Genomic DNA, 64,588 nt, shown 5'->3' on the forward strand with positions numbered 1-64,588 from the left:
GGGGTGGGGAACATGGAGGTGGATGTTCACGTGTCTCCACCAGTCAAATATAGTTGATATATCTAGGTTGGGTATTGGGTTACACTTCTGATTGTGTGGGCATCTTGTTATTGAGCATTACCAAACTTATAAAGCCTTTGATTAACATTAAAAAAATTGTATAAAAGCAAAAAGGAGGAGGGGGGTTGGAATAGGGGTTCTCTAGGGAGGGGAAATGGGGAAAGGGGATGGCAGCTGAAATGTAAATAAAATATCCAATAAAAATAAATAAATAAAATTATTTTCCTTAACACTTCATAACTATAATTTTGCTGTTAGGAATTCTAGTGTAAATATCTGTTAGGAAGGATATCTGGTATGGGACTCCTGTGAAAGTGTTGTTCGTCCCCCAAAGGGGACATGACTCAGGTTGAGAACCACTGATTAGACAATCCTTCATGGGCATGCCTAAGCCTTGTGTCCTAGGTAATTGTAAATCCTGTCAAGTTGACAATATTAACTAACACAACTCCACTTCTTATCAGTTCAACAACCTAATACATTTTAAGCTCCTTCTTCCCTGTTCAATTATTTTGACCAGGCTGACCTTGAACTCAGTGATCCACTTGTCTCTGCCTCCTGAGTGCTGGGATTAAAGCTGTGTCCACCATTGCTCTGAAAATCTTTTTTTTTTTTTTCAAGATTTTATTTATTTAATGTATATGAGTACACTGAAGCTGTCTTCAGATACACCAGAATCTGTTACAGATGGTTGTGAGCCACTATGTGGTTGCTGGGAATTGAACTCAGGACCTCTGGAAGAGCAGACGGTGCTCTTAACCACTGAGCCATCTCTCCAGCCCTTTTTGGTTTTTCGAGACAGGGTTTCTCTGTATAGCCTTGGCTGACCTGGAACTCACTCTGTAGACCACACTGGCCTCGAACTCAGAAATCCGCCTGCCTCTGCCTCCCAAGTGCTGGGATTAAAGGAGTGCACCACCACAGCCCAGTTAAAATCTTTCTTTTTAATTAAAAGCATTATATAATATATTCTGATCATACTTTTTCCTTCCCCCAACTCATCCCGGATCTTTCCTACCCCTCCTCAACTCCATGCCTTTTCTTTCTCTATTTAGAAAACAGCTCCCCTGCCGGGCAGTGGTGGCCTTTAATCCCAGCACTTGGGAGGCAGAGGCAGGCGGATTTCTGAGTTTGAGGCCAGCCTGGTCTACAGAGAGTTCCAGGACAGCCAGGGCTACACAGAGAAACCCTGTCTTGAAAAACCAAAAACAAGAAAAAAAAAAAAAAAAAAAAAAAAGAGAGAGAGAGAGAAAGAGAAAAGAAAAAAAAGAAAAGAAAACTGCTGCTCCCCATTCCCTGCCTCAGTTGGGCTGCACAGTGGAGCTGGCTCTGGAAGTAAGTGTGCCTGTGAGCTGGCCCTGTCCCCTGCCTGTGAGCTTTGGGTAGACTAGCTGGGCCAGTTCTGGAGAGATCATCCTGGTGGTGTAGTTGAATGAGATCCAGTGGCCAGATCAGCTCAACTACCACCCAGGCCCAGATCCTTGGCTTTGACTTGGCCCACCCCAATATCTACACCATGTGTGAACTGTTGGAGCATGTGAAAGGGCAGGTCCTGCTGGTCCGATGCTGCAGGGTCTCCATGACACAGGGCAACAACAAGATAACTGGGAGGAGTCCCAGTGAAGATCCAGTATTGATAGTATCACAGAAGACAGAGCCCTGTAACCAGACCAATGACTCATTGCAGTAAACATTTGCAAATGAAGATGTGTGGACACACTGTGGGACATATTGCAAGGCACTACAGCTTCTACAACGAGATATTGTATATACTTTGTTTTGTTTATTTTTGTTGTTTTCATTTTCTTTTGCTGAGGAAGGTTGCCAGGGCAGAGGGTGGATATGAGGGGATGGATAGGACTGGGGTGCATGATACGAAATTCATAAAGAATCAAAAAGTTAGGGAAAAAAAGATATTTAAAAAACAGGCACCTTCCTAGAAAAACATAAACAAAAACCAAAACACCACCACCACCACCACCAACAACAAAATCCTTAAAAGAAACACACACAGACACACCACTAAGCCATAATATACAAGCAAAATACCAGCAAGGTAAAAAAAAATGCTTAAACAAAGCAATATGAGAAAAGGTTTTTAAAGATAGTTTGTTTTGTGTTGGCTATCTACTGTTGGGTATGGGGCCTACCCTTAACTGTGGTCTATATATCCAGTGAGACTCCATAGGAGAAAACTAGTTTTTCTTTTGTAATCAAGTGCCAGTTGCAGATACCTTTTTGGTTAAGAGTGAGAGCCCATGTCCACTGCCCCCTCTCAGCTGTGGGACCCCATCTGGCTTGAACCTGTGCAGCCATGTTCGAGGTGCCACAGTCTTTGTGGGTTCATTTGTGCTTTGCTCCTGTTCTGTCCAGAGGGGACTGTTTTCTAGGAGTCATCCAGCTCTTTTTGGCAGGTTTTTTGTTTTTTGTTTTTTTGTTTTTTTGCCTTCTCGTTCATATCTTCCCTGACTGGGGAGAGAGGTTTCATGAAGATACTCCCTTTAGGACTGAGTTTTCCAGAGTCTCTCATTCTCTGCATATTGTCCAGTTGTGGGTCCCTCTGTAAGTTCCCGTTTATTAAGGGAGGAAGCTTCTCTGATGATGACTGAGCATGGCATTGATCTGTGGATGTGACACCACCAGGAGTCATTGCTAATTCTTCTAGCAGAACAGTAGTAGTTCGTTCTCCTTCAGGCCCATGGCCTGTCCAGTCTCAGGCTCGACACCTGAGCAGTGTCTGCGTGAGTTCCAGCTCATGGAGTGGGCCTTAAATCCGATCAGAGTGGTTGGTTACTTCCACAATCCTTGTGCCACTATTGCACCAGCATGTTTGCAGGCAGGCCACTGTTGTAGATGGCAGTTCGTAGCCAGTTGATGTTTAAGTTTCTCTTCTGGTGGTGTGCGGAGTACATTTCAGTTCCACGAGACTAGTCAGTAGGGGTGAAGGCTCCAGGTCGGCACCAGCTTGATTTCTCTGTATTCACTGAGGTTGAGTTCATCTTCAGCAATAGAGCCTTCCTATCAGTTTATGCAGAGTAACTGGTAACCTTGGCTTTCTTAGCCTTAGATGTTTGGGGGGTTACATGGAGCCCCGATGCCTAACGACTCTGTTAGATGTAAAAGCTGCCATTTGGTACTCTACTTTGGGGAAAGGGTCTTTCCAGATGAGACCAACAGTCAACCTGAAGCATGAATTTAGTTATGCAGTGCCCCAAATGATCATTTTCCTTTTCATCCTCTGGCATCTCCTACAACCATTCACAACACCATTTGTATAGTTACATTGATTTTTTTTTTTTTTTTTTTTTTAAAGATCCCATCCTTAAATGGACCCTGGTATAGTTTATGCTGGTAATCTCAAGATTCAGGAATTTGAGGCAGCCTAAACTACATAGTGACTGTGTCCTAACCCATGGTTTACCCTCCAGATTCTAGCATGCTTAGGTAAGTGTGAAATGAAAACAAGTTTAAAAACAACAAAACAAACACGTAGTTCATGCTGGCCTTAAACTTGTGGCCTTTTTGTCTCCATCTCCAAAGTACTAGGACTATGGTAAGCATGCATGTCTGGCTGAGACGAAACATTTAACAGTGCTGCCTTATTGGCCCCTTCCTTCCCAACGAGAGTAAGAGTCTCTCTCTTTCTCCCCCCCCTCCCCTCCCTTTCTGTGTAGCTGGTCTTTGCTACCTTGTGGGTTCTTTTTACTCAGCCTTTCCTCCCTCTTACATTTATGCATTCTCTGAAAAGTTCCCAGAAATTCAAACATCACACAATCACAGAAATTATCTGTAGTTGGCAAAACCTTACTTCTATTAAAGCACAAAGCAAATTATGGTCAGGTGCTTCAGACAGTCCAAAGCAGCCCCAATATCCTTACACCTGAGATTAGAATGAAAGTACATTCTTAAAATATTTCTGTTTTTAAAAGAAATCAAAATTCCAGAATTCTCAAATCCCTCCCCCTTCTTCTCCCCTCCCTCTCCCCTCCCCCTCCCCTCCTCTTCCCTTCCCTTCCCTTCCCCTCCCCTTCTCCCTCTCCGCCCCCCCCCGTGTGTGTGTGTGTGTGTGTGTGTGTGTGTGTGTGTGCATTCTCTTCCTCCCCACCCCCTAACCCCAGTCATGTTAGTGTCACTCTCGGTAGACTCAAGTTCTTTTTGATAGGATGAAATGTCTTTTGGGTATGTACCCAGGAGTGGTATAGTTGTGTGTCTTGATGTAGGTTGATTCCTAATTTTCTGAGAAACCACCAAATTGATTTCCAAAGTGGCTGTACGAGTTTGCACTCTCACCAGCAGTGGAGGGGTGTTTCCCTTGCTCCACATGCTCGCTATCCCCTTGCTATCTCTTGAGTTTTTGATCTTGGCCATTTTGATGGGTATAAGACAGAATCTCTTCAGAGTCATCTTGATTGGCATTTCTCTTGTGGCTAAGGATGCTGACCATTTCTTTAAGTGCTCCTCAGCTATTTGAGATTCCTCTCTTGAAAATTCTCCGTTTAAATCTGTACTCCATTTTAATTGGATTATTCTGTTGATGTCTAGAAACATGTGTTCTTTCCATACATGTGTCTCTACTCCCTAGAGTGATCTTGTGGAGTATGCCAGTGATAGAGCCCTCCAGGGTTCCACATAAGGGTACTTGTTTTTTTTTTTAATTTCAGCTTTTAAATTTTCATACAATATATTTTGATCATATTCTTTCCTTTCCATCAACTCTTCCCAGGTTCTGCCCCCACTACCTACCCAACTTCATATTCTGTCTCTTATAAGAAACAAGACAAAAAAAAAAATAAACTTGTTACAAAGGCAAAAGGGCACCCTCCCCTGGGTCTCTGTGCTCATTAGCATCTACTGCAAGAAGAAGCTTCTCCTAGGTGGATCTACAGGTACAGTAGTATGTCATTAGCGTCATCTTAATTGTTTGTCCATTTAGCAGAACAACGGGCTCTTTGCTTCATTAACAGTGTCAGGTGTGAGTTCCATCCCATGGAGAAGTCTTTAAATTCAAATTTTGAAAGTTGTTTCTTAACTACCATAACATTGGTACCAATATTGCAGCAGGATATCATGCAGACAGATCACTGTTGTGGGTCACAGGATTCATAGCTGGTTAAGGTTAAGGATTACTTTTCTCCTCCGATGGTGTGTGTAGAACTTTCTGACAGCATGAACACTGTTCAGTACAGGCCAAACTTCCAGATGAGTACCAGTTTGTATTCTTTATATTCTGTATTGCAGGATATTTGGTCACACTGTGAATCCCGGGATTGTGTTATTTACTGGGGGAAAAAAACCTGTTCCTAGTTGTGGTGTGGCTCAGCATTTGCTACTCACCTTTAATCCCTCCAGCTGGAACACAGACTGCCCTTGGTACACATCTTTAATCCCCAACAGTGAAGGTAAAGTTAGTTTGTAGAAGGAAGCATCCATTTTTGAAAGTGATGTCTAATCAAGTGACAGACAAAGTGATGAATCAGAGAAAGATTTGACAGAATAGTATATGCTCAACTCCCCTGAAAAGAGAAAGGAAAGAGAGGCCTCGTAAGAGAGAGCAGTGCAGAGAGAAAACAGAGGAGGCAGTTACTGGGACAGTTTTACAGAGACAGGTTGCAGAAAGAGAACAAGGTAGACACAGGTGAAGACAGAACAAGCCAGAGAATGAGAATGAGCCAGAAGATTAAAACAGATTGCCAAAGTTAGTATGAGGCCAAGCAGAGCAGTTCAGTCAGATGCTGAGAGAGAAGCCAGGTTGAATTAGTCATCTTGGAGAGGAATTTGAGCCACACCAGCTAGATTGAACTAGCCAGCCAGAGCTCAGAAAGAACTAGAAACAGAGAGCATATTCATCAGCAAGTTGCAGAGGCTGAAAGCATTCTAAGCAGCATTCTAAGCCTAGATTAGATTAGGAAGGCTAGAAGCTTCCAGGTCTAGGCCTAGGTTATCAGATGGAGGTGGTAAGCCTCGGAGACAACAGTTACATCAGGCAAGTAAAAATTACTTTTACAAGTCTATGCCATAAATCTGTTGTCTTTAGCAATAGGGTTTTACTGTCAGGTTGTGGAAGGTTAACTAACAGCTTTGGCAATACTCCATAATGGTTTAGGGTGGGGGGGGGGCTACTATGAGACCCCTTTGGCCAATGACTTAAAAAGATGTAACCCATACCTGGTACTGGGGATTTTATTTAGTAGCATATGATGTCTAGTTGGGGCATTCTCTCCCCCACTAGCCCTGAGTATTGCAGCAGCTGAGGGGTGGTGTAGGCTCCCCTGTTCCCATACCCCTCCCCCAGCCAGCTCACCTGCCTGCTGCTGCTGCTGCTGTTGCTGCTGGGGACATACGTACATTTTAAAAAGTGATACATACATTTGAAAGTGATAGCTATTGAGTGGCAAAGTGATGAGTCAGAGAAAGATTTGAGAGAACAGGATATGCCCAACTCACCGGAGAAGGGAGAGGAAGCTACCGAAGGAACAGTGCAGAGAAGAGGAAGGAGGCAATTTTTAGCAGGAGAGCTTTAAAAAGACAGGTTGAAGAGAGAACAAGCTAGACACAGGCAAAGGCAGAACAAGCCAAAGGCCAAGAGAGAAGCCATATTGAACCAGTCAGCTGGGAGAGGAGTTTGAGCCAGAACAGTTCAGAAGGAGCAAGAAAGGACAAGCACATTCAGTAGTAAGTCCTAGAGGCTGAAAACATTCTAGGCCTAGATAAGATTGTATGGAGGCTAGAAGCTTCCGGGACTAGGCCTAGGTTACCAGCTGAAGCAGTGAGCCTCTGAGAAGACAATTATTACAGGAAAATTAAAGTTACATTTACAAAAAACACACAACAAAATATTAACAGTATGTGTACTGACAACACAGTGCACCATAGAGTACAGACAGTCCATGACTGTGTTTGACTCAGAGCTCTGGCTTGATGCCTATACCCATCTTCTTGAGAAAATCTACAGCTTACTCTTATGCAAGGAAAAGATTAAATCCAAATTTCTAAGTATACTTTCTTCTGAACATATATTGCTTTTGTAGTGTCATAAAGATGAAAAACCCACTGGGACCATCTGTAAAAGTTTTCCCACTTAAAAGTGTCATTTGCAATGAACTTTTAAAGACACAGCAGTAACATGTAATGATTTATTAAACACGTTTTATAATAACACCCAGGCCTTCAATGTGAAGCAACTTGATAAAAGATGTCTCTTTATTCTGCTAATTTCAGTCTGAGTCTTCATCCAGTATCTGCTATGGGCTTGACATCTTCCAAGCAGTTTTCACAGTGTGTGATGCAGTTTCTAGTAGGGGCTCTGTTGTGCTGTGTTCTCAGCACTGGACGGGCTGTACAGCTAAGTTAGTTTGCCGTTTCTATTTTTCTTTACAGAAACTAGAAATTCAATAATCAGTGAAAAGCAAAATGCTCAAGGCAAAAAATAGCATCAATTAAGATTTGAATCTAGCTTGTATCTAATGTATAATTGGGTGTGAATTATTAAATGAAGTTTTAAAATGTAACTGATTAATCAGTATTTGATCAATCATTGCCTTTACATTTTATTAAACCATGTATTTCTAATCATGTTTTGAAACTGGCTGAATGTTTAATTTCCAGAAGGTATTTTAAAGAAAGACTTACTATTTTCATTTGTGTGTATGTATGTGTGTGTGCGCGTGCACATGCACCACGTGTGTAAATGTGCCCACTGAGGCCAGAGGGTGTTGGATCTCTAGGAACTGGAGTTACAGGTGGCTGTGAGCCACCTGATATGGGTGCTGGGAACTGGACCCAAGTCCTCTGTGAGAGCATCTGACCTCTTAGCTGATGAGCCATTTCTCCAGCCCTCTGGAGAGAGTTTAGAGAGGAAGCTTCACAGTAGCCTGGAAACTTGGCACATATGTTTACATTTTGAGACATTGTATTGCTTTTGAAAATCTTGCATATTTTAAATGGTTTTATGAAAAATATTGTTCAGTTCAAATGGTCAGCTTTGAAGATAAACATACAAGTGATTTTATATGGACTGAAAAACTGAAAAGGTTATATTTAGGAATATATACACACACATATATATATACATATATACACATATACATATATATACATAGACACATATATTCATATATACACACACATACACACACACACATATATATAAACACACACACACATGCAGTAACAATTAGTGGAAAAAGAGACCATGAATTTAAAGAAGAGTGTGGAGGAAGGAAAGGGAAGGGAGAAATATCTTATAATCTCAAAAATAAAAACTTAAAATTAAAAATAGTGGAAATGGCAGAGAGAGAGAGAAACACACATACTCGTACACACATGAGGAAAAGAGAGAGAGAAAGAGAGGGAGGGAGAGAGAGAGATGACTCTAGAGCCACTTTCCCACAAAGACAGCTGTGGGAATTAGCAGGGTAGAAATATAAAAAGAGAAAATATTCTCAGTCCTATCAGTTTCCAGAAAGAACGCAATGGTAGATATTGGGGTGGGGGCACCAATAAATGGATTAAGGGCAAGAAGCTCAGCTGGGATATAGTGTGCTTGCACATGAGAGCTAGGTCCTTTCTGGCTGTAACTACAATATCTTACCCGTAAGTTATGGGAAGGAGAGCTTGTTCTGACTCATACAAGGTTCAGTCCATCATGGTGGGGAAGCCATGCAGAGTTCATGGTGGTGGCAGCTTATAGCTGGGGCTTACTTCCTGGCATCAACCAGACGGCTGGGGGTGGGGGGAAGGTGTGCACCTGGAACCCACAAGCCTCAGTCCTGCCGCTGTCAGGCCCGATGTTCAAAGGATTCTAAAACTCTCAGTGTTAGTATTTCGTCTAAACTCCACCTCCCCAGTTACCTGGCAACAGGTAAGAAATATCTGACCGCCGTTGAGAATAGACCACTCCAGACCATGCGGTTCTAAGGGGAAGAAGGTTTATTCAGGAGATGGGGCAAAGGTGGGGAGAAGACGGTGGAAAGAGAAGAGAGGAGAGAAGTAGAGGCCAGCCATGACCACGTGGAGAGAGAGGAAGGGGGGAGGGGACAGAGAGGCAAGAGGGTAAGAGAGTAAGAGGGTGTAAGAGTGGGAGTAAGAGAGAGAGGAGGGGGCAAGCAGCCCCTTTTATAGTGGATCAGGCTACCTGGCTGTTGCCAGGTAACTGTGGAGGTTGAGTTTAGACGGAATACTAACACTCAGAATTGTACTTTTAGATGATGATCAACTGTATAAAGCATTCAAGCCACAACAGACCTGATTTGGTGGTCATTAATGGGCTGGGGGGAGTGGTAGACTTAACTCCCCTTTTGCCATATAGTGCCAAATTTGGTAATTAGGAGTGGTCCCTGAAACTGCATCTCTCCTTCTCTTCAAGAGCTAAGAAGTCCCAGGATGTTCACCAGCTGTGGGGTCTCAGTGTCCCTTGTATGTCTTTAGGGTCTGTGGTTATATGGATGAGAATAGCCCCTATAGGCTCATATTTAAATGTTTGGTTCTCAATCAGTGGACTGCTTGGGAAAGACTAGGAAGTGTGGCCTTGTTGGAGGGTTTGAGATTTCAAAGGCCTATACTGTTGGTTATTCATGTTGACTCCAGTAGAGTCAGGTTTCCCCTGTTAAGTGCACCTCTGGAGGCCAGGCTCTACCCCAAGACTACTCTGTTGCTGGGCCTGGCCCCTGGAGGTGCACAAGTGGTCATCCCCCTTCCCAGGAGCTCCAACAGCTAGACCCAGGCCCCTGAGCGGAGCTGCAATGGTCAGACCCCTCCCCCAAGGAGCTTCAGTGGCTAGGCCCCACTCCTAAGATTTCTCTAAGGGCCATAAAACTACGTGGCCAGGAAAAAAGCCCAAGAGCAGGCCATAAAATCCCACCAATCCCTGATCTTACCCAAAGATCAGGCCACATAAGCCCTGGGATCCCAGGCCATCCTGCCATACCCCCCAACCCCCAACCCTGCACAAAGCCCGTCTTCTGCTCAGTTCTCTGCTGCTTTTTACCCAAGCAAAGGCAGCCACCCTCCCCCGTCTCTTTCCCAACAAATGCCTTATGTGAGGCTTGTTTTACAGTGAATTTATGGTATTCCTTGGCTCCCAAATGCCAGGGTACCTTTCATGCCTTAGCATTAACCCTAACACTGATGCCATGACTGGGATAGGCTCTCCTGGTGCCTGTGCTCCCCCTTGGGGGTCTGAGATGCACTGGAATCCTATCCCTCATCTCCAGGCTATCCACAGCAAACTCACCTTCCAGCTCACCAATCACTCGGCACTTCATCCACCAGCACTGAGGTAAGTTTCCCCTTTGGTAGGTGTAAATGCATTTCTAAATCTGAGGAGGTGACCACTGAGCACCCAGTAGCCCTCTGGTACAATTAGAGGCTTAGATACACCCAGACACAATCTGCGAGGCTATGGCTAGTCCTCTGCACCTGGCTTCATCACTCCACACTTAGAGCTGAAGTTTCTAAGGCCTGCAGTTTCTTTAGGCCCAGCTGGACTATTGTGCCCCTTTCCTGCCCTCTTCTCTTTCCTCCCCTTCAGAGTTACCCATAACCCCACAGGCTCTCTTGTTTTTTCTGACACTTTTCCTGCCCCTTTCCTGTGGATAAGGGCCCCCTCCAAGAGTTCAGTGTTTGTCCTTGTTTTCTGGCTCCTATGAAAGCCATGGTACTAGGTGCTGGGTCTCTCCTTGGACTTAGCCAGGGTAACCTCCAGACCTTCACTGAGTGTGGTGATGACCCTCTGAACAGCTTGGGTCTTTCTCTGGTCCTCCCTGAACTCTGGAGATGCCTGAGTCCTGGAGACGCCCTTCACCACAGGCTGCAGGGACATTTTTCTTCCCTGCCTCCTCTTTCATCCATGGGAACAATGAATGTTTTCCAAACACGTTCATTCTCCCTTGGGATGCCTTTTAGAAAACCTCCAGCTTCTACACCTGCCTCCCGACCTGAATGGCCCTAAACTTGTTTGCCTTTTCAATCAAATTTGGCCTCAATGCCCTTAGATTATCAATCCAAATAGCTGCCTAATGGCCCCTAGATCCCAGTATTATTTGGGACCTTTACAAATACTGTTAGCAATTGGGAAATGAAGATTCCACATTTCCTAAGCTTTCCATTTTCTCTGCTCCAAACCGCTTTCTTTGTTGTTTTGTTTAGACTCTCCCATGTAAAACTCCTGTCTTTTAAGTTACTGTTTATGTAAGATTGTTGCAAAGTAGGAACTGAGAGCTGGATCTAGCAAGAGGAGAAAGCTAAGGAGTAGCCCAGCTATAGAGTATTCACACAGTCCTCGCTGTCTGGTGCATCTCTCAGCTCTTACCTGCACCATCCTCTGTCTATAGCCAGGGCCCAAAGATTTCCAGTCTCTAGGACTTTGTTCTCAGATTACTGGAATCAGTTTTACAGGGATTCAGGTGTCTTTTATGTGTTCTTTTATGTATGTGTGGCATTAGACTGTTGTCCTGTGCTGTCCTACATCAATTAAAAGCTGACTTGGAGGAGTTGTGGCATGGCTTCCCCTCTTCTAAACTCAGGTATGCTTGCTGTCTTAGTCCTTAAGCAGGAAGCCAGCATTAAGCAGGAAGCAGTGTAATGATAGCATCACTCCCTTTTCTTACCCTTGATGGTTTACCAATAATAAACAAAAAAAAGGAGGAATGTTGACTATTCATGCTGACTCAGGGAGGCTTTCCTGCCACACAGACACCCACATTGTAGGCCCCAACCCTGGAGACCTCTGGTGGCCAGGCTCCACGCCCAGACTACTCTAACAGCTAGATCCAACCTCTCAAGGCATACAACCCAACCCAGCCCTCAGAGGCAGGTCCTGTCCCCCTGAGGAGCTCCAATAATCAGGGCTATTCCCCAGACTTCTCTAGGGTCTATAAAGGTGGCTCCTTAATAGCTTAGTAATGGCTGTTTCCAGCCTCTCAAGGAGAAAGAGTGATCAGGTCCCACTCTACAGGAAAAAAAAAAAAAAATCCTATCAATCCTTGAGTTTTCCCCAAGATCAGGCCACATAATCTTTCCAATCCCAGGCCACCCTGGAAAAGCTCCGCCTCTAAAGAAGCCTTATATAATGCCTGTCTTCTGCTTTAATCACTATTGTTCCTCACCAAAGCAAAGGCAGCCACCTTCCCTTCTGTGTCCTTTCCCATAAATGTCTTGTATGAGGTTTGCTTTGCAGTGTGACTATGGTATTTCTTGGCTCTCCACTGCCAAGTTACCTTTCTTCTCTTAGCTGTTACACTTACACATACCAGACCCAGTCTCCCACTCTTTGTCTCTGCTCCCCACACCATGCAGATCAGAAAGTAAGTTCTTAGCTACTGTTCCAACACCATGCCTCCCTGCCTGCTACCATGATTCTTGCCATCTGAAACTAAGTAAACTTCAATTAAATGCTTGCTTTTATAAATTGCGTTGGTCATGGTGTCTCTGTAGTAATAGAACGGTAACTAAAACAGGGTACTCACTGATTTGCCTTTTGTTTGTCACCCTGATTGAGCAGAGGGGACTCTGCTGTGTTATTCCTAGGAATTCAGTATTGTGACACCTCCCTCACCAAAGCAAATGGGAAATACATATTTATTGCAGCTCAGCCAGCTGGTTCATATGTGATTTCCCACCCTGATGTTGGCCAGGTAGAGGGGGAAGAACCATAATTCTCTTTGGTAGAAGGTAGACATTCTGGCAGATGGTAGGGTCTTGCTTTCCTCTACTGCAGAACCATGTAGCTGCAGCAGCTTCCAGAGTTTCTGCCTGTCCTCCATCGGATGCTGTGAATGATGACTCTGGCTTTCTAAGTGTTATTCATCTTCTAGACTTCCCTTTCAGGGATGGGTAAGCACTGATCCCCACTTTCTCTGACTTAGGAGATCTAGTGCTGTGAGGAGACACCATGACCACGGCAACTCTTATAAAAGGCAAACATTTAGCTGGGGATGGCTTACAGTTTCAGAGGTTCAGACCATCATCATCATCCTGGCAGGAAGCATGATGGCACACAGGCAAACATGGCGCTTGAGAGGTAGCTGAGAGCTCTACATCTGGATCAGCAGGCAGCAGTAACAGCATGCAAGCCACACTGGGCCTAACTTGAATGAGACACCTCAACGTCCACCCCAGTGATGTGCTTTCTACAACAAAGTCACACCTCCAACAAGACCACACCACCAGTAGTGCTGCTTCTTATGGGCCAAACATTCAAACACACTGCACAACAAACTTCACGCAAGTGATTTATTGGGAGGGAAGAACCCAGGAGGGGGTCTGCCTGGGCTTGGTGAGAAGCAGTAGAGAACTGAGCAGAGGACAGGATTTCTGGAGGGGTGGAGCTTCCCAGGGTGGGGATTGCGGAGGATTTTATCTTTTGCTATTATTGTAATGTTAAGTGTTACTTCCCCCCCCCGTCCCCCCCCCTCCAAATCTGGAGTTTGCCGGTAGCTTCTGGGAACCTACCCTTAGTTAATTCTGATTGGTAAATAAAGATGCCGGCATCCAATAGCTGGGGAGAAGAGAGGAGGGGTTTAGATTTCCCCTGGCTAGAGACCTCGAGGAAGAGAAAAAAGGAGAGCTGCCGCCACACCTTAGAAGAGGGTGCAGGAGAGTGGAGATCTGGCATGGAAGAACATCATGCAGGAGGGAGAACCAGAGCTGCCACGTAAAAGGGCCAAGAGAACGGGGTGCCGAGGGCTGCTCAGTTAAGTTAAGAGCAACCAAGATGGAACATAGAAATTAGTAAGCAGTAACTCGGAGTTACTGAGGTTTATTCTAATAGCATGGAGGTTAGACAGTTGCCCAGCTCTTGTGCTGCTTAAGACATATGAAAATGTAAGGTGGTGGTGCTGTGTGTGTGTGTGTGTGTGTGTGTGTGTGTGTGTGTGTGTGTGTGTGTGCCTTTGATAGGGGAACATAAACCATTGAGGCGGGTAGTAACCCTGCCCTAGGATTTATTAAAATATTCATACTACAGGGATTGGTGGGATTTCAAGTCGAGAGCTTAGGCTTTTTACTATGTATGGTGTGGGATGCTTGTGTACCTCAAGGGCTTACATTACGTCTCTTAAAAGACCCTTAACAAAACAAAAAAGGCCCTATGACACTTCTTTACTCTTCTTCTTTTATTAGATCTGTAATTGTTTCCATTATATTTTGCTCTATGCCAGAATTATGGCAGAGGGCAAGTAGTTTTAAAGAGAGTGAAGAAAGGTAGGAAGGTTGCTTTAATTTTTCCCAAGCCTGACTTGTGGGGAAATTCATGCATCCTTCCAGCTTATTGAACAGCCGCCGGATCTTTATTAAGTTGGCAAACAGCAGAAGGTCGTCACCACTCAGGAACCTCAGGGCTGGAACCTCTTCTGGATCGTGGATCTTGTTAGCAAAAAAAAAAAAAAAAAAAAGAGGGGGCAAGATGAGTGCCCCTGAACAGAAGTGGGCTAGTGGGCGGGGCCTGAGCACTGATCTGGAGGCGGGGCATTGGGACCATTTTACTGCTAGTGAGGAAAGTGATTGCCAAACTGTGGACTAAAGACACTTTCAAACCTTATAATTTATTCACAAAATTTAATGAGCATCTTCTGAATCTACCTTAGTGTCTTCCCTAGAAAGTGTCTAGTGGGGCAGAGGTCATGAGGGATGCCCCAAAGGCCCAGGAGAAAAGTATGGAGAGGGACATCTTCCTAGAGAAGATAGCTTGGGAACAACTAACACTCCTGTGTGTCTTGGCCTCCTGGAGTCCATTCCTAATTGCCTTATTTGCCCTGCCTGCTTCCTCCCTTACACACTTCCATTTGTAGGTGCTCTTAGCCTGCAGCTTCAGGGCCACCAAAGAAGGCAATTGTTCTCAGTGGAGCAGGCTAAATAGCAGCAGAAGCAGAGCCTTCAGCAAACGGGTAGGGATGCAGGGGCACAAAGAACCCTTTGAGTTCTCACCCCACCCTCCAGAGAAAGAGCAGCTGGGAAAACAATGGGAAAAATAAAAATCCTTAGCATTGGGTTCTTTTTTCTATCAAAATGCCTTTTCCTTATTAAAATTCATTTCCAATAGACAAGAAGAGAAGCAATTGGGGTTGGGGTGGGGATGGGGCAGGGAGGTGTGTGAAGGTGCCCAAGAGAGGACATTTTTGTATTTCAAAGAATGTACTTACCGAGAGAGTAATGTACCAAAAGGAGGCTATACATTACTGTATAAGCTGGCATTAGTGATCCACACTGTACGTTTCTAACCAAGAAAGAAATTTATTAAGAGCTGAACCCAGGTAGACAACCAGACTGACTAACAGGGCCTGGAATCATGCCGAACACACTTCAGGTGGCACCTGAGTCTCCCTGTGTTTGATGGTCCTAAGAGATTTTGCATGTATGCTGAATACTGAGATCATGTTTCTATATGAAATGCATGAATGCATATGAATTATACATCCCCCAAGATGAAGGCACTTGGAAAATTTGGAGCAGCCTCCTCTTTTAAAAGCAGACTAAGTGAAGTTTCTCAGAGCTTCAGAGGTGTGCCCCAAGTCATTTTGCATATGGACGCACACCAGCTGCTGTGATTATTTCTCTGAGTCTGTGTGGTGATGTTGTTAGCTCAGTGCTTAGTTGGGTGCTAGGTACCAAGCTTAGTATTATACATTTCCAAAGACTCCTCACTGCACCTGAGAGGAATCTTTATAGGTGAGAGACTGAAGCTAAATAAAGTTTATTCACATAGCCAAGGGCCAGACTTGAGATTTGAAACTACACACCATAACTTGATGTCTGTGTTCTTAACCACTACATTATGGCCGTCATGGGATGTGTGCTTTGACCAAGCACTAGGATCAAGGAAGGAGAGAGAGCCAGTTCTATCCTTCCACAGCTCATTGGGAAGGCAGCCATGATGTCAAGAGAGGTGGTCTGGCTCAGCCAGTGTAGGGCAGGGCCAAGGCCATGGGAAGCTCAGAACGGAGTAGATGAAGACTGGATGAAGACCTAGGCAGTCTAGCAGTGTCTCCAAAGAGTCAGAGCTTGTGTTTCCAAGCTCTTCCCTAGGTTAGAACCAGGTTTCCTCATCCAGCTTAGGGTGTTCTGCCATAGCAGGAAGGAAACAGAAACTTCACAACATCGACCCTAAAACAGGACCGAAGAGGCTGCCAAATGCACCCACACAGGGAACACTCAAAGATGCTCTGTGGACTTAAATCTGAACCGAAAGGCATTTTAAGAGAGAAGAAAATGTAAGGTTGCTTCAGTTACACAGGAAACATTCATTGTGAATCCTCAAAATTCTCAGTACATAGATTATACATAAATATATGTGATCAGTAATAACATTAAGAAAATTATTTTACTTTTAACATCTAAATGATTTAAACTGTTTTTTTGTTGTTGTTGTTTTTTTGTTTTGTTTTGTTTTCTGACAGGAGTTCTCTGTAATAGCCCTGGCTGTCCTGGAACTCACTTTGTAGACCAGGCTGGCCTCCAACTCTCAGAGATTGCCTCTGCCTCCCAAGTGCTGGGGGATTAAAGGTGTGAGCCACCATGCCCAGCTTAAACTATTTTTTAAAAATGAACATACCATTACTTTGGTTCCAACGCTGATTGTTGCCTGTTGGCCCATAGCTAGAAAATTAATGGAGACCCTGTCTTGTTCTAGGATTCGAATTCCAATGTAATGATTCAAAGCCAGAAAGACAGGCTTAAATGAGACAAAGGATGAGGAAGGCATGGTACTTGACCAGTTCCAAGTTCGTATCCTGTTGCCAGCTTGATCTGAGTATTGGCCTCCCAAGATGTTGATGTATACCCTGGAAGGCAATCAGAATGGTCAGTAATAGACCTGGGTGTGGTGGCTGACCCCTGCCATCACCTTTGTCATCACAGAATTCAGTGGGCTGTGGGGGGGAGGAGTGCCAGAGTGACACCTTGGCTAAAAAAAAACAGGAACAGAAAGGGTAAAGATTCAGGATATGCCTTCAGGGAACTTTAGTGCACAGAGGACACAGACGTGCTGCACAGAGGCAGAGAGAAGGGACTTTGAGGATGCTGGGACCGGTCAGAAAACTCAAGAGTTCAGCTCATGTGGTTTGAGATCCCTGAAACCAACTGGCCCCTACAGCTTGTTGATAATATAGGTGATGATTACAACATTCCACTCAATGTAACATAGACTTCCTATAGATCCTGAAGGATTACTACTCTGGACTAGAAATACAGATACTTAACTGTGTCCCAGTTTGGTGAGCAATGGCAAGGTTCACGCTTTGCCAGTGATTGGCAGAGTTTTATGAGTGAGATTGTACCTACATGTGATTTGAAAAGCCAACCATGGTGGCTTATACCTGTATCTAGCACTTCAGAAGATGAGGGTCACAAATTTGAGGCCAGTGTGCCCTGTAGAGGGAATTACAGTCTAACTAGTGCTATAGAGTAAGAGTGTGAAAAAAAAAAAAAAAAAAAAAAAAAAAAAAAGCATACACCTTTCTGAGAGGCTTAAATTGTATCTGAAGTTGGAACCCAGAATTTTCTTTCAGATTAAAGGAAATAATATGAAGTCATAGAGCCTATATATTGGTAAATTAAAAAGGAATCTTTCTAAAGAGATTTAGATCTTTTTCTGTTATTATGTGTGTATGAATGGAGTGCATGTGGTGGGGTTGCCTGTGAGCCAGGACACCAGTGTGGATGTCAGAGGTGACTTTGTCTAGGCAGATCTCTCCTTCCACCTTCATCCGTGGGTTCTAGGGATAGAACTGGTGTTGCTGGAAGTGCATGCAGAATGCCTTTACAGGCTTTCTGGATCCAGGGATTTCGTTCATGACACAGTGACAGGAAGATTTCTACTTAGGAATGAACCTCAAGAGTAAGCAACACATTGTAGTGTGTCTCTGAGTTATATTATTATCTAAAGACCATTAACGTAAATAAATCTTTCTAAAGCCTTTCTTAGTGTTGAAAAGAAAAAAAAAATACAACTAAAAACAGTGGAAAAAAATCATCAAAAATACTAAAATAGCAGCAAGGACCTAAACGTACCAGACATTTCCATTGGGGTGATAGCAGGAGCTTCTGCCAGAGGAATCAAACAATGCCAGGATAGCAGGACTGGTGGGCGTGTCCTCTTGGATTATACAAATAAAACCGTCTGTCTTGTTGGGCACTCGGATAATGGCTAGGTTTCCAGATGGATAGCTGAGATCAGATAAGGTCCTCTGAGTAAGCTACTGATCCTGGACTATTCGTGGAATAAAGTTAATTTATGAGGAGCTCTTTGAAATTATGAAGCATAACCTCAAAGACCTTTCAGAGAAAAGGTCTCTATTACTTTTAATACAAAACTATTGTAACCTTTTATATGAATCGAAATGTATTTATGAAGTGCAAGAATTCCCAACAAAATTGCAAGAAACAGAATTTAGAAATATGGTTTGTGTGTCATGATAAAATTAAATTCATCCCAAGAATGTAAGGTTGCTTCAACATTTGAAAACATCAACTAATACACCATATTAATAGAATGAAAAGCAAAAAAGCATGATTATCTCAATACTCAACAGGTGTTTGTGTATTTGTGCGTGCATGTGTGTGTGTGTGTGCGCGTGCGCGTGTGTGTGTGTACACACTATAAAGGTTAGAGGATAACTTAAAGGACTGAGTTTTCTCTTCACCATGTCCTAGGGGCTGAATTTAGGTCGTCAGGCTTGGGGGAAAGACCCACCATCTTGCTGGCCCATTCTAGTCAATTTTATATGAAAGTTCTAACCATGGGAAGTTTAAGGAAGGAAAATATCTGATTAGAAGGGGGAGGTAAAAGCCATATTTGGAAGTTGTGTATACAGAGTCCTTAGGACCACAAAATGAAATTTCAGAACTAACAAATGAGTTCTGGCAGACAGTAATTTTGAAAATGATGTTAAGAAAATCATCCCATTCACACTAGCATCAAAACCAAAGCACACTAAGCATCTTATCTTGGTGTTAATCGGGTCCATATGCACAGACTGTTCAGAGGTAAAGTTAAGTCAAGACTGAGTTTGAATCCTTTTGCAATGAGCCACAGCTTCTATGAAAGTTATGAACCACATGAAATAACTAATAATAAAAGCTGGGCAAATTATCTAATGAAAACAGAACCCCCATTCTTTCTCACAGGGGTGGGGTACAGCCTTATCATTTGCAACCATGGACCTCATTTTTCTGGCTTATTGTTGGGTTTGAGTAACATTTGGGACATTGACTTAAAAGAACTCTGTTCCACAAGGAGGCACTCAGTGAAAAGGGTTTCTTTGTTGTTTTGTTATTGTTGTTTTTGTTTTTTCCTGTTTCTCCAGAGATACTGGATGACTTTTATTCCCAAACTCCATGGCCTGGCTCTCTGAGTGTCCTATGATGAAGTGGCTAGTGACTTTCATGAGCGTTAGGGATCAAAACATATCAGAGCTGGAAAATGTCCAAATTTCTTACCTAGAATGTTTTCTTCTAAATATTTAATTCAAGGAAATAAGTTGTAAGTCTGTAGCAGGGAAGGCAGAGAGCTGTCCCCTGACGGCTTGGACAGGCTCTCAGCACTGTGTGGTACAAAAAGTTCTAGATCTCAATGTCTGTTGCCTTTTAAATATTCTTAATGTTACATGAAAGAGCCAGTTGTAAAATTAAATCTATGCTTGAGTAGATTTCAAAGAACTATACATGTAAGCCTGTAGACAGGGAAGGCAGAGCAAGGGAAGGTGAATTTTAAAATGTTACCAGCTTTCCTCTGGGTGGTAGAATTCTGAGAGTATGCATTTTTTTTTTTATTTCCTTCCTCGTTCCCCTGGTTTCTTTTCCTTCCTTCCTTCCTTCCTTCCTTCTCTCCCTCCCTCCCTCCCTCCCTCCCTCCCTCCCTCCCTCCTTCTCTCCCTCCCTTCCTTTCTCCCTCCCTCCCTCCCTCCCTCCCTCCCTCCCTTTCTCCCTCTTTCCCTCTCTCCCTCTTTCCCTCCCTTCCTTCCTTCCTTCCTTCCTTGTTCCTTCCCCTCCATGTGTGAAACGCTCTACCTCTTTCTTAGCTTTTTTTTTCCCCAAAATTTGAGATAAGCTCACTCTAAGTTGGCCAGGCAAGCCATGGACTTGCTATCTGCTTCAGCCTCCCCTACCTCAGCCTCTCAAGTAGCTGAGGCTATAAGCCTATGCCCTCAGGCCCCGCCTGGTTTTCTTTTTGTGAAGTAAAAGCAATACAATGACTGACTTTTGAAAAGAAAGGATACAATATTTGTGTTGTCCCGTCAGGAAAGGAAGTGAGAAACTTGCTTCCGTGCTTGTAGTTCTTCTCCAGAAGCTCATTCCTGATGACCTAGGAACACAACAGAGCGACAGTAACTGCCAGCTGCCGGGCTAATGAACTGCACACAGTGGTACAAACCGTTTCTTTACTTAATATGCTGGGCCTCGCTTCAACAGCATGGGACAGTTGGCAGTGACCATTTACAGATCGTCATTTTTCTCTTTGTTTTCTGAGAAAGGATCTCACTCTCTAGTCCTGGCTAACCTGGAGCTCGACATGGTGAATCAACAAGGCTGATCTTGAACTCAAGGAGGTCTGCTTGCCTTTGCCACCAGATGCTGGGATTAAAGGTGTGCACTACTGAAAGGGTTAAAACTTTTTAAACCTTCCATAGATGGAGTCAAGAGTGCAGATCAGCTTGTTCTGCGTTCTGGGTCCTAGGAAACTAGCTATCCACAAGACAAAATAGATGATAGATTGAATAGAGTTCAGAGCTGGGAGTTCAAGATAGCGTGACCAAGTGCTATGGGTACCAGGAACTAAAAACTGACCATAAGATAGATTGAATAGGGTTTGAGCTGAGAGTTCAAGTTAGCATTCTTGTGCACCCTGGATACTAGGAGGGTTTGAGTTGGGAGTTCTCAGTGTGCCCATGCATCCTGGATACCAGGAACAAAACGAACCACAAGACAAATTGAATAGTGTTTGATATTTCCCCCTCGTTTCCCTGAGTTGCGGTTCTTACTATAAAAACTCTATCGTTTCCCTAAGTGGGGGTCGTACTTCACTGCTTGCCTCTGCGTAAGACAGGCTAGAAGTGCGACCTCAATGCGTTGATTGAAATATACCTTTTGCTGTTACATCAAGTTCGGTGTCTTTGCAGTTATTGGGGTGGCCGTGAATTCCCAAGAGCCGGGAGGGAGTTCCTCCCTACCTGTCGGGCCTTACACTACCACACCTAGAAAAATGAACTTTTAAATGTTGATTTATAAAAATTTTTCTTTCTTATAAATGTAGGATATAAGCTATATAAAGATATATGTAATTTAAATGATTCTTCAGTTTGGGCTTGTTTTTACATTTTAAGTTTTACTTAATCAAATCCTTAGCAAATACTGGTTTTAGGTCTAAATCCATTCTATGATGTTAAAAAAAAAAATTACCTTGTGGCAGCACAGATTGGACTGAGTTGTAAAATACAAAAGACATGAAGTGGGGAGGGATTGAGGGTGAGGATGAAAACTGGATCCAGGAGGAGTTGGGGGGGGGAGCCTGAAATGAGTATGATCAAAACACTCTGCATGCATGGATGAAGTCCCCCAGTAGTACACATTTTAAAAACGAAAAGAAAGTCTTTATAGTTTTGTATGTTGTATTTAGGTACTTAATCTCCTTAAAATTTGTTCCCTACATATGGTACGATGGTACAAGGTAGTCTTTTCAATTATGTTAATAAAACATATGGCTGTCAGTCAAGGTTGGTTCAGAACTACACATTTAAGAGCCTTTCTTCCATCACTGCTGTGCAGCAGCACAGTGCATCCATCGGGGACACATGCTTGCGGAAGTCCGAGTATAGACTGTTCTCTGGCTCTGCTTCTTCCTCCCCCAGTTTAATCCCTCCCCTGGCTTAAAACGCCATATTCCATGGAGGTCTACATCTCCCTTTGGGTTTCTTCCAGAGTGTCTTAGAAATTAAAGGTTCTTTATTTGTCTACATAAAAGTGAAAAGCAGGGCTGGAAAGATGGCTTAGTGGTTAAGAGCACTGACTGTTCTTCCAGAGGTCCTGAGTTCGATTTTCAGCAACTACATGGTGACTCACAACCATCTATAATGGGATCTGATGCCCTCTTCTGGTGTGTGTCTGAAGAGAGCAATGGTGAACTTATATACATAAAATAAATCATTTTTAAAAAAAGTGAAAAGCAACTTATGAAGACTTCCCTCAATATACAATAAAATACACTCTTCTCAGAACCTTGTGGAGATTGCATCAGTTCATTTAAGGGGAGCCTGTCCCCTTTAAAGTGCTTCCTCTTTAACTCCAGGAGCATAGAGGTTCACTGCAAACAGAAAACACGTCAAATGTTCAAAAGCGCTAACATAGTTTTGAGGAAGTAGAACTTTGGTGATTTTTCTTCCTTTTAATTTTCTAAGAGTGTGAGGAGGTCTTTAATGTGTAGCTGTCAAATTTTAAGGTCAAAAGGTTTTAACTAAGAATATTAAAAATATGTAAAGTGTAGAAGCAGTTGCAATCTCAAGTCTGAACCAATTCTTTTTGAAAGATAGCTAACAAACAAACAAACAAACAAACAAACAAAAACTGTAAGAGAATTACCTTTCCACATGTTTTCCAAGAATCACAGCAAGTGATGGAGACATTAGTGATATGAAGATCAAATGTGTCTTCAGTGGTCACATTCTGTGGTACATCTACAGAAAGCTGGTAAGAAATTGTCTTCAGATGTTTTGGATCTACTGGGAGAAGAATAGCATGAAGGTAATTTGTGCTTTGAATTAAAAAAAATCTTTTTTTTTTTTTTTTTGGTCTTTTGAGACAGGGTTTCTCTTTAGCCCTGGCTGTCCTGGAACTCACTCTGTAGACCAGGCTGGCCTCGAACTCAGAAATCCGCCTGCCTCTGCCTCCCAAGTGCTGGGATTAAAGGCGTGCGCCACCACCGCCCGCCCTAAAAAAAATCTTTCTAATAAAATAAAAATTTAAACCCTTGTTGCAAATGAATTGATAAAGCAAACTTTTGTTTTAAAGGAAGAAAACTAAGGACCTTTATTAAATTAAAATTAGAGAGGAGTTTCTTTTGATGAAAAATGATTGAAAATTTCTATTAAATAAAAAAGGAACATTTCTCTTAAGAGATTTTTCATTATGTGGAATTTCTAGGTTCTTGTTTCCTCCTTCTTCCTTCCCTTTCTCCTTCCTTCCCTCCCTCTTTCCCTCCCTCTTTCCCTCCCTCCTTCCTCCCTCTTTCCCTCCCTCTTTCCCTCCCTCTTTCCCTTCCTCCTTCCCTCCCTCCCTCCTTCTCTCCCTTCCTCACTCCTTCTCTCCCTTCCTCCCTCCTTTCCTCCCTTTCTCCTTCCCTCCCTCCTTCCCTCCCTCCTTTCCTCCTTCCTTCCCTCCCTCCCTCCTTCCCTCCTTCCCTTCCTCCTCCCCTCCTTCCCTTCCTCCTTCCCTCTTTCTATCCTTCCTTCTTCCCCCACCCCTCTTTCTGTCCTGCCTTTTCTTCTTTCTTTCTTTTCTTTTTTTAGAGTCAGGGTCTCAACTATATAGCCCCAGCTGGCTTACAACTAACTCTGTGTGGGCCAAGCTGGGCTCAAGAACCCAGAGACCTGCCTGGCTGGAATTTAGACTTGTTGTGTTGCCATGCCTGTGGATTTTAGTTACTGTACGAAACAGTGAATTTCAAGAAGCTCCCTGCAACATTACACATTTAGTTACAAACATACAAACTGAACTGACTACCTTAAGTGTCTTTTCCATAACAGAAGACATTTGACACTGACTGGAAAACGAAGTTATTTCTTCCAAATTAGATGGTCCATGAGGAGGCCATCAAACGTATAAAGCTAGGATTTCTGATGCTCAATTCAGTTCTCCTCCACATGCCCCCATTCTGACCTATACTGACCAGCCCTGGCGAGCACAGGAAGGAAGTATTCAGGTGTCTTTAGACAGATTTCTCACATACAAGTTGGAGAACAGAGTGCGATGGATGCTGCCTAACAAGAGACACAGACTTGCTAGCACTCAGCCACTAAGAGGCATTCTGAGATGCAGCTTCTTCATTTCAGCTAACAACGATGGTGCAGAGACCAAGAACTCTAAAAGCCAGAGCACCTGAACCTCAGATCTCTTGACTCATTTTACAGATACAGGCTTTATGATAGTTACAAAGGAACATTTTCAACATTATTTTAAAATATGCTGATTTGATGCCTTGGCCCAGCATGTGAGCTTTCTGATGATGCAGGGCATCCATGACAAAAGCCTTACCATCATCTGTTCCTGTGGGGCTCTGCTCATGTGATATTATCGCAAAATGCCTGGCCATCTGCCGCTCTTGTTTTCTACAGAATCAAAACAACCAAGCATAAATCTGAGTGGCGGTTGAAAGTGGAAACACTTTCCTACACATCTACACATCTCACCTGCTCACGTACCATCCTTTGTTGTTTTAATCTTCTATCACTCATGAGTTCAGTTTAGGTAGTCAGAGCCTGCAAGTGGTCCTACGGGCAAATCTCTCCAGCCTAGGGATTCTGGTAATTTATATTTGACAAAATATATAATTTATATTTGACAAGCTCTACTTTAAGTCAGTGAGCTCGTTAGGTTTTGTCCCTAATATCATCATCATTAGTATTACTATTATTATTTAGTATCTGTGTGTGTGTGTGTGTGTGTGTGTGTGGTACAAGGGACTTAATTTGTGGCCCTGTATACACAAGGGAGGTATTCTACTTCTGAGCTATAGCCTGGCTTTTATGGGAACTTTTGAATTTCATAAAAATCAACCAGGAATTATAATGAGCTTGCTTTAGCTCATTTCTATTTCCCTATAAGGAACGTATTCTCATAATTCTATGTTTTGAGAAACCAAGGTTCATTTTATGAGATGCTCTTCCGTCAGCGTATCCCGTCTGGCTCAGCACCAGGGCCCGAGTTACCTCTGCATAGCCTTTTCCTTCGCCTTGAGCCTGTCACTTTCACTGCCATGTGCTGCGTGAGGCGAGATACTGATCAATTCCATGTCAGGGGTTTTGATGGTTAGCAATTCCTCTTTAATATAATCAAGAAGATTTTGAAACTGAAGACAGCAGCTCCTCTGAAAAACAAGGAAGCTATGACCTTGACATGGATAGTGGGTAAAGACGGCCACAGGGGATGAAACCCCCAGACCGCAGTGAGGTGTGGGTAACAAGAGGCTCCACCTCCTCTTTCCTCTGTTAGCTTTGGTGAGGTGAAGGTCACACACCACACAATCCACAAGCTGTTTTTGCAGTACTTCAGAGCACCCATCCCCAGGCAGTTCAGATGAAACCTGTACCCACAAACGGTGGACCCCCCCTCCTCAGAGCTGCCCCAAATCACAGATGTTTCTTTCTTTGTTTTTGAGACATTTATTCAAGTCTACTCTCCATGTAGCCAAGGATGACCTTGAGCTTGTAATTTTTCGGTCTCCACCTCCCAAGTACTGGGAATACAATGTGTGCTACCATGAGAAGAACTGGCCTGCCTCCATCTTAGGCTTAAAAGCCATCTTCTAGTAAAGACAAACCTGGTTCATGCCTGTTTATGATTAAGCCTGTCTCTGTGCCCTACCTTAACTACAAATGTACTGCTTGTTCCAGGAATGGCAATCATGTCTTTGTATCAAAAAGTTACTCAATTTTCAGACAGAACAAAATTGAATTAATCCCTGCATCTTATCAGATCTTTTGGGAACCTTTCCTCCTACTAGGTTGTCCAGCCCTGATATGAAGCTATATGCCTAATCTTACTGTAACTTGTTACGCCATGTTTAGTTGATATCCCTGGGAGGCTTGCCCTTTTCTGAAGGGAAATGGAGAAGGTGTGGGTCTAGGGTAGAGGAGAACTGTATCCCTGACTTTTATGGGAACTTTTGAATCTCACCACATCAACCAGGAATGATAATGAGCTTGCTTTAGCTCATTTCTATTTCCCTGTAAGAAACATAGTCTCATAATTATAATAGTCTCATAATTATACATTTTGAGAAACCAAGGGATGAGGGACTGAAAATGAGTGGAGGAGGGAAAACTGCAGTCAGGATATAATACCTAAAAGGATAATAAATATATATTTTTAAATCCATGCTCAACAAACTCTTAGAAATTCCGTTGATTGTGGAAGTGCCACAACTGAAAAAGTTGTCAAAAAAAGTTTGACAACTGAAAAAGTTGTCAAAGTGTTTAAAAAAGTGGTAGGTGGTTGGCAAGGGCTCAGGTGAATGAAGCAAAACGTCCCAGTTCAGTTCATTCGGCTTCTGAATGATGGGCAGCAGAGGATTTTTTTTTTTTTTAATTTAACATCTCACCAGTTTACCGAGCGCACTTCAGATACAGTGGTTTCACCTCGATTCAAAACCACTAGCAGATTGCCAGTCAGTGACTTTGACTATGACCTTTATTTGGTGTAATTGTATCTTTGAGAAGTGCTTTGGAGCGTTTACTTGGTTTAGCCACAAAGCTGGGTGTCACTGGTTGTCAGTGATACATTCTCGTTTTATTTGCTTCGCACCATCTGATTGACAAATGGTTCGTTGAGGATGCACAGAATGAGAGATTCACAGTTCAAAATGGCATGCTTTTTCTTCCTTGTGTGTTTCTCACGAGGCATCATCCACTTATCAAGGTTTTTTTTTTTTTTTCACTTTTCCAACTTATTTCAAATGTGGAATGAACTAATGACCTTCAAATGGTCTGTGTTGAGTTTTTTTTTTTTGTCAGCTTCTCTCATAAGATGATAAGCTTTGATGACTGCTCTTAAATGGTCATCCTCAATTTCCGACTCCCCATCGCTAAGTCTGTCACATTCAGGGCTCTCTTCTCCTTTGTGAAACTTCTTCAGTGACCACAGGACTGAACACTTGCTAGCAGTTCCTCTCTTCTTTCCTCTCTTCCTTTACCCATCCCCTCCACCCCCAGGCACTTATATATACCAAGCTGGCCTCAAACCTTCAACCTTCCTGTTTTTCCCTCCTGAGTTCTAGAATGGTGTATGTGTGCCACAGCACCAGGCTAAACATACTGTTAGTTCCTACAGAACTTTGTCAACATGTTATTATCGGTCTTTTAAATTACAGCTTCCTAGTGGGTGTGATTGGCATTTCCTTGACAGCTAATACCTAATTCTTAAAAATGATAATGTAAGAGACAGAAGCAGGAGAAGCTACTATATATGTTTAAAAATAACACACATTCCTCAATCAAATCTTATTTAGAACTAACTTACATATGTTCTTCGTTTGGTTTGAGTGTCATCAGAAGAAGTATCCATATTAAAAAACGATGACTGTAGATCACTTCCACAAAATTCACACGTGGCTTCCAGCTCACGTTCATCCTTCAGAGAAAGAGAGAGAAAGTGAAGAAGTGTCCTAAGGCCCAGAAAGCTTAGGAGTAATAGGAGTGGGGCTGTGGGCAGTGACTGCTCAGCAGGACCACAAAGACAATAGGGGATGTGCCAATTTATTTGAGAACAATCGTCACAGAAATACTTGATGGAGAACTTTTAAGGGTCTAAGATTTTGTAGCTGAAGGGACCAATCCAGCAAGATCTGCGTGGTCTAGCATGTGACATCATTTCCGCTCAAGTGTTAGAAGGGACTAAGGAGCCCTGCAGTGCATTTTGACTGCTGCATTCTGGCACAGTCCTGCAGAGCAAAGTCAACTACTTTGGCTCTCTGCAAATGGGAGAAGAAAGCTACAGAAAGGATGACCTCAGAGTGCAATGGACAGAAGTATATACTATGTAGCCTGTAAATGCTAGGAAGAAAAGCCTTGGCATTACTGTATACATGTTTGCTACTTTTTATGTCTCTGTGACAGAATTCCTCACAGAATTGACTTTAATGAAGAAGAGTTTCTTCTGGCTTGTGACTTAGAGGATAGAATCTATCATGGCAGTGAAGGCATGGCAGTGATAGTTAGTACCTTGTGGCTTTGGTAACAGGAATATGAAGTGGCTGGTTACATTGTCTCAGCAGTCAGGAAGCAGAGATCTAGGGCCTGAATGGGACAATCTGTGTGACCCATAAGACCTACTCCTAGGGACCCATTTCCTCCAGCAAGATTCTACCTCCTAAAGATTCCACAGCCTTCTGAAACAGCATCAGTAGCTGGGGACTAGGTGGTAAAATACACAAGCCTGTGAAGGAAATCTGACATTTGCCATGTACAATTACCAACTTTCTACAGTAAGCTAGAGTCTTTCCTTCCTGGGGTACCTGTGCTTGGAGTTCTGAGCTCCACAGGGCAATTCAGGAGGAGAGGAAGCTGATGAGGAGAAACAAGCAAAACAGAAGTCAGGATGGGTCAAGTAACTGTGAGAGGTTACTACACTGAGACCATGTTGGTATTTGTTACAGCTATGATTTCAGAGGATTCTTGGCAGGTGAGTAGCTAAGTCTCAGAAAAATCCTTAGAAAAAGATTCAGATGTGCCTTTCAGGGCATGAACAGCACTAGCACATCTTTATTTCCCATGAAAATTAGCCTGTGCCCAAACCGTCCCACAATAGGCTTAATGCACCACCAAAAACAGAGTGCTTAGCGGGCAAAGCCTTGCAGTGCAGAGATGATGAAAATGAAATGGTAATGACTATGACATGATGGCTACTTCTATACGAGAGACTTAGTAGTGCATTCTTTGGCTCATGCGTCTTTTTGTCCCTGTACCTGAAAAATGAAGCAAAGAGCTCTTTGAAAGATCTCGAGGGCCACATGTGAAGAGGGGAGGAAGAGGGTAGCCAGCTGTTACCATTCCTGAGCTCAACAAATGTTAATGCTACCATCAAAGTCTGCCTCTTGATCCAAAGGAACCAATCTTGTTCAGGATATCTCCCTGGAGAAGAGTTCACAAGGCATTCTTCTTATGCTCAAGCCCATCTCTGGGAGTCAGAGGGAGAGTAGAACCTTGATATAAGCCCTTCTGGCTTAGAGGAAGGGGACTGCTCTGTTCAGCTAAAAATTTCAGTCTGAAGAGTCTATAGAGTGACTATCAGGTTTCCCAAGCGGAGTAAACAGCTCAACAAATAGTTGTTGGTGTTATGCCACGTGGTGTTTAAGGTATTGCCATACAATTAGTGCCACACAGTTCAACTGCTGTGCACAATGGCAATGAGCTGCACATCAGTGCATCCCCAGAGTCTCCTCAGGCCTGCATATGTGCTGGGATACTAGGAAAACTCTCTACTTACTCTTACTATGCACACAAGACATCTCCTAGTACATCTCAGAAGATGTCATCAAGGGGATTTGGATCTGGGAGTGTGCATTCTCTCTTCACATGGTTGTATACCATCCTAGATTGGGCAATGGCTTTGCTTCCAGCCACTCTGGCCCAGGGAATTACTAAGGAAACATTTATCTAGCTTATCAAATACTGGCATTAACTGGTTCCTTAATATCAGCAAATATGGCAAAGTCTCACTTGTATTTTTAGGCTTTGTGACCACTACTGTTGGTTGAATTGTACCTTCCTGGAAGATATATTGAACGTTTAACCTCTAGTACCTGGAAATGGGACTTTATTTGGTCTTTATGAAGGTCACCAGGTTAGAATGGGGTTATTGGGATAGGTTTAATCTAGTATTATTGGTGGTGTCAGTAGAGAAGGGCCTTTGGACATAGGGACCTGACAAGAAGCCAGTGAATACAGAGGCAGAGACTTGCAGGATACAAATGCCAGCCAAGGAGGGCTACACACTGTCCACCAGTCTGTAAAGCCAGGAAAATGAAGAGAGTGCCCCTACAGTGGTGACCCTGTTGATACCCAGATCCAGACTTGTGGCCTGCTGGACTATAGGGCAGAGGCTCCTTTGTTCTACAGCACTCAGATGGGAGGAGTTAGGAAGCCACCCCATGTGCTATTCTAAGTAAAGGAACCCTTTGTGTTGATTCTTTTAAAGTCTATTCACATCTATTGTACAAGTCACTGTGTGGCCCCATATGGCCCTTTACAGCAATAATAAAGCATAGGAATTGAAGTACCTTAAAGCTAACGTCCACATAGGAGTAGTCTTTTCTATACGACAGAATAGCCGGTGGCCCAATGCTCGGTAATGTCCTTAGAGAAGTTTCAAACAAATTTACAAAGTCTTCATTAAACTAAATAAGAAGAGAGAGAGAGAGAGAAAACAGTTAAAGATTGAATAAGCCACTCTATAAGAACAATGCATTAGTTATTATGACAAATAGCTCTCACCTCCATCTCACATAAGATGCTTAGCTTGGGCTCTTCAGGATTAATTACCCAGTTTCCTGAAGAGAAAGGATGGAAAATGGCGAACATTTTACAGTGTGCTCTATTTTACTCTATGTTAGAGATTCTTCCCCCTCCAAACCTACTAGAATGTCATGCTCAAGCAGGAGAAGGTATGCATGTACACACATGCGTGCACACACATGCACATGCACGCATTCACTCATACACATGCACCCTTCCCCCCCAAGCCCTTCACTTGCACTGCTTGCCAGGGTACAGTCTCAGCACTGTACAAATCAGGTTTGTTCCTTATTACTGACAATTTGTCTTTTCCAGCAGAAGAGGATGGAAACAAGCAACCGCTTACCTCTTAACTTAGAAGCTGGACTCTCAGGGGGTGCTTCCGTTATCTCAATGGATGGTATTCTTTCTAACAACAACAACAACAACAACAGCAACAAGATATGTATATATTTATCATCAGTCTTTAAAAAGGAAAAACAAAGTTGAGTATGAAAAAAAGTCATAGAAAAATAATTGCCTGTGTTTGTTTCATTTTGAATGTCCCTTCCTTTCCCTAAACATCAATTGTAGGATAGGAGCAGCCAACAACCACTCTGCATAAATTCCTAGATTTAAAGCAGTTAGAGTCGGAATGATGAATCCAGAGACAAAGAAGATGCTGCTGAGATGTAACAGCGCTCTCTGTCCCAGAGCAACCAGGGACAATGAAAGTCATTAGAGACAGGATTAGAAGGTGCTCTGTCAGGGGGAATGTCTGTTATCTGAAGAAAACATTAAATATATTTTAAAGCATCGTGTCAACAGAAGTGCTAGCTCAAGCATAAAAATTAATGCCCAAAGATCATTAAGGCCTTATCTGGGCTTAATAGAACAACTAACCTTGGAGCATCTCACCACCCTATAATGGACTACCAAGTAGTCATTTCAGAGAAACAGCCACTCCTGACATGGAACGGTGGCCATGCTGTCTCAGTCCATTTGGGATGCTGGGAAGTGCCAGAAGGTTTGGTGTCACACGAGGGCTTGTTATTTGGCTAACAGATGTTGCCGAGGTTAACAGATTTGCCCAATATCTCAGATTCAGCATCAGCTCTGGCTCTTCCAGACCAGTCAGACTTGCAGTTTGCAAGCCAACCTCCCAATAAAACCTAAACCAGCAAAACAACTCACGTATTTGCTTTCTAGCAGAGATGCGTTGAAGCCAACTTTCATCCTCTGTTTGTACTGATATCTGAACTCTTTCATACAAACTTGGGTACAAATTTCTGAAATTTAAATCAAAATGTTACAGTGTAATTATATGGTTGTTAGCAAGTCTAACTCTACATAGTATATTTTTAGTTGAATATTGAATAACATATGCCCATAGAAAGTTCTGATGTTTTCTTTTAAAATATTTTCTTCCATTCCTATATTTTCAGTAAAGTTAAGCATGATATGTTTGATCAAATAAATTCTTTGGAAAGTGTTCCTGAATTTGAGGAACTGTTCCTCAGATTTGAGGTCCATGAGGGACAGTGAGAACTGGCCTTTTGGGTCAGAGTTTTATTAGGAGTATGTAGTACCACAGACAGACAGGAATGGTGGGGGTTCTAAAGAGATTCAGGCCCATGAGGGTAGATGGTAAAGGGAAGGCTTCAGAGTATATAGTTGATGTGGCAAGTAGTGCAGACTGGTTGTCTCTGATTCTCAAGAAGCAGAGGAAGTGGGAAAGATTTGGCCTTTCCGAGACTGTCCATCAAACAGGATGTGACCTGTTGCTCCTGATTGATTAAGATGCTTAGTAAACATTCTCTGAAGAAGTGAGGACTGTAGACTCCTAGACAGCCACAGGAGAATCCCTAACATTTCTTTCTCGGTAACCATGAGGGTGGAGATAGAGACTGCTGGCCATGTGCATAGACTTAGTAGGCCCAGCTCAAACTCAACACTTTCTAGATCCCGGAGGTTTCTTACATTTTTTTTTTTTTCCTGTAGGGATTTACTAGCACCTGTATCTGTGCATGTGCAGAACTCTCTTGCTTGTGCTAGTAATGTGCACATTTGAACATCTGCGTAAATTTAAATTAGCACAAAGTGTTCATTTTCTTTAGTTTAAAATGATATAGGGCTGGGCTTTCTGGCCAGGCAGTCTTGCCACAATGGTGAACTCTGGGTTCAGTGAGAGACCATCTCAGATAAGACAAGATGGAGAGCAATAAATGAAGATACTTCTGGCCTCCACATGCTGATACAGGCATGACTATACCAGCACACAAACATGCATACACACACTGCATATATTATGCAAACCTTTGTTTTGCTTTGTTTTTCAAGACAGGGATTCTCTGTGTAGCCTGGCTATCCTGGAACTTGCTCTACAGACCAGGCTGGCCTTGAGTTTGGCTGCCTATATTTCCTGAATGCTAAGAAATTATATAGACTTTTTGAAAAGTGCTGAAGTTGGGGGCTGGTGAGATGGCTCAGTGGTTAAGAGCATCGACTGCTCTTCAGGAGGTCATGAGTTAAAATCCCAGCAACCACATGGTGGCTCACAACCATCCATAATGAGATCTGATGCCCTCATATGGATGTCTGAAGACAGCTGCAGTGTACTTTGAGCTGGAGGGAGCGGGGCCCGGAGGGAGCAGGGCTAGAGCAAGAGGGAGAAGGGAAGGTGGGGGGAAAGAAAGAAAAGTGCTGAAGTTATGGCAAACATGTTGTAATTAAGAGACTTCTATTCCTTCTCTGAGTACTTTAATCAGCTTTTTTGATTAATGTAGGGAAGTAAGAATTTAATAACTCCAGTGATAACAAGTAAATGTTTTTTCCAATCTCCCTTATTTTTTGGCATTTTAATTAAAGAACTGTATCTTCTAAAATGATCGAACAACATTATTTCAATTCATCAATTTAGCACTGTTACTTTCCCACCAGAGTTCAGCTGTGTCTTCCCCTGTCATTTTGACACTTTGTTTCTTGGTACACTGCATCAGTGAAATGCTTTTGTTTTTCAGTTCTGAAGCAACTGTGTCCTGGAATAGGCAAAGAGCTTCTCTGCAGAGGCCACTTATGCAAGTCTCTGAGGGAATCTTGTTTATCTAACTTTCCTGAGAGACAAGCTGTGGGTACTACCAGTAAAGCAACATGAGAGGGAAATCTCAAGACATTTGCTGTGTATTCTCTCCCATCCCCACCCCCAGTGCAATAGCTAACAAAAATGAGCACATCATTCATGCTAGTGTCCTTGACTTCCTTAGTCTTCCACTAAAGTTTTTGCTTGGAATTTTTGGGTGGAAGATAAATGAGGATGGCCACAGAATTTACTTTGTGGAGGGCATACAGGTAGGAATGAATATTGTTTTACCTGCGATCTTTTAATTACCTTCACAAAAGCTAACCAAGGCCTTAGTATTTCCTTTTCACTGGCAAGGAAACGGAGGCCCACAGAGACAAAGGGCTGTCTAAAAGAGTCAGAGAGGCTTCTGTTTTGGTCCAAAACTTATTTTGTCACTTTCATCTGTGTCTTAGTTATGGTTTCCTGGCTGTGAAGAGACACCATAGCCAAGGCAACTCCTATAAATCATTTAACTGGGGGCCTTGTCTACAGTTTTAGTCCATGATCAACATGGTGGGAAGCTGACAGGCATAGTGCTGGAGCAATAGTTGATAGCTTTTCCTGATCCTTAGGCAGAAGAGTGGGAAGGGGAAAGGGGAGAGGGGAGAGGGGAGAGGGGAGAGGGGAGAGAGGGGAGAGGGGAGAGGGGAGAGGGGAGAGGGGAGAGGGGAGAGGGGAGAGGGGAGAGGGGAGAGGGGAGAGGGGAGAGGGGAGAGGGGAGAGGGGAGAGGGGAGAGGGGAGAGGGGAGAGGGGAGGAGAGGGGGGAGGGGAGAGGGGAGAGGGGAGAGTGGAGAGGGGAGAGGGGAGAGGGGAGAGGGGAGAGGGGAGAGGGGAGAGAGCAGGGAGAAGGGGAGAAGGGGAGAAGGGGAGAAGGGGAGAAGGGGAGAAGGGGAGAAGGGGAGAAGGGGAGAAGGGGAGAAGGGGAGAAGGGGAGAAGGGGAGAGGGGACAGGGGAGAGGGGACAGGGGACAGGGGACAGGGGAGAGGAGGGGAGAGGAGGGAAGAGGGGAGAGAGAGATTGGGCCTTTGAAACCACATAGTCCACCCCCCACTGACTCACCTCCTCGACAAGGCCACGCCTCCTAATCCTTCTAATCTTTCTCAAATAGCTCAAATGGCTAAGCATTTAAATATGTGAGCCTATGGAGCCTTCTCACTAAAACTACCACAATCTGCCTTTTAAAGTGCCCCAGTGAGCTGGAGAGATGGCTCAGCTGTTAAAGGCTAGGCTCACAACCAAAAATATAAAGTGCCCCAGTGCCCCATTTCAGTGAAAATAGCAGTAAGGCAAATGAAAATAGAGTTGAACTGATGTTGGCTATATTTTTAGGGCATTAAAACTCTCTCTCTCTCTCTCTCTCTCTCTCTCTCTCTCTCTCTCTCTTCAAAGTCAGTAAAGAATACATTATTAATATTTATGTATGTGTGTTTAGCTTTTAAAACATCTTCTTAGAAAGATCTATGAGACACAAGAATCTTGTCTGGAAGAGGAGCTTCCCATGGACTTGAAATAACATAGCTGAAAACCACAGAGACATGGCAGCTCAGTATACAATCCTCTTTCTTTTCCCTAGGATAATTATACTGAAACAGACAAGCAAACATCAGATTCTTAAATGTCTAGCCTTAAAAACATGGTCTAATTGGTACGTAAGTAATACTTAGCTCTTTGGAAGGAGGAAAGCCAGAGCAGAGGATACACCAGCTTAAAACAAGAGAAGGTTTTTCCAAAAGGAAATGTATGAGAAACTTCTATCTTCATGCAACCAAACATAGAAAGGACAGAATGGTGGCTATTCACGACAGTAAGTCAAGAAATGATCTTGGAAGATCCAGCCCCCAAAGCTCCCTGATCTCCCATTATATGAGGCAACAGGCATCAGTTTTCTTTAAATAAAATTTGTGTGTGTGTGTGTGTGTGTGTGTGTGTGTGTGTGTGTATGAGTGATTAGCCTGCATGTATGCATGTGCACCACCTGTGGGCCTGGTGCCCCTGAAGACCAGTAGAGGGCATCTGGAACTGGATAGAGTGACAGACGTTTCTTAGGGACTATGTGGATGCTAGAAACTGAACTTGAATCCTGTGCAAGTGCAGCAAGTACTTTTAACCACCAAGGTATCTCTCCAGCCCCGGTAGTTTTATTTCTAAAGGAAGGGAAAGGACGGCTTGTTGTTATTGTGGCTGTTGAAAAATGGTCATATACCTGGGCAGTTTTCCCCTTGAATGGGAAACAGAACACAGTTAACTGACTCAACAAGCTCAAGGAAAGAAAGAAAGAAAAAAAGAAAGAAAGAAAGAAAGAAAGAAAGAAAGAAAGAAAGAAAGAAAGAAAGGAGAAAGAAAGCAGGGAGGGAGAGAAGGAGGGAGAGTAGACAGACAGACTGAGCATCCCACCATAAAGAACTTTAACCACAAAATATAGCATCCTTCTCTTAACTCTACTAATGCTGGGGTCACAGACCAACGAGGATGCAGCTGTGATATTTTCCCCTCACCTGCACAGGGTTCCTGTAAGCCCTCCCATCTTAGAGAAGTGAAGTACTCCCTGTAGGAAGGTCTCATTTTAGCTTCCTGCCAGTCATTCATTTATGACTAAGGATTGCTGTTACTTAAAGATAAGTGATAACAGAAAAGAAAGAGATCAAGGAGAGAGGAATAACAGTACATTAACATGACATATTAATATATTATTGGGCCTTCAAAGAACAGTCAGAAAGTGTTCTGGACAGCAATAGTAACTGCTTCTCAGAATTACAGCCATGAAACACAGAATAAAAATGTCTCTACACAGGCCGTACACCAACATTCGAACATCAAAAATCTCGAAGACACTGAAAATATAAAAAAGAAGAATGATGGAGAATCCTACCCAATAGGCACAGTGTGAGTTCTGAAGGGAGGAAGAGAGACAATGGGGAGGAAATGAAAGCCAGAAGGGTTTGGGAAACAGACTGATCACCAAGACTGGATTCCAGGAAGCAAAGAGGCAACATCTTCAGAGCTCCGAAGGCCACCGCTTTAAAACATAGTCGGTGATGCTAGGTTGCATTAGTAATATACGAATAACTAAAAGCTTGGTGGCAAAATGGAGAAATTTCCAGGCAGACAAGAGTTTAGAGATTTGAGTATTCACGAGAACTACATGAAAAGAATTTACCTGAAGAATCTCCTCAACAAACAGAAAGGAGCAAAACATGGTAAGTTGGGAATCAATGGACTGACTGTATGTAAGCTGCTGGCTCAGTCCAGAAAAAGTGAAGGCAACAAAACTCAGCTGAATGGAAAATCTCAGTTTTTAGACAAGAGAATTTACTCACATCAGATTTCATGCTCTTGGCTTCTTAGCATGAAATTGAGTATGTTTATTACCTTTTAATTTTTAAATGCAAACTGTACCCAAAGATCAATTATAGTTAACAATACATATATTATAAAAGTAATATAAAAGGTGCAAAGTAATACAATTTCATATGAACGTGTAGCTAGTGTAATTTGCTTCTCCCCCACGCTTCTCTACATACGTAATCTGTTGTTAATTAGAAAAACTAAATGAGAAGAGATAGAAGAAAGTGGTAGTAGATTTAGTGTTAATATTTCATAAACTGTCACTAATGCAGACAAACCCAAAAAGTAGAGGTTTAAATTCTTTATAATTTGGAATCCTAGGAAATTAAAAGTAATATAAATACCAAAAAAAAAAAAAAAAAAGTGGAAGCACAGATTTAAGTCAGAATTTGATAAATCAAGTGAGAATGTTCTTTAAAATTATAGTTGAAGGGGTGGAGAGGTAGCTTAGCTGGTAATACAAGGTTGTGAGTTCCACCCCCCACCCCCACCCCCATCCTCAGAATACATCTTAAAAAGCTGGGCAAGGGAGTTAACATTTGTAGTCCTAGCAGTGGGAAGGTAGAGATGGACGGATCCCTGGGTCTTGCTGGCCAGCAAGTCTAACATAATGGCTGATCTCTACGCTTACAAAACAGCACCTAAACATAATACCTCAGGTGATCACTGGCCTATGCATTAACATAGACACATGGAAACCTCTCTCTCTCTCTCTCTCTCTCTCTCTCTCTCTCTCTCTCTCTCTCTCTCTCTCTCTCTCTCTCTCCAGACTGTTAACATCACGTTAACTATGTCTGGTGAGAGTCAGGAGTCAGGAAAGAGATGTTGAGATTTTCAATATCATATGTTCGTATTCTATAATTTTTTTCAACCACAGGGTTTCATTAGAAATTTGAGTTAAATGGATAAAAACATAAGCATTCTGTCCCACGTGTGTGTGTGTGTGTTGTGGTGGGGAGTGGGGGTCAGGACTGGGAGGTTGTTGTACATGTGAGTACAAGTGCCTGTTGAAACCAGAGGCTTTAGATCCTGCTGGTGCTGGAGTTACAGGCAGTTGTGAGATGCCCCAGGTGGGTGCTGAAAACTCAACTCAGTCTATTCCCTTAACTATTGAGTCATCTTCTGTCTCCACCACTTATTATTATTGTCTGCATAGTATATACTTACTCTGTACCACATTGATAAGCAGACATATCATGCTTACAACTGGATAATAAGATGAAGACAGGAACGTCATCTTTATCTTTTACAAAGCGTCTGCTAATGTAAGGGATTTTGCTTGTTTGTTTTTATGTTTTTTGATTCATGCTATGTAAGCTAGTGTGGACTGGAATTTAGTGTCCTCCTACCTCAGCTTCTGGAATGTTGGGATTACCGCATGCACTAGCATGCTTGGAAAACCAAAACCAACACCTTTGACTAAGTGAGTTGTAAGTTCCTTGAGTTATTTATAACAAGTCTATCTAAAAGGGTAAACATTATCTGCTTTCAAAAATACTGGCAGTCAAAAACAATTTCTTACCTATCAACAGTCACTTCAGACAAGTCTTTCTTAAATGTTTGAAAGATTTTGGGATAGCCTGTCAAATGAAACATTAGAACAGTTTAACCACTCCATGCCACGGCTTCTCTAAGGGAAATTTTGTCCCCAGGGCTGAAACAGTGTGGTTGTCACAAGGGTATGTGTTATGATTTGTGTATGCTGATAAACAAATATCAGAAAATATCCTAGAAATATCCCAGAACGTACAAGGACACTACCCTCTCCCCCAACAGTTAAGATACACCCACAGTAAAATGTGAACTTTGAGTTCAAGAAGCTCGTTCTAAATGCTCTGCTTCCTTTTAAAGTAAGACAGAGATTCCAGCAAGTTCAATCAGTACCCAGGAGAGAGCAACATATTACAGAGGCCAAACTGCTTCAGTAAGTAGTTCAGCACCCTACAGTCACTAGTGCCCCAGGAGTGACCCCAGCTCCCACCTTTTACTTTTACTAAAGGATTTCCCTTATAACCTACACTAGGGAGCCATCATAGCAGTCAGCCAAGACTTGATAGTGTAAGTGCAGTGGGCAGCAGAGGGGGAGGGGGAAGCACTGGCCGCCCCTGATTCAGGCCAGGATTCAGGCTAGGGAGGAGAAGCCCAACGCTACTTTTGTGGGTTGAGGCGCTGCTGGAAGCAGAAGGCGATCCCTCGCTGCGGCTGCGGCTGCGGCTGCGGCTGCGGCTGCGCTGCAGCGGCTCCTCTTCGCTCCAAGAGGGGCTGGACACCTTGCTGGGCGGGGGCGTACTGCTCAGGCTGGGGCTGACCACGCTAATTAGGCGGGGACGAAATTCCAGTGATTCGTTAAATGCTTCACTGAGTTCCGTGGCCTTCCAGATGTCATCTTCGTTCAACAACTCAGGGACCAGGCTCAGGCTTTGCTGCTGCGTGCCCGCCCTATCATCCCTCCTTGGCAACCCCTGAGCTCCCTGCTCCCCCTGCTCCCCCTCCGTTCCTTGATCCCACTGCTCCTCCTGCTCTTCCTGCTCCCACTGCTCCCACTGCTCCTCCAGCTCCTCCAGCTCCTCCAGCTCCTCCAGCTCCTCCAGCTCCCTCTCCACTTCCTGCGTCCCCTGCGCCTTCTTTTTCTCCACCGTCTTCTCTTTCCCCTTCGAGGCTCCATCTGTCTCCTTTGACTTTGTGTTCCTCTTTCCAGGCTTCCGCACTCCTTGACGCGGGCGCATGTCTGCGGGCAGCCCCGGAGCACGCAACCCCGGAGCTGGAGCGCAGTTGTTGAGCGTCTGTCTCCCAGGGCAACCTCCGATCTTGGGGGGTGGAGGGGTGGGGGTAGGGTGGGGGGGAGGGGTTAAAGCCGCAGGACCCCTTTAGCGCTCCCAGTGGTGGGTGGTCTCCCACTTCCAGCCCAGCCTTAAGCTTCTTTCTGCCATTGCCCTCTAGGTCTCTGAACCTCTCTCAGCCAGTAGAGAAGCAACCGCCCTTTTCTTGGAGCCAGCCCTTCTTGCTTTTTAAAAAGAGATTTGATACCCATAATGCCATTTAGCATTGAGGGAACTGTGGAATTTGATTTTTAGTAGAAAGATGCCTATGGGAAATTCTAGTAAAACTCTACAATATTACACACCAGCCTTTGGTCTGTAATTTGACATCTTATGATTCCTTATGTTTGTTGTTTAGTGAGATTTTTTTGGCATTCTATATAGTTTGCTGCTGAGATGTTTTGGGTTATTCTAGCCCTAGTTTGGTTGATTCCTTGATCCATCCTTTTGTTTTGGAAATAGAAATCACCTGCGATATCTGGCCACCACATACTACTTTTTGTCTTGGGGGCCTTGTTTCAACCCACAGCACTTTAAGTTATTTTTTGTGAAATATTTGCACATACTAAAAAAAATGGTACCCAGGAAAACACGGTGGACTTCTGGTTGACTCACTCATTAGATGCCCAGGGTCAGATCTGTGAGTCACTATGTGTAATTTCTGCAATGTCACTTGACTTCTGTTAGCCCATTTCTGGGAGGGAAACTGGAAACAAGGATCTCTTTAAGATATTTGTAGATATTGCTGAATATGGAATAGTGGCCTATACTTTTAGACATATTTCATCCAAAGACCACTGGGAACACCGCAGTAGGGAAATGGAGGTACTGGGTTTAGCTGCAGTGTGATGCCTTTGGAAGGTCCTATCTGAGGATGGACTTCCCTTAAAGTAGTTTGGGAGAGGGTCTAAGGTTAAGGTCAAATGGAAGGCAGGACAACTCCGTGATGGGGACTATGTGGTGGCACAGTGGCCTTAACTTTTGTTTTCATTTAGACAAACCCACATGGTCCTGTTCTGTGGTTGGTTCACTGAGCAATTATTTTTATGGCTGTCAATTCGACACTATATTTATTAAGCACCACTGTGAGCCAGATCTCTGTTGGGTGTAGAGCCAGGACACTAGGCAGAAGCCTGCTTAAGTAGCTGGCAAGAGTACCTAACTACCTGGCAGGGTTCATCTAGGTCACTGGCGTTAGAATAGAGACCAGAGAGTGAGTGGCAGAAATTGTCCAACACTCCTGTGGCTGGGGCAGAGAGAAACTGCACAGAGTGTTTTTAAAAGAATGGAAGATCTTGAAGGCCACTGTAATGCTTGTCACAGGCTATCGAGGCAGTCCAGATGTTTGAGTGGCTTTGGGAAAAAAAAAGTCAAATGTGGGTATACAGGGACATGGAGAGCAGCACATCAGGCCCAGGGCAGGAAGGCGCTTCAGAGACCCGGCAGGTGTGGGAGTGAGGACAGTAAGTGGGACTTAAGAAGTCCTATTCAGACAATTTTAGAACGTTGGGAATGGTGCTATGGATGAGCCCAGGGCCTGTGGTCCGCTCCTTACAACTGTGCTTATATCCTAACAAGAGCACTCTGGTGGTGTAAGCATTGTCTTAGGTCCTGAAATCCAACTGGCCCTCTATGTAAGGAAGTCATATGTGCAAAGGGATACAGCTGTGTTTCTGCTTCCAGAGATTGTGGAGGACAGTCAAGCTGTGGGGAGAGACTGGCGGGGGTGGGGCAGGTGGTGGTGGGCACGCTTAGTGAAGACCACCTGCCTCCGGATGGCTTCTGCCATGGCTACATTTTCCCGATTACACTGTACGCTACGTTTAAAGAGTTTTCCTTTTTAGATCTGCCTAGCTTCCTTTAAAGTGTTTTAGGGACTCTCCTTCCACAGAAAGCAGGGCCTTGTTTCCTTAGATTTCACTCTCTTGTCCTTCTGACCAGGGGTCACCTAGCACTCTCGAAATCCCTTTTCCCAGTGTCTTCTCAGGATCTGGGACTTGAGACTGAGCAAACTACATGACTGAGGTGATCAAGCCTTCATCCCTTGATGGGTGGATTGAAAAATCAGCCAGTACCTTTCTACTTAGCTGATTTTTTTGGAGTTGGGTAGTTAGTTAGTTTGTTTGTTTGTTTTGGGAAATTGATACTGTGTTTTATTCATTTCATTTTTAGATCTGGATAATTCAGTTTAGAAAAATACCGATAATTTTTATAATCTGTAAAATAATGTCTTGAGAACTTCAGATGAGTACTCGTGTGTTTAAAAAACACCCACGTTTCCCCAGACACAAATATATACTATTATGTGGTTGTTCTCTCTGCTGTCATGTGCTGTTTGTTTCCTTTTCATTTACCGCTATGATTCCAGTACTTTGAGAAAGGCCAGACCTCAGTTTCTGTACAATTCAAATTTGTTGTTGGTGTGCAGAATATTGTAGACATTTCCACATTGTTGAGGTATCATGAGTGTAGCTTCCTTGTCACTTTCATGAGACACAGACACATTCTTGCAGCAATTTCCTGGTCCTTTGGCTTTTCTAATCACCTGCCCTGTTTCTTGAGCTGTAGGTATGAGAGCTGTGTTATGGATGTACCCTCTGGGGGTTGGACACCCCATAATTACTGTTCTTCTCTTTTTGAGCAGTTATGGTTTCTGTAACGATGTCTGTGAAACCGGCACTTGTTTGTGAGTATAAGCGTGAGTATTTAGAATGCAGTTAGTAATCATGCTGGTTTAGTAAAGTGGCAGTAATAGATTCTTCTCTAGTATCCATGACCTCACTAACACCAGGTAGTTACCTAGTTTTCCAGTAGCAGGGATGGGTTCTCCCCTAGTGATCAGGCCTTGAGTCCAGTAAGAGAAACACTGGTTACCACCAAGATGCCACTGTTGCATGCTTAAGGCTATTGTGTGCCTTCCGGTCTGGGCCCAGGAACTGAGCAGCTCTGCCCCCAATCACACAGAACCCAGAGGAAGCACACGGGGGGGGGGGGGGGGGGGGGCTCACAGGTGCTCTAACCCAGGCAGTATGTTAGGTAAGCAGACAGCAAGGCCGCCCCAAACAGGGAGTAACTGGGACCCACAAGGACCCAGGAAGTCACTCCTGGCCCGGAGCACTGGTTCTTTCTGGTTTGGGCCAGAGCACTGAGCAGATCTTGGGCAGCAGCTCTGCCCCCAATCTCTAAGAACCCAGAGGAAGGGGGGCTCCCAGAGCTCTACCCTGGGCAGTAGGGCAGTATCTTAGGTAAGCAGACAGCAACGTCCGCTCCAAACAGGAAGTAACTGGGACCCACTAGGACCCAGGAAGTCACTCCTGGCCCGGAGCACTGAGCAGATTTTGGGCCCCAGCTTTTACCCCAGTAGTAACACCCACCCCACACAGTTCTGATACAACCAAGATAATAGGAAAGACAGGCTCCAGTCAGAGACAGGGCAGGTAGCACTAAGGAGATACAGATGGCAAAAGGCAAGCACAAGAACATAAGCATCAGCAACCCAGGGTATTTGGCATCAGTAGAACCTAGTTGTCCCACACAAGAAAATCCTGAATTCCCCGTATTACTAGGAAAGCAAGATTCAGATTTAAAATCCCTTCTAATGATGATGATAGAGGACTTTAAGAAGGACATAAATAACACTCTCAAGGAATTTGAGGAGAACACAGGTAAACAGGTAGAAGCCCTTAAAGTGGAAACACAAAAATCCCTTAAAGAATTACAAGAGAACATAACCAAACAGGTGAAGGAACTGAATAAAACCATCCAGGACATAAAAATGGAAGTAGAAACAATCAAAAAAATCACAAAAGGAGACTACCCTGGAGATGGAAAACCTAGGAAAGAAATCAGGAGTCATAGACACAAGCATCACCAACAGAATACAAGAAATAGAAGAGAGAATCTCAGGTGCAGAAGATACCATAGAAAATATTGACACAACTGTCAAAGAAAACGCAAAATGCAAAAAGTTTTTAGCACAAAATATCCAGGAAATCCAGGACACAATGAGGAGACCAAACCTAAGGATAATAGGTATAGATGAGAGTGAAGAGTCCCAACTTACAGGGCCAAAAAAATATCTTTAACAAAATTGTAGAAGAAAACTTCTCTAATCTAAAGAACGAGATGCCCATAAACATACAAGAAGCCTATAGAATGCCAAATAGACTAGACCAGAAAAGAAATACCTCCTGTCACATAATAATCAAAACACCAAGTGCACAAAACAAAGAAAGAATATTAAATGCAGTAAGGCCAAGTAACATATAAAGGCAGACCTATCAGAATTACACCAGATTTCTCACCAGATACTATAAAAGCTAGAAGATGCTGGACAGATGTCATACAGACCCTAAGAGAACACAAATGCCAGCTCAGGCTACTATACCCAGCAAAACTCTCAATTACCATAGATGGAGAAATCAAGACATTCCATGACAAAACCAAATTTACACAATATCTTTCCACAAACCCAGCATTACAAAGGATAATAGCAGGAAAGCTCCAATACAAGGAGGGAAATTATACCCTAGAAAGAGCAAGAAAGTAACCCTCTTCTAACAAATCCAAAAGAAGATAGCCACACAAAGATAATTTCACCTCTAATAACAAAAATAACAGGAAGCAACAATCACTGTTCCTTAATATCTCTTAACATCAATGGACTCAATTCCACAATTAAAAGACATAGGTTAATTAACCGGATATGTAAACAGGACCCAGCATTTTGCTGCATACAGGAAACCCACCTCAGTGTGAAGACAGACTCTACCTTAGAGTAAAAGGCTGGAAAACAATTTTTCAAGCAAATGGTCCTAAGAAACAAGCTGGAGCAGTCATTCTAAAATCTCCAGCCCGAGAACACAAAGAGAGGGACTCATGGCTCTACCTGTATAGGTAGTTGAGGGTGGCCTTGCCAGGCATCAGTGGAAGTGGACAGCCTTGGTACCTGAAAGTTTGGATTCCCTAGTGTTGGGGAATTGCAAGAGCAGGGGGGCAGGAATGAGAGGATGGTGGGAGCACACCCTCATAGAAACTCCCAGAATTATATGGATTAGACATGACAGAAGCAGGCTGCCAGAAGACTAGATTCCAGAATTCAAACAAACAATTATCTTGATACTAAAATTTGTTTTGAGAATTGTATATTGCAGAATACATAGCCTTGGTGTATCTACTCATCAAACAAGCTGAGAAGACCTGCTTGAACCTCTGATGTCCTGGAATTCCAGCTGGATGCACTGAAGACACAGTGTCAGAGGCTTATCAATTTATCAACTTATCAACTCTTCCCCCCACCCCTCTTCTGATATCTCAACACCCATAATCAGCTTGAAGAAGTTAATGATGAGTCGGTGCCCCTATTCCCTGGGCTTGGGGACTGAGGTGGTCAATATTGGGCTGTCTTTCTGGGCAAAAGCAGTGGTTTTGGTGGAACAGGGAGGATTAGCTAGGATTTATTGCATAGCCATAATTTACTGGTAGAAATATGTATAATTGTTATTAAGATGAAGTTATAATTTCTTAAATGGTACAAAATTTACTTTCATTTCAAATTTAAGGTTTTCATTCATACGAGCTTCTTATTAATACAAAAGTGAGATGAGTATTGTTACTATCATAGGCATTGCGCCTGTATAACACATTTAGAAATACAAGGCTTAGACCCAGTTCTTCTTTAACCTTTTTACCTTATTTGAGATGGTCAGCCTGTGAGTTAAGGGACTATAGCAAATTCATGGCTTTGAGTTTATTGTTAGGATGTTCTCTATATTTTCTTTAGAAATAGCTGAGAGGAGTTAACAGATAACAGTCCAGATTACCTTACATAGATAGTTGGTTTTCAAAACATCAGAAATTCACAGAATTGATGTTACAAACATTTCTATATTAATGTTCATTTTGGATAGAGACATGTCTGCTCCTGACAGCTTCCTGTCTTGGATTCTAAGAAGAAATTGAGCATCTTTGGAATTATTCCAATTGTGGTGAGACAGCCACTAGGCAAGAATTGCCTCTTTCCATCTACAGACAAAATACTGTCCAGAAAAGGACACACTTGCAGAATAGTCGACTGATTATATCTGCCAAGACAGAGTAATCAGCCCTTAATAATTCTGCATCACTAGGTCTGTCAGATGATCCTGGGCCAGAAGGCTGAAGATTGGATGCTCCAACGTTCTGTAGTATAGGGACTGTCCAGGTGTCCAGTGGTCTCTATAAATTGGCTATGTTTTAGAAGCTATGCTTTGTGCTTCCCATAATTTCAGTTAACTCAGTCATTCTGAATTTCTGATGGGGTTGAAAACTGATTGTCTCACAGCCAATCCTTGCTATTTACTTTGAGAGAAAAGATTTGAGAGGATGGTTTTCAGCTGACATTCATTCTAAAGCCAAGAAAAAAAGCCAGGTTCAGAACTAAGTCTTTTATTTAGGAGAGATGACAGAGGTTCTTCTTAGTCAACAAAATGATGGACTGGGTATTAGGTCTATCTTGCACCTTACTGACATAAATTGGTATAGTTATGCTCTAACTGTATTTTGAGAGAAAAGTTTTATTTTAACAGGAAGGGTGATAGGTAGGAGGTGCTAAGATGGGAGGAGTATGGAGAGGAAGAAGAGAAGGAGAGAGGAGCTAGTGATGAGAGAGAGAAAGAGAGAGGGGGGACAGACATGGAGGCACATGTCTCTGCCAGTCAAAGATAGTTGATATATCTAGGTTGGGTATTAGGTTACACTTCTGATTGATATTGAGCACTACCAAACTTATAAAGCCTTTGGTTAACATTAAAAAAATGTATAAAAGCAGAAGGGGGCATGGGATAGGGGTTTTCTAGGGAGGGGAAATGGGGAAAGGGGATGGCATCTGAGATGTAAATAAAATATCCAATAAAAAATAAATTAAAAAAAAGAAAGAAAAAAAAGACTATTGTGTGATGCTCATCTCTGTTGTGGTTCATAAGCGTCACAGCTGGGTAGGGCTGTTGGCTGCTTTCTTCCTTGGAGGCTTATATAGCACCTTCCAGTATTATGAAAAGCTAGTTCTCAGGGAGGAGGCTTTCAAGTCAGATCCAGCTGGGATCCTCCAGTCTTGTGTCTGAAGTAGATTGGTGTCTCTAGAAATACTTATTTCCAACCTCTGAGAGGCAACTAAAGGTAACATGGGCTATAATGTTTTGGGGGTCATTTGGACTCCTCTGACTAACAACTAGAAAAGGGGGGTTCTTATGACTGATACTTGGGGTTTTGACAGATCATTTCAATTGTCTTTGGACTGTCTCTGGAGTAATAATGAAATAGGTTCTCTTTATCCTACCTGAGGCCAGTGACTGCAGGATTACTTAGTCCATGTACTTACTCTCTGGGTGTAATTTGTTCACATAAAAATCGTTGTTGGGTGTTACACTACTGGCATTGCTCAGCACAAGTCCTTTCACTGAAAAGGGACCTCATGGCAATTGCTATGTTAGAATGGCATATGTTTTATGGATAAAAATAAAGTCTGTTTAGGAGACGGGTGCAGGGTTATGAGCAAGAATTCTTTTTTTCACACAGGTGGCTGATAGCAGAGGATATCAAGTTTACTGGGCACCTCCAGAAGGCTTACAGGCTGCTTCATTCCCAGAACAAAGACCTAGATAGCGACATAGGGATAGTAGCAGAAACAGGGACAATTTATTAGAAAACAGTACATTTCCAAAGGAGGAAGTGGGTCTGAACAGGGAGAAAGAATTTACCAGATGGATCCATGTGCACAGAAAATAAGCGCTTTAAAGGCTGGCCGGGTCCCCAGCGTGGCTCTGCACGGAGCTCGGAGCTCGGAGCTCGGAGCACAGCGTGGCGTGGCAGGGCACTCCACAGCACTGCACAGCCCAGCCTGGAACGCCCGGCACAGCACAGTGCAGCACGACACAGGTGTGCCTGTGCACACTCCATTTCATGTAGTCCTATCCAATTCCATGCATGGAGCAGCTTATTAACATCTGAAATCTCCACTAGGTGTCTTACAGTTATCATGAACCATTCATCACCTCCAGACACCGAAGTGCCAATGTGTGTTTTTCATATGACAGTTTTGTAGCTTTTGAGCAAGGCTCTCTGGATCTCACTCTCTTGGTGACCATATAAGACCTTACAAGGTTACTTGAACAAGCCTTGTAGGAAGTGTAGACGCTGGCTCTGGGTATTACCTGAAAAGATGTGCACGCACAGCAGGCGCAAACATGATTGATGGTTGCTGAGGAGGGCTTTGCTTTTTATAAGCTGGGGCCCCTCTGAGAAAGGTGTGGCTTATGTTTGACAATATCCTCCGCTAGCTTCAACTAATCCATTTAAAATGGTCTCGCTGCATTTTGTGGGGCACGGAGACTCAATTAATGGGGAGACCTGATAGAATGATGTTGTACAAACATATCTGAAGTGCAGCCCTAGGGCAATAAGAAAAGACTATTGAGACTACAGACCCTAACTGAAACTATAATTCACTTGTGATACAACAGGGAATTAGATGGACAAAGCCCTTCGCTTCTTGAATCTTATATTCTGGACTGGAGTAAAGCAGGAGACACATCATTAGCTCTATCTGTGAGGTAACTAGTGTGTGTTATTGTAAGACACTAGGTTTGCCCTTGATATTTTATGTGGGGCAACTTGTTAAAAGCAGCCACAGAAAGCCGGTGTGCCAAGCTCATGGCCATTGCAGGGGGCTCTTATGCTGGCTCATTATCCCTGGGTACTTTGAATAGCTGGTACATCCTCACTCAGACCTAAACTCAAATGCCACCTCACAGGAACCCCCTGAGGTTTCCCCATATCACTCTCATCTATTTATTTATTTATTTATTTATTTATTTATTTATTTATTTATTACTTATTTTGAATTTCTGTCCTGCAGACCCCTGACCTTAGCCACTTTAAGATTCATTGCAGACTTGTAAGGATAGAAAAAGAAGAACCACCCAGCTGGTGGGGACAGTTGAACACCAAGCAGGCTCACGACAGTGGACCGTGCCTGGAAACTTGGTAGGTTGAGTGGCTTCAGAGTCCCAGGCACCCAGGCACCCATCTGAGACGGTAGGCGGCTCCCTGCTCCCTGCCAGATTCCTGGCCTGGAACATGTGCCACACTTCCCACATAAGGAAATAGTCACATAGCCCCCAAACAGAGCTCTTCATATTAATAAGGTATCTAGAGGCCCTGAGAGTTTAGGCAATAAGCTTCCGTTCCCAGTCATTCCTTCCTTAAAAAGGTATTTAATCTCTGGTTTACCCTAAGAAGGTGGTATGCACCCATTTTCCATGATGAACAATCAATAAACAGTTTGGAACACAGAACTCTCTTCCATCAAAACCACCATGGGGGGCATGGAGAAGGCCTTTGCCTATAGAGCCGCAGCCTAAGCCTCCCGCAGACCAGACGGCCTCTCTGCTCTCCCAGACAACCACTGCTAAGCTAAGGATTTCACTGATGAGCTAAGCCAGAGTTCCCCATTCTTCCAGCCTGGGCTCATTGTAGTCCTGAGACCTCGGCCCCTAACTCCATTCCCAGCTCCCTGTGACGCAGCTGTACCTGGATGTCCAGTAGTTTGGGAGCCCCTGGCCTGGGGTTCCTCATCACAGGCCTAGGGACCCTTGACTTGCTGTTCCCAACGCCTCTGTGAGGTTTTCCAGTGGCAACTGAGTGTTCAGGAGTCAAGGAAACCCAACTTCGGCCTCCCACATTCTAGGCTGCATTTTCCTACCCCCTGAGTGGTGTATCAGTGCTTTGCTGGAGCCCAGCACCCTACAGCATCAGCACGAGGTAAAAGCAGTCCAAGCACCCCAGCGGTGGGGTGGAACATGGATCCACAGAGCACCGTAAAATAAGGACTTCAAGAACATTTTTTTTTCCTCCCAGTACTAGAGGCTGAGAATCCATGATTGAGGGGTTTCAAGTAAGAGACAATCCTATCAGACCAGAGCCCTATAATTAAGATGTCATTCAATACCAACCATTTCCTTAGAAGTAATATAGCCACATTAGGAGTTAGGACGGTGTGTAAAAAACCTAGGACAATCCCCTTGCACAGTAAACATAAAAATTTCAATTTATAGTTTCGGTTGTCTCTAGACTCACAATGAGCAGACAACAGGATGGTGACTATACATGCAGGTATCTTGTTAAACAACCTCCCATAATAAGAAACATAAGTAATAGGGTAAAGGAAAGAGGTTTAATAGCTGTAGGTGATGAGTATCTGAGGGTATAGATGGGAAGAAACGAGGTCACAAGCTCTTTCCTAGTGGACTCTGCCATGCTGTCCATCCATGGTCTCAAGTTTCCCGAAAATGAACATTTCAGTGAAGGACTGGTGACTCTTTATGTGCCAGGGAAATGTTATGTTACGAGAAGACTTTAAGACACAGCACCTATGGATAGTATGATATGAATGGGTTTTTATTGTTTTCTAGGTATACCTTTTATTTTCATTCTTTTCATGTAAATAATTCAAATTTACTTTCTGGAGACAGAGCCTCACTTTGTAAGTGAAGCTGGTATTGAACTCACAACCCCTCCACCCCCCCTCATTCTTCTGAGTGCTGGGATTACAGATATGTATGCCAAAGCATCTTAATTCCATTCTTTGTTCCAACTGTTGATAGTGTAACAGGTCCTGGCATCCAAGGGTAGTATGCTGAAGTGTTACAATCTTGTGTTATCTCTTAGGGTGGGTGTAACAATGCTGCCAAAGCCAGCAGCACAGTAGGCGTGTTTGAGGAGTATGGGAGGTGTTCACATCTTCACTGCCCTATTATTGAAGTGTGTGTGTGTGTGTGTGTGTGTGTGTGTGTGTATGTGTATGTGTGAATGGGTCAGAGAGCCCTAGGGCCATGCACGGGCCATGTTCCTTAAGTCTCTTATCTACTTCTGTGTTCAGCCGCTGTGGATGTCTTGTTTTTTTTATCAGCCACTACATCTTAAATAGCCTGATAATCCTGATGTATGCTTCTCCCTCTGTGCCTTGCCCACCTAACCCCTACTTATCTTTTATGATTTCCAGAATATGTCCCCAATACCATTTTTTTTTTTTTTTGCTGTTCTTCTTGTCAGAGAGCACAGATCCTAGGTAGTGTCTGCTTGAGTGTTTGCATGTCTGTGCTTGCAGTGTTGTTGCTATGTTGTGAGTGCCACAAAGATAGGAAGTGAATATCTCTCAGTCTCTTGCCTGTGTTTATGGCCCTTGTGGTACATCATCAAATCAGATAGATCAGCAAGATTAAACAGTGTTTTTAGGTCAAACTTAGCATAACCCCGTATTTTACAGCCAAAGCTCATGAACTAGTTGCAGCATAGGAACTAGAATTTAAGTCTCGTGGTTTCCATGGTCCTGTTACGTTCACAAAATCACAAGGACTCTGTGTGTCCTTGGACCACTTAGGATCAACCCAGAAGATTTTTTTTTAAATGTAACTTATGTATATAGAGAAGTATACAGTGTATGGGTCCATAACTTGACAAATTATATACATGTTAAGGCAAGTTCTAATGATATATGATTATATGTGCACATGTGTGTGTGTATGTAAACACATACACACACTTACAGTGTAACAGGCCCTGGCATCAAAGGTAGCATGTTTGAGTGTTACAATCTTTAATGATAAGGCTAATGCCTGCAGCACAATAAGTATGGGAGGTGTTCACACCTTTACTGCCCCATTATTGATATGTATGATATATCAACATATGACCCCCCCCCTCTCTCTCTCTCTCTCTCTCTCTCTCTCACACACACACACACACACACACATATGTATGATATCACACACACACACACACACACACACACACACACACTTGTTTTCCAATGAAACACATGCGTTCTTACCTGCCTAGACTGTGCAAAGCTATCCACATAGGCTGCCATTCTGAAACTTCCACATAGAATGACCCCATTCCCCTGGTTGGTAAGTGAACACTGTGCTCACCAGGTGATAGCAGTTAACCTTTTTTCTTCTCATTGCAGCTGCCGTGGTTGACTAGGCCAGGCTGACAGTACACTGCCTCACAGTTCTAGAATCCCAGTCATCTTCCCTCCGTGGTGTGGCACTGGTGGGAGTAGCTCTCCCTTTTAAATAGGGTGCACTGTGTCTAGAGCTACTTGCTACTCTAACTAGAGAGAGTTTCTAAGAGAGACATCCCTAGAGGTTTCCAGGGGCGCTGTGCAAGTCCTGGGGAAGTCTGGTGCACAGAATGGATGGTCACAAATGCCCCTCCTCCCTTTGGTACACTTCTTGTGTTAGAACTTTGTCCCGACCCCCTCTGATCTTTGGATCTGCTTTGGTGAAAGTGCATTAGCAAATCACAAACAGAAGCTGGACAGCACCTGTGCAAAGGGAGGCTTACCTATGAATACCAGGTGCCAGAACCTGGACTGATCCCTGGGGTGTGAGTCCATGTGGAGCAGAGACAGACTATTGCAGCTGAGGGCCCTTCAACTGAACAGTGTGCCACCCAGTTGAATGTAAAGGAGACAGATGTTCAGTGCACACCAGCTAGCCACAGGGATGAGCCAGCTGATCATCAGAACCGCTGAGCTCAACTACGGAAGAGTTATATATCAATTAATCAATTGTCTTGTTTAGATCAATCAATGTCTTGTTTAAAAACAAAAATTTCAGAAAGTTGGTTGTGTAGCAATAGACCTTACGTCTGTGTCTGGTAGCTCCCATGTCTAGAATCTTCTAGGTCTCTTTCTGTTGTCTATTTTTCTGCTTGTTTTTGTTCATGTAGCTGTATCTCTTTGCACACTTGATGATTCGTCTTCTACACCAGATGTTATTGAAAAAAATTATGACTATTTCAGGGCAGCATAGTTAAGAAACAGAAGGGACACCTGAAAGGAAATGGTCCTCTCCCTCTCCTTGTCTGATTTCGATCTCTACCTGGTTGATGCCCAGGAATTTTGACATAACTGACAAGGTTGTCTGCAAAAGAACTGTATCCCCCGTTTAGACAAACTTCCCAAGTGGGGATGTTAATGATTTGTGAACTATGCCTTATGTCTAACCTACTGGTTACCTATTTATCACTAAAACCCCTTTGAGTGGTTTATGTCCACTAGGGTTCCCCTCTCCACCCAGAGACCCACACAGTGTGCATAAAAACCTTTCTCCAAGGCTAAAACTGAGAGTAAGAAAAACACTATTCCTAATATCTCAGCTTAGTTCAGATGCCATTAAAGCCCCAAATTGTGCAGCTTATTCCCACTGGGGATAGTCAATTCTAGTTAGTCTTCTAACATCCACACATAGTTTTCTTCATGTAGGTCTTGTCTTTCTGCTTAATCAATAAAGTTTCTAAGTTTGACCCACTCCAAACCACCTGGGCAGACTAGCTGTACCCAAGTAGCAGCCTTGCCCGTCTCCAGGTTTGTCAGGCCACACTACAGACAACCTTTAGCTGCATTTCCTGTTTTTGGTGGCAATTAGAGGTTGGGGATTACATAATCTTCCTTTGGAGAGAATTATACCTGCCTAGGAAGGCACATAAGTATACTTATAATAAAAAATAATATACAATCACCCAGCTCTATTTTGGTGATTGCTGTGATTTGAAGCTAAAGCGAAAAGCTTCAACTATTTCTATGTAATCCTTGTGTTTAAAACGTAGCCCAGCAGGCTCTCCATTGGAATGATGGCTGGGCCACTAGGCCTCTTTCTCACTCTTGATTGGAGTTCACTCTCATTTTAATTGGGATTTTATTTATTTATTACTATGATCGATTTACTTTTATTTTATGTGTATGAGATTTTTGTCTGCATGTAGGTATGTCCATCATATGTGTGCCTGGTACTCTCTCTTTTGAAAATATTTTATATGCATGAGTGATGTATGCAGTACTCGGAAAGGCCAGAAGAGGACACTTGAATGCCTAGACCTGGAGTTACAGAAGGGTATGGGTCACCATGTGGGTACTGGGAACTGAACTCTGGTTCCCTGCAAAAGTAGCAAGTGCTCTTAACTTGGAGTCATCTCTCCAGCTCCCACTTTAACCCTCTGCTGACTGCACATCTCCTCGAAGCTACTGAGCCTCTTCCTTTACTCCCCCAGTTTCTGAGGAGTTACCTTATCACACAGTGCCTCTGTTTTCTCACCTCCCACATTCGCCTTGCCTTACCTGACAGTGTCCACCCACGCGGAGGTCATTACGACATCTCTGACGTCAAACTCACAGATGCCTTTGGGTCTCATGTGAGATGTGTCTGTCTCCTCTGAGCAGGTCCAGCACTGTAGACTGCTCTCTCCCTGTGTCTTCTCATTTTCTGCTTGAATATCGTCTCATAGTTCTCATCTTATCTCAGCTCCCTGAATCCTTTAAATACTGAAGTGACTCTCCCCTCATCCCTGGGCTCCTGTCTCTTTAGTCCCATGCCTTTCCTCTAAGTTCATCTTCAGCAATGGCACACTTGCCATTGGACTTGGAGACCCATATATGGCGTTTGCCTCCATCTTGTGAGGTACAGACTCGTCCTTACACTGCCCACTCCACTTTTCCACTTGGTGTTTTCTGAGAATATAACTTTTTTTTTCCTGAAATAAACTCATAATTTCTCCCACTCCCAACTTGCTGCTTCCCCAGCACTGGGAAAGAGAACCTAGGAGTTGTCTAAGTGAAAAAGCCATCTCCAACACGGACTGACTTCTAGCCACAATTCTTATCATTCACTAAGATTCTATAATATATCTTCTTCTAATTTTCCCTCAAATGCCTTCATGTCTCCAAGTCTAGATTTAAATTATTTATGTCCGTCCTAGACGTGTTAAGTCACTTCCTGAAGGATGTATTATATTCCTCTGCATCCTTCAGATTGCAGCTGGAGTGGTAACTTAAGTTGGAAAGACACTCTTTATTCTACTCTATTTTGTTTTGTTTTATTTTTATCTTTTTGAAACTGAGTCTCACTATGCAGCCTTAGGTAGCCTCAAACTTGCTGTGTGGAACAGGCCCAGAAGTGAAAGATCTGGATTGTGTGATAGCTTTATCTTTAACTTTTAGAGAACTGACTACACCGGCTTCCATAGGAAAATTTGTATTCCTAATAGTAGATAAAGGCCCTCTTTTCCCAGCATCCTCACCAACATTTGCTGTCATTAGATGAGAGCCATTATAACTGGAGCGAGATACATCTCTAAGTCACTTTAACTTGCACTTCCTAAACCCATCCAGACAATATTAACAACAGCTAACATAACATCAACAAAGCACTGACCGTCTCCATGGGGTCCCGTGTCCCAGAATTCTTTGTGCATAGCACATGGTATTGAACTTTGTTCGGATGTAATGTTTTATGTCTTCATCCTTTGAATTAGATACAAGCTTAGAGAAACTAGTAGTTCTTCCTTTCTAGGAAATGGAGAAGATTAAAAGACGAGATGTAACAAATCAAGTATGAGCTCTTATCCTAACCAAAAACTTACCATTTATATTCTTAGAGGAAAAAAAGAATAACGGATTACATCTTACAGTCTATTATGGCTGCTATTTCTATGCTTCGGGCAGTTTCATCACAAGTTCTTTTCTCCTGTAGAGAGGATATTAGACCCCTCCCTCTGCCTCAACCCACTACAGCAGGATGTAGTATATACAGATGAACAGAAGGGGGCAGCATGCTGTTGCACTAAAACTTAAACACATAGGACTACACGAAAGTAAAATTTCGCCCTTTAATATAATGTAATATTCTATGGGAGAGACGTACTATGGGAAGTTACTCTGAAGGACAGCTGCAGCACTGTCCTCACACGACTGCTTTAAGGAAGGCGGAAGGCCAGCTCTGTGCCCCAGTTCTCATGGGCGCACTTCGAACACCTTGTGAGCAGTTTTCCTCAGGTGAGAGGCTCAGACCTGGTAGCCTTTATTTGGAGGTGCTGTCTTAGAGGGTGCTTTAACATTGTGTCTTGTCTCTAGAGCACTTAGGAGGCTTCCAAACTTAGGGTTTTCCTGCGATATCTGCCGAGCTTCTGTTGGAAAATAACTGTGGTCCCCTCCCCCAACCCCCAGTCCCTTGAGGCCAGAAACTATGTCGTCACCTGTATGCAGCAGTGGTTTGCAATGGTGTATCCTACTGAGACTGGACTAAACTGTACTAAGGCCAGAAGGTGGGAAAAGAGGGGCAGTTATGGCCATGTTGTTGTTGAACAGTGTGACTCTCCTGCTATGACCTGGTGAATGGCATTTAGCGACGTCTTCTCTTTTCTGTGTAAAATTTTCATGTTTTTGAGCATTTCATGCATGAGTACTATATTTACATTATTCCCACTTCCAAATCCTCCCTTGTTCCCCCTCCCTCTCAAATTCATGACCTTTTCTCCTATAACTATTATTGCATAACTATATAAATACAAATATGTGTGCACACACCACACACACACACACACAGATCCTGCTGAGTCTGTTTAGCTGTTTATATGTACATGTGTTTAGGGTTGACCACTTGGGAATGGATAACACATCAGGGTCCCCAGAGAAAACTGTTTCTTCCCCTCACATTGGCCACATCTTCATCTAAGGATGGGGCTTTATAAAATTTCCCCATCCATGTTGGCATATCAACTGGTGTTGTCATTATGCAGGTCTTGGTCTGGCAACTCTCTTGTTGAGATTTCAGGAGCACAGCATCCCCGCTGTGTCTAGAAAGTAGCATTCTGGTCCTCTGGATCTTACAACCTCTCTGTCTGCCTTTCCATGATGAGGTTGTGCTTCAGTTGTACGAGGTGGGACTGGGCACCCCAAACCCACTTACTTTCTGCATTTGACCAGTTGCAGATCTCTGAAGTAGTTTCCATATTTTGCAAAAAAGGAGTTCTTTTGTTGAGGGTAAGAACTACACTTACCCATGGATTTTAGGCTTTAATGCATTGTGGTCACATAAGATACATGATGTTATAAATTTTTTCTATGTTGGGATTTGTTTTTGTCTCAATATGCAGTGTATTTAGGAATATTTTCCCAGGCTGATGATTTAAGTGTGTATTCTTGGGTGTTTGGGTGGAATGCTCTGTAGATATCTGTTAGATCCATTTGACATATGATATTTAATTCTGATGTTTCTCTACTTAATTTTTGTCCAGGTGACCTTTCTAGTAGAGAGAGTGGAGTACTGAAATCACCTAATATTACTGATTTGGGGTTAATCGGTGTCCTGAAGTCTAGCTGTATGCTTTGTATTAATTTGGAGATGTCAGGGTTTAGAGCATTGATGTTTAGGATTGCAATGTCTTCTTGGTTAACTGTTCCCTTGATCTTCTGAGATATTTTTGGTTTAAAGCCTATGTCCTCACATACTATGATAGCAATGCCTAATTTTTCTGGGTACCATTTAGGCATCCTTCAATTCTACTGTGGCCCTTATCTTTGAAGGTCAGATGGATTTCTTGTAGACAACAAAAAGATGGATTTTTATTTCTCAGTCCCAATCAGTGGACTTTTTTTTTTTTTTTTTGATTGGAGAATGGAGACCACTGATATCTAACATTATTTTTGAGAAGTGTCTGAACTGTCATTTTGTTATTTTGTTGTATTTTGCAGTTTGTGTCCTTAGATCTATTTTGTATTTTAGTAGTTACAGTTTCTTTTTTCTTTCTGTAGCTTCTTGGTTGTAGTCATCTCTTTGACCTCCAGTGGGTGGCGCTGTTTGGGGAGGTTATGGAACCTTAGAGGGTGGAGCCTGCCTTACTGGAGGAAGTGCATCACTTTGTGTCAGGAGCAGCCTTGCTTATACACTGAAGGCCTAAATTGGCCATGGGCCTAAGTCAGACATACATGCCTGCCAACACAGAGTCTTGGTCTCTGTGGAAAAACACTGACCCTAGAACAGATAGCTATAGATCCTGTAAACAGGCAGCTTTGGTGGAAAACTACCAGCCTGGATAAGAACAAATAGTCATAGACCTTGTGGATAGGTAGCCTTGGTGGAAAGCACCAGCTTAGATAAAAACAAATGAATCATAGAGTCATAGTGACCTGTTCCCTGCTTCTTCACCCAGCTGATACACTGTTCTGGAAGATATCTGTACTCCCTCTGAGAACACCTACGCTGTTCCTGCATCATCCCCTTCCCCACATCCTGCCTCTATGTGTATATAACTCTTGTGTGACAAAATTAAAATAACAGTTTGATCAGACTATAGACAAGCCGTAGTTCTTTGTGTTTGCCTGTTTCCCACATTCTCTCTTTCGGGTGGTCCCCGGACCCTTTTGACTGCCCTGCTGGACGGGACAGCTTCGCAAGTTTATGGCTTTGTCTCACTTTAGCTTGCTCTTTCTGCTTCATGCTTATGGTTCTCTCAGCTTCTTGCTCTGGCCACCTGCTGCCATGCTTCCTCTGCCATTATATATAGACTCACTGTACCCCCCAGAACTGTAAACCCAAAGCAAACCTTTCTTTGTGTAAGTTGCTTTTGGTCATGGCATTTTATCATAGCAACTGAACAGTAACTAATGCAGTCTCAATCATTTCATTCAGTGGCTTGTTTGTGTTTTCTTGGACCTTTATCAGGAATTTATCCCTCTCCTCTTTAAGGTCATTCAAGTAGTTCATGTCCTATGTAAAATTCTTGAATTCCTTTATCATGTTTATAATTTTTCTTTTAAATTCTCTGTCTTGGAGTTCATCTAAACAATTCTAATTGAAGAACAATTCTACTTTTTTGTGGGGGTGGTAGTGGTGAGGGACATATTGTGTGTTGTGTGATGTGACCTGAGCATATAGCTTACTTTATTGGCTACATATCTATATATCTATATGTCTATATGTCTCGAATGACAATCTAGCTGTCTCTGTTGAGTGGAAGTTTTGCCGATTCTCAATCTTGACTGATTTCAGATCAGAAATGAAGGGTTTGTAGGTCAATCCTTTGGATGTTCAGTGTTAATTTTTGATTGGAGATATTGGGTTGATTCCAATTTAGTGGTAACTGAGAAAGCCTGCAAATGGGCTTGGTCTGAGCATAGAAGGGCAGTGTGTGGCAAAGGATCCAGGACAGACTCACTAATAGAGCATGTGAGTTCGACTCCCTACTGAACCTGGGCAAGGAAGGGTGGTGCTGAGCAGACTCACCATGAGAGCATGTGTGGTTGCAATCTGGGAGTGGAGGGATGCAGGCAAGGGTCTGGAATGGCTATTGCAGGGAGTGTGCATAGAGGTTGGACTCCTGGTTGGGCCTGAGCATAGGGGTGGCAGGGAAATAGGTCTAGGGAATCACCCAGTACATACATATAGTGATGCAACTTCAGCGTACAGTGATCCAACTGAGGCAGTGTGAGAGGAGGCCTAGGTGTTGAAGGGTGGTGTGGGTGGCCTGGGATGGAGTCTGGAGCAATTAATTACCCTGCTAGTACACATGTAGGTGCTATGGTGAGAGGGTCTGGGCCTATTGTAATTTTTTTCTATGTCATAGAAGTAGTTCAGGTTGATAATGGGGGGAGGGGAAGAACATTTGACATACTAATAATATCATTCACCCAGTATTAATAAAGGGAATACCAGGTTCTTCTCACACTATGCCAGTGTACATGTATGGCAATGCAGACCATAGTGCTGACCTACTAATGATGGTGCTATCTTTAACTGATTCTCCTCTTTTGGAGGAATTTGTTTCTGAATGTTTGCACTATTAAAGAGCTGTCTGGAGACTATGTCTGTAGCTAAGTCTTAGCCTACATATTTCAGAGTGCTTTAGGATAAATTCCCAGAGGAAGAATTTGGGGGTGATGGGTAATTTTCACTGTCACCAATAGTGACAGTGCCCTTAATCAGATGAAAAGTTGTAATTAAACATCACACCAGAAAGCTGTAATTTTGTCTCAGTACTGTCATCACTGCTCAAAACATTTGATGAACTCTGTGTTTGGTGATCCCAGCTATGATTCATACAAGAAAATAAATCGTCATCTCTCATCCTGCCTTTGATCTTTTGACTCTTCGGGAAAATCTAATTTAGCATGAAAGCTACCATGGAGGGTTTTCATGCCAATGTGTCACCAGCTCCAGGAAGGAAAATAAAGCCTTGCATTGCCTGGGGCAACATATCAGAGAAATGTTCAGTGTCCCCAGAGGGCAGCTCTTGTTGCATGTGTCTTGATAGAATTCTCAAAAAGGTGATGTCTCTGTTTTCTCACACCGTCTGGGGTGCCACTCTCAATTGTTTAGTTGGAGAATATTCTTTACTCTTTGAGAAACCATTTCTTTAGGTCATTTTAGAGATGAGTATACCAGTATGCCCCCTCATGTCAACTGCCTACACATGTACTGCATTCCAGTGGTTGTCATCTCCTGGAGCCTTTCTTTCTTTAGGTCTTAAAGAAGTACATAAACAAAGAATGAACGTTTACAAATTTATAAAGTGGGCTGCAGGAATAGAGTGAGACAATGGCCCCCTGTCTGAGCTTAATTTCTGCTCAGAGGGAGGGCCAAGAGTGGTTCCTGATCTACAGGAGCAGAGCTAAGGACTGCGTTGCTTTTGCCTGTCATTATATATGCTAGCCCTGAGAGTCCTGGGAAAGAGCTGACTGGGTTTAATGAGGAAAGAGGCTAATACCAACCCATGCCACCCCCTTGGTGCTGCCATTTATCTTACTGCATCATGTAGACATCCTCTGCATCTCCTAGGAATTGTCCAAACAAAAGTTTCAGGTTATTCAAGGCCCTTTACCACATGACCTTGACCCTAAGTTTCCAGTATCACTGGAAGCAGGGAGAATGTATCGAGAAGGGAGAAGGGCAGGGAAATAGTGAGGTTCTGAGTTCTCCATAGAGTTGCAGGATCTTCCATTTTGCATTCCCTGAAACCTGCTGGCATGTCTAGTTCCATGCTACCAGAGGAAAAAAAAATTCCTGACTTTCCCAAATACCAGAATTCATCAGTGTTGGGAGATGCACTGCTTGGACCTATGAAACTCCACAAGGAAGTGGCCACACTGAGTTTCGGTTTCCTCATTTGTAAGCCAGGCTGATGCTGATGTTCCTTCCCAGGGCTATTGGAACAACTGAATGGGATGGTGAGCATACAATATGGTAAGGAAAGAGCCTGGTATGTTAGGCACCTTGTCAACAGGTAACAGGACAGTCAAATGTGATGACTGAAGAGAGTATAAGGGTCTACAAAAGTGTAGGCAAATGAAGGGTGTTGACAAAGGAGTCTCCCAAAGCTGGGTTCACAGGCCTCATGGTGTGGTGAGGTACCCTGCAGTGTCCAAAGAAAGTGCAGCATAGGGACTGTATACTCTGTGAACCACAGTTGGGCCATCTGGTCTACCAGGCAGATGTGGATGTGAAAGGCCCCTTAAGCATTCTGTTCTCCCTCTAATCTCCAGCTCTTATGCCCCTTTCCAAAGGTCAGTCCAAGCAAATACCAAAGAGGAAGCAGTGGAGATATGAAATCATAGTGCAACCTGCCAGGTAACAATGCCTGGGGCAGAGTGTGGAGGTGCAATTTGGTGGCAAGGGCACTCACTCAGCACAAATGCTGATTGGTGTTGTTGTTGCTGTCCTTGTAACAGCAAATAGCTGTCAACTGAGAATCGACAGAATCTCGTTCCTGGCAAACACAACAGCTCAGCATAGAGAAGAGCAGTGAGAGACAAGCAGATGATGTCACCAGGTCATGCCAATCTGTGATAATATTGGTATGTTCCTCTCTTTACCAATTCACCTTCCAAACAAGCTGGTAAAATCTCTCTTTGTATCCCGAGTGCCATGCAGTTTACGACAGGTCATCGAGGGCTCTGCTGGGGTCTTTCTTGGCTTGCAAGTCTTGAGAAGCATCAGGAACCCTAAGTATCAGCTCTTCCAGCTAGCAGAAAAACTGTGTGGTATTTCAGACAACTTTGAGTCATAGAGAGGAGCCTGCTAATGATTTGAGTACCGAGATAGATAGATAGATAAATAGATAGATAGATAGATAGATAGATAGATAGATAGAAGCAGAAATAGAGAGAGACAGAGAGAGATAACTCATAATTATGTGAGGAAGTTAGATCCAGAATCATTCACCTACTACAAATAGGAGTTAACATTACTATATGTAAAAGGAAATTCTTGCTCTGTAGTCTGGCTGACTCCAATTCCTTTTTGACATTCTTACTTTTATTATATTTTCATGTATTTATTTGCGTTCATGTAATATATGTATATGTGTCTGTGTGTGGGCATGTGAGTGCCATGATATGGATACATGTGTGGAGGTAAAAGGACAACTTGTGGAAACTTATTTTCACCTTCGACCATGTGGGTCCTGGGGATTGACGAGGTTGTCATGCTTGTTACCAAGGACCTTTACCTGCTGATTCTTTTCACAAGTGCCATATTCCACATTCTAGAACAGAATGTGTCTGAAATAAACCCACTTCTTAATTGCTTGCTTGTTCCTGCAGGCCTCTCTTCCCACTATCTGCCTGATTTTTAAGATCTGTAAAATTGAATTTGACATTGGATTGTGACCGTGCTGGCAAACACTTAACAACAGGCTCTTCAAAGACATGTGTATATAGTTTTTCCTTCTGTACACATATATAATTTTCTGGTAACTCATACTGACACAAAAGAACTGTAGCACGGAATTTTTTAAAAGTATAAAATTATATGCTATTATTTATTGTAAATTCCAAAAATGAGCTATAAATTGCTGTCATGTCTGTTAGCTGGTTACTTCAGAGTCTTTTAATTGCTTTTTTGCTGGTCTGTTTTATCTGTAACCAACCTGTGGTTAAACTGACAAACAAGTGTAGTTAATACATAAATGTTGGTTAACACCAGTAAGATTTAAAGTGAAGCAACTTGAACTTGAAGACGTTTGCAGAGTTTGACTAATGCATTGGGGCCATTGATGATCAATGTGTCCTGTGCTAAACTGGGTGCCAGTATCTGAATATTAGAAAAAATTTCCTCATTTTTTTGTCTTTGTGTTTTAATATAATGAATGAGTTCTAAATCTGACATAATTTTAAAAATCAACTAAATTATTTTTGCAATTGAAAAGAATTAAAATATGACATCATTGTCCTCTTCCCCCTTCTCCCTCTAGTCCTTCCCATAGCCCACAGCATTTCCTTTCAAATCCGTGGCCTCTTTATCTTTAATTATGACTGTTTCACACATCTGTGCATAAATACATAAGCACAACATGCTGAGTCTATTATTGCTTATATGTATATAGTTCTGGATTGACTGCTTTTCCTGTGAGATGTCCTCCTTCTGTGTTAGCATGTCCACTGTGTTGCCATTGTTCAGGGGTTATTTAGGCAGCCATATTGTTGAAGCATCATGATTGTAGTTTCCTTGACATCTTCAGGAAACCCAGTCTCAAAGCTGACTTCCTGTCCTTTTGCTCTCACACTCTTTCTGCGCTTTCTCCACCTATGTTTTCTGAGTCTTAGATGTGAGGGCTGTGTTGTAGACATATCAGCTGGGGCCAGGGTTGTTCTGCATCTTGATGAACTGGGGATTTCTGTAATGGCCTCCATCAGCTGCAAAGAGAAGGTTCTTTGATGAGAGGTGGGTAGGCAAAAGAATCCATATTTTGAGTGCAGATAGGAATTACACTGGTTTAGTAAATGGCAGTAGTAGGTTCTCTATGATCCATCTCATTAACCCCAATAGTTGGCTAGGCTTCCTTTACTAGGCATAGTTTCTGTACTGTTAATTATGCCTTAAGTCCAATTAGATAGCCATTGGCTACCACTAAGATAGAAGGGTCCCCATTGTCCCTTTAGGGATATCTTGTCAGGGTGGTCATCATTGTGGTTTGTAGGCATTACAGCTTGGCATGCTTATTGACTGTTGTCCTCCTTTGGCATCTCGAGTAGAAACTCCTGGTCCTGTGAATGCTGGTCCTCAGGAAGGAGGCTTTCAGAGGAGTCTCACATACTTTTAAGTTAGTGCTACATTATTAATGTTTTTCATAATTTTTTGAAATATAGATAATATACCAAGATAATCAGTCTAGAAATCAAGCCCCCTTTGGGACATAAAATTAGAAATCAAGCCCCAGTTTGTAGCTTTTCCCATATTTTCAGGCAGATAAAGCTTAGGGAGGACCGAGTCCTGTTTTTAAACATCATTTTCAGTGCTTGCAACTTGTGTGACTTTGGTCTAGTCACCTAGCCTCACTGAGAATCAATTTCTTCATTTATTACTGGGAAATTTTCAAGCTCACTTCAAAGTAGTTTTTAAGGATAACTTATATCAGAGATAAGGAAACACAGAAACCAGGCCAGGGGTTTTTTACTGGTGTGTGTTGAGCTGGACAGAGGCAAGTTGGGAAAATAAGGGAAGGAAGGAGCACAACCAGCCAGAGCTTTGTCTTGGTTCTTTGGTGAGCTGACCAAGCAGAGCTTCTGTCTTACCACATGGTCAACAGAAGCCACCATAATCTAAGTGTGTGCATATCCATACCTTGTCTAGGGTAATGAGAACTCTCCCTTTTGAGATACAATCTGATGCCAGTGCACAAGGGAGTGGAACCAGGCAGTAGAACAGGCTTAGTCCTCCCAGAAAGAACTGGCCAGTCCTCAAGAATATTTCATCCTGGCTTTAAGGGAGAGTGGGAATCACCAATTTACTGTGGAGTAAAGACCATTCACCAACTCATTTCTAACTGTCTAGTGTCCCATTTCACCTCGGCAGAAACTCAGAGGGATCTTTAGGTCTCAAAGGGAAGGATGCAGTCTGTGTTTCCATCCACAGATGCTGCTCTGTGTCCTTCATCTACTTATCTCTTGTACAGGGTTGTTATTCATGGTGTGAAAGCACCTGGCACGCCATTGCTGCTAAGTGCTCTTCTAAGAGAAAAGGCATGTGTCCCTGAGACCCTTCCAGTTCATATTTATCTTTTTCTTCTTTTCTCACTTTTTATTGTTTCTTTAAAATGTCAATGTGTTCTGGTCATATTCACATTCTTCTCCAACTCCTCCTATATCCCTTTTTCTTTCATGCTCAACTTTATGTCCTACCGATTCTCATTGTGTTGTCTGAATGCTCTTGGGTATGGGGCCATTTACCTAGCAAGAGC

The 64,588-nt window shown here is 43.1% G+C and overlaps 1 protein-coding gene across 2 annotated transcripts; it reads right to left on the minus strand.

Annotated features, from left to right (window-relative positions):
- Positions 1-14,026: 14,026 nt before the first annotated feature.
- On the minus strand, positions 14,027-39,525 carry Erich6 (glutamate rich 6). Of its 2 annotated transcripts, none has more exons than XM_076932415.1 (14): positions 38,872-39,525; positions 38,242-38,299; positions 31,446-31,540; positions 30,619-30,681; positions 30,252-30,307; positions 30,038-30,154; positions 27,280-27,390; positions 24,972-25,129; positions 24,298-24,371; positions 22,627-22,763; positions 20,271-20,356; positions 18,064-18,219; positions 16,607-16,835; positions 14,027-14,421 (listed from the first exon to the last, which is right to left on the minus strand). In XM_076932415.1, exons 1-14 carry the CDS (start codon positions 39,443-39,445, stop codon positions 14,158-14,160), a joined length of 2,178 nt encoding a protein of 725 aa, XP_076788530.1. In that variant the 5' UTR covers positions 39,446-39,525; the 3' UTR covers positions 14,027-14,157. The 2 variants fall into 2 exon arrangements, with proteins under 2 accessions (XP_076788530.1, XP_076788529.1); XM_076932414.1 differs by having other exon boundaries at positions 22,627-22,766.
- Between the last annotated feature and the right edge of the window lie 25,063 nt (positions 39,526-64,588).

The sequence above is a fragment of the Arvicanthis niloticus genome, chromosome 4 (genome assembly GCF_011762505.2).
Source record: "Arvicanthis niloticus isolate mArvNil1 chromosome 4, mArvNil1.pat.X, whole genome shotgun sequence".
Classification (NCBI taxonomy): domain Eukaryota; kingdom Metazoa; phylum Chordata; class Mammalia; order Rodentia; family Muridae; genus Arvicanthis; species Arvicanthis niloticus.

What these genes read in the sequence shown, in the direction of transcription:
- Erich6 (XM_076932414.1), bottom strand. Translation starts at nt 39,445, where the DNA reads ATGCGCCCGCGTCAAGGAGTGCGGAAGCCTGGAAAGAGGAACACAAAG. An exon ending in ATGTGGACGTTAGCTTTAAG is followed by an intron (nt 27,391 to 30,037) that starts GTACTTCAATTC and finishes CTTTCTCTGAAG; the next exon opens with GATGAACGTGAGCTGGAAGC. An exon ending in AAGGAAAAGGCTATGCAGAG is followed by an intron (nt 24,372 to 24,971) that starts GTAACTCGGGCC and finishes TTGATTCTGTAG; the next exon opens with AAAACAAGAGCGGCAGATGG.